This window comes from Xiphophorus couchianus, chromosome 20, assembly GCF_001444195.1.
Source record: "Xiphophorus couchianus chromosome 20, X_couchianus-1.0, whole genome shotgun sequence".
Lineage (NCBI taxonomy): Eukaryota > Metazoa > Chordata > Actinopteri > Cyprinodontiformes > Poeciliidae > Xiphophorus > Xiphophorus couchianus.
In genome coordinates this window covers 3,224,691-3,296,244 of record NC_040247.1, presented here as the reverse complement: position 1 = coordinate 3,296,244, position 71,554 = coordinate 3,224,691, and the positions used below count along the sequence as shown (strand labels likewise).

At 46.6% G+C, this 71,554-nt stretch overlaps 1 protein-coding gene and 2 long non-coding RNA genes across 3 annotated transcripts in view; all 3 read right to left on the bottom strand.

Annotated features, from left to right (window-relative positions):
- Positions 1–3,518, bottom strand: part of LOC114135106 (uncharacterized) — a 4,206-nt gene extending 688 nt beyond the window's left edge. Inside the window, exons 1-4 of the long non-coding RNA XR_003593542.1 lie at positions 3,209–3,518; positions 2,803–2,919; positions 2,110–2,201; positions 866–1,634 (exon numbers count right to left, since the gene is read on the bottom strand). This is a non-coding gene — a long non-coding RNA (uncharacterized LOC114135106). The remainder of the gene's footprint in view (positions 1–865; positions 1,635–2,109; positions 2,202–2,802; positions 2,920–3,208) is intronic.
- A 10,892-nt stretch (positions 3,519–14,410) lies between these two features.
- dag1 (dystroglycan 1) lies at positions 14,411–46,146 on the bottom strand. Its single transcript, XM_028002366.1, has 4 exons — positions 46,015–46,146; positions 28,810–29,418; positions 18,791–19,246; positions 14,411–18,074 (listed from the first exon to the last, which is right to left on the bottom strand). Exons 2-4 carry the CDS (start codon positions 29,224–29,226, stop codon positions 16,269–16,271), a joined length of 2,679 nt encoding a protein of 892 aa, XP_027858167.1. The 5' UTR covers positions 29,227–29,418; positions 46,015–46,146; the 3' UTR covers positions 14,411–16,268.
- A 22,214-nt stretch (positions 46,147–68,360) lies between these two features.
- LOC114135105 (uncharacterized) lies at positions 68,361–70,346 on the bottom strand. Its single transcript, XR_003593541.1, has 2 exons — positions 69,839–70,346; positions 68,361–69,728 (listed from the first exon to the last, which is right to left on the bottom strand). It is a non-coding gene; the product is annotated as an uncharacterized LOC114135105 (long non-coding RNA).
- Positions 70,347–71,554: the final 1,208 nt, after the last annotated feature.

Below are 71,554 nucleotides of genomic sequence, written 5' to 3'. Positions count from 1 at the left end.
GTCTGGAGAACCTAAAAAGCTTCACCGTCTGGAGAACCTAAAAAGCTTCACCGTCTGGAGAACCTGAAAAGCTTCACCGTCTGGAGAACCTGAAAAGCTTCACCGTCTGGAGAACCTAAAAAGCTTCACCGTCTGGAGAACCTGAAAAGCTTCACCGTCTGGAGAACCTGAAAAGCTTCACCGTCTGGAGAACCTGAAAAGCTTCACCGTCTGGAGAACCTGAAAAGCTTCACCGTCTGGAGAACCTAAAAAGCTTCACCGTCTGGAGAACCTAAAAAGCTTGTCTGGAGAACCTAAAAAGCTTCACCGTCTGGAGAACCTGAAAAGCCTCACCGTCTGGAGAACCTAAAAAGCTTCACCGTCTGGAGAACCTAAAAAGCTTCACCGTCTGGAGAACCTGAAAAGCTTCACCGTCTGGAGAACCTGAAAAGCTTCACCGTCTGGAGAACCTGAAAAGCTTCACCGTCTGGAGAACCTAAAAAGCTTCACCGTCTGGAGAACCTAAAAAGCTTCACCGTCTGGAGAACCTAAAAAGCTTCACCGTCTGGAGAACCTAAAAAGCTTCACCGTCTGGAGAACCTGAAAAGCTTCACCGTCTGGAGAACCTGAAAAGCTTCACCGTCTGGAGAACCTAAAAAGCTTCACCGTCTGGAGAACCTGAAAAGCTTCACCGTCTGGAGAACCTGAAAAGCTTCACCGTCTGGAGAACCTAAAAAGCTTCACCGTCTGGAGAACCTGAAAAGCTTCACCGTCTGGAGAACCTGAAAAGCTTCACCGTCTGGAGAACCTGAAAAGCTTCACCGTCTGGAGAACCTAAAAAGCTTCACCGTCTGGAGAACCTGAAAAGCTTCACCGTCTGGAGAACCTAAAAAGCTTCACCGTCTGCGTTTCCGCTGTGGTTGGTTTGAATCCAGGCTGGTTGTTCTTCCTGCAGCTCTGTGACTCTGTTCAGTCTGAATGAAGATCTTTGTCTGAAGATAAAAATGTTCTGATTCTGTGACTGAATCGTGTCGTTTCACCTGAACGACACACTTAGCGTCGAATGGCTCTGCGCTTCCTGCTGCTGTTAAAATCCCATCTGGGTGATGATGAAGCTGATGATGATGATGACGAAGCTGCAGCATCGTTTCATCGTGTTTGCGTTGCTGCTCGTGTTTCTCTGACCTGCAGCCGTCTCTGTCAGGCCGACTCTATCGCTCAGCAGGCGGATCAATCTGAGCTCCTCATGAAAATGTTTCCAAACATCTACATGAATTTTAAACTCGCCGCTCGGAGCAGAAACTCTCACCGGATTCGTTTCTCTGTTTCTGTTTCTACCAGAACCGGTCCAGACTCTGAGCTGCAGGGGAAACTTTGACTCTTCCTCCATTGAACAGGAAGTGTGCTCCTTTAACCTGCACGGTTTAGATCTGAATGCTGACAAGAGGTCTCACTCTGACTGAAATATCTTCCCTTAGACCCCAGAAAGCTGCCGTCACTCTGCAGTTATTATATTTATATACTGATCCTGTCTTTAATCACCAATTGGGAAAACAGAATTAGCATTTTATTTCACAATAATCCCTTTAACTTGATTTAGTCTCGATGTTTTCCTTTCACTCAGAAGGTCCAGTCTGATTCCAGTAAAGTCAAACCTTTAATGGGAACAGAATAAATCTACCAGAGATTAAGGAGCAGACATGCTGTTTATGATGGTCGTTTGTAAAGTTAGTCAAAAATTAACAGCAATCATTTAAATTATTTAGTCTGTAATAAAAGAATAAAATGGATTCATTATCAGTCACATGTTCAACATGTTATTCATTTATAAACGTCACAGTTTCAAACTAAATATTTCATTAGCCAGACAAATATATACGTTTCCCTGGTGATAAATTTAAATAAATATTTAGTTTGAAAGTAAATATTCAGTTAGAAAGCTAACTATTTAGCTCCAAACTAAACGTTTCCATCTGAGATAGCTAAATATTTAGTTAACCTTTGAACTAGCATAAGATTTAGTTTACAATTTAAATATTTAGTTGGCAAGCTAACTATTTAACTAATATGCTAATTCTCCTGCAGATAAGTGAGAGTGGACTATCAAAATAAAAGCTGGGTGTTGAGAACCTCTGAACTCCAGCTGGTGAGGCCGAGAGGTGAAGCGTCTCCGCTGCTAAACGTCTGGATTGGCTTCAAAACGGCTCATCCTTCGATTTAACCTGAAATGTTGAAGAAGAAAAGAGGAAAAGAAACAATGAAGAGGAGAAGAAATAAAGCGATTAAATCAAGGAGTTCAAAAAGAGGTTCGGAATAGCCTGCTTTTATTTTGGTAGTCCACTTCCGGTTACCGGCAGGTGAATTTTCTTATTAGCTAAACATTTAGTTTCTAGCAGTTGGCTTCATTTGACACAATAAAAGTAAAGTCTGATGTTGTTGTGGAAGTAAAAATGAGCTAAAATAATAAAGTTAAATCCTCAGAACAAAATGTCTACCAGACGCTCTGCATGGCGTCCTGCTAGGAAACCAGACCAGGACGGATCCAACAGGACGGGGTGGAGGAGAGTTTCCTCCTCCCTGGAGTGAAGTAATGAGAATCCAGCTGATGCCGGTTTACCTAACAGTCTGTGTTTTCTGTCGGCGGCCCATTAGGCGCTCCTGACTGAAGTTTTGTTGTTGGTCTCAGCTGGACGTCCATCATCTCCGTTCAGGCCAGAAACATCAGATAAAGCTGCTTCAAACACAAAGACTTCCAGGTGTGTGTGTGTGTGTGTGTGTGTGTGTGTGTGTGTGTGTGTGTGATCCGTGTGGCGTTCAGCTTACCAAACAGGCGCCTCCCTCTACAGATGTTTCGATAAATTACACCGGTGGCACCTTCACAATCCTGGGCAGTAAAATGCAGCAAAGCAGAACCTGGTTGCTGCTTTAATGGCGCCGATGCTGCAGAATCATCACAGCAGATGAATTTTATCTGGGCGGAGTGGAGACTCCATTCGATAAAAATATATATGATTCACTTAGCTGGTTAGCATAACCCAGTGCAAAAATAATTAGAATAATGTACAATTAATTATTAAAATTAGAACTAAATGTTAAATATTTCACTATTTAACAATATATAACTCTCTTTTTTTCATGGAATAATACTGAACAAATTAGCTTAATTGGTACAGACATAGCATGCTAACGTTAGCATTAGCATGCTCCAAACAATAAAACAAACACTCACCTGTTTGTTTCTTTCCATTTCTAAATTCAGGAAAACCAATTCTTTTAAAGTTTAGAGGCGTCTAGAAACTAAAGGCATGTTGGTAAAAATATCATGTTCAAAAATTAAAAACTAATTATTTAAGATGAAGAAAGGCCAAAAGCTGCTGGCCCTAAACGTCCCTGTCGTTAGGCTCCGCCCCACTTTTAAAAACTCAAATCCCACAAAATCTCGCAGGATTTCATACTTAGCCATGTCACTGGAGGACAGCAGATCATCTGGGATGAAAAACAATAATAAAGAATCTCCTGAAAAATGAGACCAGCATGAAGTTTTTATGATTTTTTATGACGTCTGGTTTCAGCACCAAACTCACAATTATTCACATTCTGCTTTTATTTTGATTATTTTCTGAAGCTAAAAGTTCAGAAAATAATCTGAGCAGGCGGATTTAATATTACTATTTTAAATAATAATTTATTATTTATTTATTATAAAATTATTATTTTAAATCTGCCTCCTGTCCTCCGCTCACACACCCAGGAGCTGGCGGCGCCTCAGATTTGATCCGCAGCACAAATCTATATTCCATATTCTATATTCTATATTTTTATGATTATAAATAAAACTTGTCCAGGTTCTGAGTTCTGTGTCTGATTCATATATTCTCACACATTCTCCTTGAACTTTTTAATAAAACCAGCAGTTATGGTTATGGAAAGCTACTAACAGCAATCCTGCATGTTCTGCGTGGCCTTTAACTAGGCCGAATGGCAGCAGAACAGAGGAGTTCAGGTTAAACTCTGAGTTTGAAACGTGGCTGTAATGGAGGTTAATGTTCTGTTTACAGTCCCAGCAGATTTATCTGGAATATTTCAACTTATCTTCGTGACATTAATAATAAATTACTTTTCACGTTTTGCCTTATTTACCGTTTCAGAGCCTGGAGGAAATCCGTCTCCAGGAGAGCAGAGCTGCGTTTTACGGAGCTGTCAATGAAAGCAGCAGGAAATCTAATCCAAATCTCCATAAACTTCCGATTATGATGTTATGACTGTAAGACCAGTGGAACCAGTTCACCTGGCTCAGACTGGAAACTCGCCAGCAGCAGCCTGGACATGTTAGGAGGATTTTAACCGGACCGGGTCCAGAACTGTTCTGATCAAACTACATTATAAAAATATCATTTTTTTCATGCAATCTGTTTTAAATGGGCAGATTGTTAATCTGAGGTTGGATTTTGTTTTTAAAACCAGAAGTTAAACGTTGGATGTTTTCGCTGCCTGTTGATGCTGAACCAGAACCAGAACTAAAACCTGCTGATGCTGCAGACCTGAACTCCCTGCTGACCCGTTCCTTCGGCCGGGTCTCATGACTCCTGCCGGGTTTGGATTAGAACCGTCAGTGAGGCCGACGGAGGTCAGAGGTCAGCCGGAGGTTCCTGCAGCTGTTGTTGAGTTTCCTGTGTCTTGATGGCGTGCCAGCGCCGCTTAGCCGCAGCCTGGCTGTGACATTCCTCCTGGCAGCAGCGCCGCGACTCGGCCAGAGTTTCAAACATCCCTTAAAGCCCCGAAGAGCAAAATTAGAGCTAATTAGTCACCAGGCTGCCACGGTTTATTAGGAGTGACAAAGTTAGGGCTGCGCTGACGGCGCTCGGCTCTCGCTCTCTGCAATGACATTACAGAAATAAATAATTCACCATCACATCTGTTATCTATTCACTGTTAGCATTCCTCCCATCAGGCTGCGGCTCGTCATCATTCCAGCTCTGCAGAGTTTCACACGATGCAGGAGCAGATTGGACAACATTTGGATTAAGACCAAGATTAAAACAACAATCAGATAATAAATGAAATATTTAGAGGAAGGGAATCTGGGGTCATTCTGCTTTGGTTTATCTTTAGTAAAAATGTGAATTTCCCCTGAAGTTAAAGTTATTCGCTGACATTTGGCCTGAAGACAACGAACTACTGGATGTTTCATGTTTTCTGATTCTCCAGATGAATTATTGTCATGTCACAAATCGAAGCACCGACAGACACAGAAACCATGTGGTGTGAATTCAGCCAATCAGGAGGGAGAAGCTGTGGGTTTCTAAACATGGCTGCCTCTGGCTCCCAACTGGGCGAGTTATTTCCACAGACAGTTAGCTGAACTGGAACCAGTAGAAGCCATACTGGTGGAAACAATCCCAGTTCAACTGCTGCAGGTTTCACCTCAGAGTTCAGGATCTGAAGCCGCAGCCTGAAGGATTTTTTAAACATTTACAGGAAATGACATCATGCTCTTCCTGCCTATTCAAACTCAGCTGCTTGAGCAGTGACATCATTTCCTCCAGACCAGGAAGTCGGGTCTTAAGTCTCATTCCTCCCTTCCTAACATCTCCTGCAGATGGTTGTGCTGCTGCGCGTCGGATCACGATCCCACTAATGAAGCTCACAGCCCGGATTAGTTCTTCCCGGTTCCGTTGAGCCCAGCAGGCGCTGCGTTGGGCTCCGACCTGTCGATGAATAAAACAGCGATTCCTCACTTCGTCCCGTTTCATTTTCTCAGCTCCGCTGCTGTTTCTGCTGCTCAGGTCTAAAGATGCTCCGGTCCAGACGGATTCTGTCGCCCCACAAACTACTCAGCCCTTCATATTGATCTCTGAGCATAGGCGTAAATCGCAGGGGCTGGACCTGGACTTGGACCTGGACCTGGCCTGGACCCCCCCATCTTGGAAGAGTCTAGAATTTTAGTAAGAGCAGTTACTCATTAAAGCTTTTTTATTTAGAACCTTAAATCTTTGTAAAAGTTTAGCAGAGATTAGATCAGTGAGACTGAACAAAACTCGTATCTAAGCAACATTTGAATTTTAGTTTTACTTAAAAAAACAAACATGTTTGATGTGCATTACTAGTCATGTTTGGTCCTGATTGTGTTTTAAAACTTTTTAAACTTTTAAAGAAATGTTCCTGTTTATGGTCCCCCCATAATGAGATGGATTTACGCCGAGTCAGAAATCCTGAGGTTTTAATTCATATTTTACTCTAAATGAAGAACAAGGATAACTCATGTTGAGTTTTACGGGCCGATCTGCAGCCAGGCGGTTCTGTGCAGCAGAGGAAAGTGGATTCACTTTGAATGTTTCTTAAAATTTCTCCTCATTTCTGTGAACTGGTGAATGTTTGATTCATCCTCATATCTTTCCAGGTTTCCATTTTCCTGATTTTGAGTTGAGTGATTCATAAAACTTTGAATCGTTTCGTTTTTTTCAGATGCGGTTTGAACCCAGAGATTCCTGAACGTTTCCGTGTTTCTGTCTGCAGATAAAATGAACGGACGGCGGAGCTGCAGTCTGACTCACAGCCTTAATTAAAACGCTGAGAGTCCTTCATGGCGATGGTCGTGACGAGGCTTCAGGATGTGACACGGCTCTTTCTGCTTCACTTCCTGTCCGTCTCCTCGTGGTTCTGGAGGCCACGGCCGACCTTCTGTAATGAGGAAGAGGAACCCAGGCTCCATCATCATTTAAAAACGAGACTAGCTGGATTAATGAAGCGTTCTGATGTTTAGGCTTTTATTTTGACACTCTGGTTTTAACATCCGTCGTTCTTCCATCACTCCTCTCCTCTCTGTTTTGCTGCTCTTCACTTTCAAAATGCTTTTCCAGTTATAATAAGATGTTCAGAACGGGAAACAGAAGCAGATCTTCCATGTTTGTTTCCTTCTTTGTCCCGCCTTCCCGTCATTTCTGTCCAATAGGAGCAAAGCTCGTCATCCGCTTTGATTGCAAATTATACTCAGCTTGTAAAAAAGTAAAGTGAAAGCAAAGCTCACCAAACACAAAACTAATGCACTTTAATCCACCAAACAGGAGAACCAACGGACTTTCCAGGTGTGAAATCAGATTCATATTTTATATTTTCTACCACAAAGTGAAGAAAAGGTTTTATTAGTCCAGAGAAAGTTGTGACCCAACATCCCTCTGCTGCTCCATCATCACATTAAGCTCGGTTCTGGTTCTGAGGATCGAGTCGATGAACCTCCTGACAGTTTGGGGTTTTTATGTCTTGACGTTTTCCACGTTCAGACTTTTATCAGTGAGATGTTTTTCTCAGTCGTTCTGACGGACCAGCAGGAATCCGTCACACTGATCTGCATCCTGACTGCAGTCGGGCTCTCAGCGCTCTGAGACGTTCAGGTTCGGTCCAAACGGAGACGACCCGGCTGAGGCCCGGTTACTTCTCAGACTGATTAAACCGTACAACTCAATTCATTTAGTTTCAGGTTTGCCTGTTTTGTGTCAGCATGAAAAGGAGGAATCTGAACCAGGATGAACAGAGACGAGTTAACGCTGCAGAGGATGCATGACGGGAGAGCAGCAGGAAAAAGAAGCAGAGAGGAAAGAGAACGTCTGGAAAACTACAGAGAGAATTCAGATTCAGATTATCTGAACAAATCTGACTTTGAGTCTGATCAGCTTATTTAACACCATGATGCGTTTAAGAGACCGACAGAACAAGAACACGCTGCAGCGCTAAAGATGGAGCAGAGCGCTACATCTTTAGCGCACTGCAGACAGCAGCGGCCATCTGCAGTAAAGATGGCTGCTGCCGTAAAGATGGCTGCTGCACTAAAGATGGCCGCTCCCGTAAAGATGGCCGCCGTCTCTGGGTGAATTTTAAAATGGCTGAAGGTGACAGCATGGTGTTCAGATGAAGGAAGCTGACAGACAGAAAGCTAACCGCTAACAGCAACATGTTTCCTTAATGAACTGCATCTCAGTATTTGTTGAAATGGTCACAGAGAACTGGGTTCACTGGTTTATGAACACCTGGTCCAGTTTGGACTGGAGTGGCTGCTGTCCATGGTGCTGAACAATCACTTATCAAACAGATCATTAAATATTTGAAGATTTCATTTTTTTTAGCTTTTAACCCATAAAACCCAGAATGCTTTTGAGTTTTCCGGGAAAAAAAATCTAATTTGAATGAACCTGAGTTGAGTTTGCAGTATTTCGTATTTCTGCCTCCAGGTTGCAGCTGAAGTGTTTCCCCTCCATCAGACTCTCTGTTCTCTCATCTCTCCTAATGAAACCCAGAATCCTCCGTGTTCTGGTGACGTGTGGTTGTCAGGCGAGTTGGACAGAGCTGCAGCAGTTAATGAGTTCAGTGGAGCCCGGACGGTTCTGGAAGCTCTCCATGGGATGTTCCTGTAAACATCTCTGATGACCTTTAACCCCCTGCCTGGGCTGCAGAAAAATGTGCCAGCTGAAACTCCTGCATGCGCCAAAGACGGACAAATTCTGCTTCATTTCAACTTTTCATTTTCAGTCTGATGAGGAGAAAAATAGTTTATTGGTTCATTGGATCAACAAGAGACAAATGTTCATCTAATCTGATGTTTCTGCAGCAGAAACGCTTCAGACCCAAGGACTGAATAAACAGACCTGCAGACGGTCTGAGCTGAGCGACGGCTGATGGTGAAGGAGATTCGGGTCTGGATTAACGGCTCCGTCGGCACGGCAACCCTCAGCTGGCAGCATCAGATACGAATCATGGAGGAATGAGATGCTGCAGCTGAGCAGAGCGCCACAAACACAGCAGAGTGAGTCCGATGCTGTGGCCCGACCCGTCTGATGGTCTGACCTGAGGGAGTTAACCAGTTTGGAACCGGTTCCAGTTTGAACTGGTTCCAGTGTCTGTTCATCAGGAAGCCTTCAGTCCAGAGGATCTGAGCTTCAGGCTGATCGTCTCTCAGCTTCTGGGACCAAACAGAGAAAATAAAAGCCGACTTTCCTAATACCTGCGACACACACACACACACTCCCCACACACACACACCCACACTCAGGAGCCCAGGGAGACGCAGCGACACACACTCGCGGCTCGGTTGGCTGATCAGCATGTTGCTTGGCATTCTGAAATGTCAGAAGGAAAGTGTTCAGAAAAACAGCCGGGCACCTGGGAGATTCCACTTTATCAACATACAAATGAGCCGTTCTGAACCGGCTGCCTGACAGAACGCCCAGCGCTGCTGAGATGAGAGGAAATCGGCTTCGACACTGGATGGCGGCGCTCTGGGTGGCGCCTGCAGACGCAGCGCTGGTGCAGCATTCATCAGCCAGCAGCTCACCGGATCAGACGCTGGAAGACCAGAGAGTTCAGGGAACTAGAAACTGTCCTTTAATGAGCAGAGAGTCCAACAGGATTCACTGATGAAGATTCTGATGGTTATTCATGACAGGAAACAAAAACTCAAAGACTGAAGGCTAAAAGGAACACAACCGTCTAGGATCCAAACCCTCACAGAGGTCAGAGCTGCAGCTTCCTGTGGCCGGTCCTGGATCCTGGATCCTGGGTCCTGGAGCAGGAAACCATCCGGCTCCTCCAGCGGAACCCCAGCTGATCCCGGGTCTGGAGGGGCTTCTGGATCTCCTCCCAGTTGGATCAACTTGGAAAAGCTCTGAAGAGAGGATGAGGAGGTTGAGACGAGGAAGAGCAGCAGCTGATCTCCTCCGTCTGAAACAAACCAGAGGGCAGAAAGGTCATCTGTCTCCATGGCAACAGCTCGGACGACTCAGACTGGTTCTTTCCTTCTGGACCAGCCGAGTCTTGGTTCCGGAACCAGAACCAGTTCCTGTACTGAGATAAAACTGGACCCAGTTCAGCACTGGGACCAGTTTGGTGGAAAGCGGAGCTCTGATCTGTCGTTGGGAACATCCTCCGTGTTTCTCCACAGGTGTGTGATTTATTCCTCGCTGTTCAAATATGAATCCGAGAGGCGCGTTGTTTGTGTGGCCTATTTATTTTCCCATCAATATGCAAAGTATGGCAGCTGCACATTAAGCTTCCCGACTCATCCAGCTGCAGAGATCAGCAGGAACGCAGAGAGAGGAGCTCCACATCTTCCATCTTTAATCCTCCGTCTTTATGTATGAACGTGTTATGAGTCTGTTCCATCACAGGACGCCAGAAACACATTCACCAAAACCTTCTGCATCCACCGTGCGCTGGGCTTTAATCAAAGAGACGGGAGCCCAGCTGGAGCCAGAGACCTACTGCTTCAGATACTGGTTTGCTCTGGTTTATAAGTAAAACAAACACATAGAAAATTACACAAATGTAAAAACAGGTGACTAATGACTTAAATAATACCAGCTTGTGAAAATTTGCCTTCTGGAAAATGATTAAAATAAACAATATCATAAAAAGGTGCTTAAATGTAAAAAAAATTAAATACCACAGTTACTGCAGCACACGTTTCCATGCTGCTAGAGAGCGACCGTTTAGTTTGGTTTGGTCTGATTTGATCGTCTCTGTTCGGACTTGAGGTCCGCTCCACCTGATCCGGTGTTTTTCCATGAATGGAGCAAAGCTTTGATGTTACATTTTGTTTTAATTGAGCTGAAAAAGGCCTGAATGAAGCACAAGCAGAACCAAATGTAATTTTCTCCACATGCATCAGCTCCAGAATAATGACTCACTAGCAATGTGAAGAGCTCACAGCCTGAAGTGGAGGGTTTGAAGAGGACTTATCAAAGCTGAAGCATTTTCTATCAAACAAAGCGGGAAGAGCGACATGAGAGCGTTTAAAGACGAGAACTCGCTCTGTGGTTTACAGAAGGAATGAATGGGAGATGAGAGGAAGAGGAGGAAGAGGAGGGCAAGGGGGCGGGGGGTACAGCGGACGGGGAGCGGGTCTATTCACGCCCCTCAGCTGGGAAACACAAGGTCAAGAGCGCTCAGAGAAGAGCGAGAGGAGAGGAGCTCCATCAGGAAGGCTGGGAATCGGACGAGCGAGGCGCCGTGGAGCCGACGCTTCTCACACTGCAGCGTGAGAACCAAACCCAGTTTGCTCCCAGTTTGTCTGGTTTACATTCAGCACAGAGCTCCGCTCACTTTCTCTGCTACACAGCAGCATTTCATCTTTGAGCTTTTTATTATCCTCCTACATTTAGAGTTATGTGAACAAAGAGCCACTGGTAACCCGACCTGGGAAAAATAAAAACTCCTCTCAAGTCTCACTTTTTAGGCTGAAACTGTGGCGTGTCATTTGTAACGTTACAGTAAAAACTTAACAGCAATAAGAGAAATGTTAGATTCACCATGTTATTCATTTCTTTATAAATATTAGACTTAGACTTAGACTGACTTTATTGTCATTTTGCATGCACAGGGTGTATACACCTTAAAATTACAATTACAACTTAAAATTAAATATTTAGTTTATCAACAAATATTTAGCGCCAAACTAAATGTTTTGTTGTCAAGCTAGCTCGCTAACTACATTTTTAGTTTGGAGCTAAACATTTTGCTTGCTAAATAAATGTTTAGCCTCAAGTTAAATATGTAGCTACAAAGCTAGCTTGGTGTGAACACAAAGCTAAATATTTTTGCTTTGTCGCTAAAGTCAAGTATTTAGCGTGAACCTGAACATTTAGCTAGCTAGCTAAATGTTTGTTCCTGAGGGGATGGTTGTCTCCTCTGAATAGATGGAGGAAGTGGAAATCATCAGACAGGAAGTTAAAGTTCGGACATAAATGCGTCTTTCGAATGGACAACGTCCCCCAGCAGTCCACCAATACAGAGTTACTGAATGACAACAAAGTTAATGTTCTAGAATCTAGAACATCCATCACCAGGTTCTGATGTCAGCCCCAGAGAAAATATGTGACCAGAACCGTGACCCGGTCCCACCGGTTCTGTCAGTAATGGGCCAGAATCCCAGCCGGGATCCCAGAGGAATGGGTTCATGGTCCCAGAGGAGAGTCATGGTGGCACTTAATGATAAAACTGGAGCCACTGAGACGTTTTCTGAAAGGTTTTCCTCAGATTGATGGTCAATTCCTTTCCAATATAAAGTCCTGATCGCTGCACAGCTGCAACAGCCAACACACGTTACGGGAACACACATTTTATTCTTGCTGTAATAGAAACCCTGAAAACTCTGTGTGTGTGTGTGTGTGTGTGCTCTTTAATCAACCTTCCCTCCAACAGACCTGTAAGAATGAAACACTGGCCACTAAAGCTTTTCCTCCAACAATGAACTGAACAACCGACAAACGGAACAATCTGCTGCCTTTCACGGCTTTGTTCAATTACTGAAAAAAGTGACTCAGTCAGCTGAAATTACATCTCATAAAGTCTGTCACAACTCCAGAGAGAACTAATAATCTATCAGAGGGCTGGCTTGATCCAAAATGGACTTTTTCTTTCCTCCATTATGTGGAGAATGTTTTCAGAAACTGGTTTTAACCTGAGGAACGCTCTCTGCTGTGTTCAGGCTTCAGACCTGAACCTGAAACAATAAACTGAGACTTTACTGCTGATTAAAGCTGGTACTGGTACTGCTGGCTCAGTGGGCCGGTACCAAGACCTGCTGGGAATAAAATCAGCAGGAAAAGCTTGTCAGCAGGAAACAGGATAAAGTGCAATAAGATGTCCAGGTAGACGGCTGGTCAGACTTTAGTCTGGATTTTTAGGATTGGAAAACCACCGATAAAAAGTCAGTTTCTTGTCATCCCTGTTGGATTTCAAAACATACAATTTATGCATATTAAAATTTCAAGATGTTTCCAACCAAAACAGAAAAGTTTCTAATTGTCTGAAATTAAACTCTTTGCATCTGGATGCTGATCACATTTGACCCTGAAGTTGTTTTAGATGTTTACAGACATCTACATTTATTTTATTCTAGAGTAGCATGTCGTTTTGCCCAGTGTTTATACAACATTTTATAGAAAATGTTTTTGTTCTACATGTTTGCTAAAAGTCTCACTTTGTTGTGACTGTAAGGTATGTGACAGACGATCAGTGAAAAAATAAACATTAGTACAAAAAGGAGCTTAAATGTAAATACCACAGTTACTGCAGCACATCTTCATGCTGCCATAGATATGTTAGACTTCACAGGCATAAAATCAAACATAACTACCTTCACTTATTGATTGTTGATTTGACTATCAATAGGTGTCATTACTACCAGTTACCTTCGTACAAATGAGTAACTGTACAAAGCGGTGGTTTCTGTTGATCATAGTTTGATTGAACTGGACATGAGGTTGGCCGAAGGCCTTGATCCATTTCTTGTGTTTCTCCAGACTTTGGTTTGGGAAATGTAATAAATTATATTCTGCCTCTAAGCATCCTGGGTAACGGCTGATTGAACTGCATGTTCCTCACTGGCGTTTGACTACAGTTTTCTATTATTGTCCTTGAATTCTCTCGGACTGCAGCGCGTTAGCGGCAATGAACAACGTGGACGGAGGTCCAGTTCCTCCGGATAAGGGGCGTGTACCTCCGGAGAAATGCGAGCGCTGATTGGTCACAAACACACTGGAACGATGGACAGGTGGCATCATGTCGGTTACAGTTCAGTCCAGATTTAGATCAAAACTAAAGCTGTTTGGTTTTTAATTCTGATCAATTAATATCAAGAAATGCAGTCAAAGCCTTAAGAAGCTTCGAATCGTAGAAATCAAATACAAATCAGATTATTCTTATAATCTGGATATTTAGCATGAAAAAGTTCCAGATAAATGTTAAAACTGTCTGGATTTTATTTTAGTTTATATTTGTGTTTCTTTATTTGACTGAATCAGTGGTGAGGAAGATATTTATTTAAACTCGGGGATCCGAGATCAACTGGTCCTGGAACAGGAAGCCATTTTCTCTGTGATGTTTTAAAGCATTCTCATTAAACTCAGTCTGATCTCCAAGTTTAACTGCAACAGCAGCTGATTGACTCAACATCCATGCAGTTATACATACAGCTGATTTAGTCTGACAGCAGAGAGGCGCCTCAATCAGGCCGGGATCAATCCTCCATTAATCTCCATCATCCCTGAGGTCCGTCTCTCCTGCAGGAACTCATTCATCTTCGCTTCACCCTCCTCCAAATTAAACTCTGTCATGAATCATCGCCTTGGGCCGAAGGAGACGCTCAGCTGTTTATATCTAATCAATGGTCAATATCAGAGCAAAGCGTTTGGATTCAGTCGGTGGAGAGTCTGATTTGACTGGACCGAGTCTTCAAAGCAAAACCTTTAACCAGGAAGAGAAGTTTGGACAAGTTGGACAGCAGCTCGTCCGTCCCAGACAGCATGAAGCCGTTCGAGGAAATGAACTTCAGATGGGAGGGAGAACCAGAACCAGGCGTCAGGTCTGATGGAGCAGACAACAGAAACTCCCCACCGGTCCAGCAGGTATGAGGCGAGAAGCAAGAAAGATGAGCCAGGCGTCGGTTTGATTAAGGTACCAGTTGGTTTTATTATTACAATGCACACTGGATAAGCAAAAAAAGCCTTGGCATCCTGCGAAAACCAACATCATGACAGAATGAGTCACACGCGTGAGGCTGCACGGAGCGGCCGCGCCGCACGCTTTTATTGCAAAGGGTCACTTCCTGCTCAACTCAGGCAAAGGATGGAAATAAAACGACTTCCGGGTCTCTGCGCCGCGTCGGGGACGCCAACACACCAAAATAATCCAAACGTGACCCAAGAGTGAACGAAGCTAAACTTTAACAAATCACAGAAGACTAATCATCAATTCAGATCATTTTAATAAACAATTTGAGGCTGTATCAAAAAGTAAAAAAAAAAAAAAAGGTTTTCCGGGAGAAACTGGTTGGAAATTCAATGTTTTTGTTTTCCTGAATCTGGAAAAATCAGGAAAACAAAACTTCACTTCTGGGAGAGTCCCAGCGTCACGTAGAAAAAAATCAAATCAAATCAAATAAAACGATCCCTGGTTTAAAGTTTCCGGGTTTCTTGTCCCGTTTTACCGGAGAGAAAAGAGGCGGAGCTGGAATCCTGTGGAATACCAGTTTAACCAGTACAGGTCACGGAGGAATACACCTGCTCCACATGCAGCCTGAACACCAGAGGGAGTAATCTGGGTCATCAGGCGGTTACCAGAGCGTCCGACAGTGGGTCAGCACATACAGAGCATGCCCAGTAGATGACCGGTGCCCGATGGAGCCATCAGGGTCACGCTGGGGTCACGGTGAAGCTGATTGGCTGCAGGATGTGACATCAGAGAAGGTAAACCCGACCTCCTCACCATGAGGTCGGTTCTGTTTGTGAGTCGCTGTCAGTTGCTCTGGTTACCGCCTGTAACCCATCAGGCAGCATGTGGACGGCCTTCTGTCCAAACTGGATTATTTAAATACCGACATGATGAACAAAACATTTACACCTGTTTTCTGTCACATATTTGGGTTTTTTGATGTCCAAACTGTTTGGATGGTCGATGATTGGGGCCAGTTCCCACCAGTTCCCACCAGTTCCCACCAGTTCCCACAGGATTCCAGTCGTTGATCTTACTGCCTGGTTTCTCTCGTCTCAGAGGACCGGACTGAAAGTTGTGGCTGATTTGTCTCGTAGGAAAACAGGAATAAAAAAATCAGCTGTTAATATTTTGGAAGATAATTCTTTCTCTCCCACTTCGCTCCCCCAAATAAAAAATCTTCCAGACAAACAGTGAACTTAAAACCAACAAAACAAACAATTATTCATCTCTACCTTGTTATTCTCAGCTAGACTTTGTGAATAAGGATAAAAACAGACAAACCGAGTTAAAAGGCAAACCGTTATGAATCCCAATAAACACACACACTCATTCGCACACACACACACACACACACCTCGCCCTCCCTTCGATCGGAGAGCTTGGGGTTGGGTCGAGGATCTGATGCTTTCAGAAGACGTGCGTGTGTCTGGTGACGCTAGCAGGACACAACAACGGCTGTTAGGCAACGCTTCAGTCCAGTGAAAAATAAAAGTTACCGGGAAAAAGAAGAAAAGTCAAATCCTGTTCTCAAATGTAGAAAAAGCTGAAATGCTGAGAGGGAGAGCAGGTCTCCCGGTGGTTTCCTCTGGGTTGAGCCAGCGGCCCGCTGGGATCAGAACGCGGCGGCTACCGCAGAACCAGTAGTCCCTCAAAGCCGTTCCAAACCCCACCCAGTCCATCGCCTCCGTTGATTTGGAACTTTAGCACCTCTTGACATCACTTCCTATAAAAGTCCAGACAGAAACAGCAGAAACCAGCGCAGTTCCTGGAGCCTCCCTCCGCCGTGAGGGGAGGGTAGCCGGGCCTTATGGCGGCACGTAGGGGGGCGGCGACCTGTACGGAGTCATGTTCTTTGGACGGGAGCCCTTCCCCTCCTGGGGAGTCGTGAAGGGAGGAGGCGGCTGGTAGGGGGGTGCGTTGGGGTCTTCGTCACGCAGGGCGGTGTACTCCCCCAGCATCTCCTGGTTGAGGGGCGTGGTCTCTGGGCTGGCCATGTTGGGGTACTCGGGGGGCGGCAGCGGCGGCTTCTCTTCCTGGAGAATCAGCGGCATGCTGGAGGAGGGGGGCGGCTTGGAGTCGTCCAGCTCATCGGCGAAGATGATAGGCACGCCCTTTTTGATGAAGGTTGCCTGATCTTCAATGGTCAGCTTGCCTCGCCGCTTCTTCCTGTAGCAGATCATGGCGATGATCCCTGCGATGAGCAGAATGGCCGCCACCACCACAGCAGGGATCACTGTGTGAAGGTAAACGTCATCGGTGCTGTGGCGGCTCGACCCCAGGCCTGGAGTGACTGTGGAAGGTACTGGGATGCTGACCTCTGCTGGCGGGATGAAGGAGTGCATCCGGCAGCTGGCTCTGCCCCGCACCTTCACATCCTGCGGACTGAAGTCCGGCCCCATGTAGTCCTTGAACTTCTGTGAGGGTCTTCCGTTGGCGTCTCCGAGCGTCCTGCTCATGTTCCTGAGCTGCTCCTTGGGACACGGGTGCTGCGGCAGGCTGGTGTTCGTCCATTCCACCACGATCGAGCCTTTGCTGATGTTCCTGAGGCTCACTGTGCTGCTGTTGCGGTCGCCCAGGACGTACGCCAGCTTCTTGACCAGCAGGATCTTCTTGTGGATGTTGTTGGTGATTAACCGTGGCTCTCCTTCAAAGCGGGCCGTGAAAATGACCGGCGTTTTGTCATTGGCAGGCCAGCGGTTTACTTTGACTTCAAACGCGTCGATGGCGTTGCGGCCTCCTTTGTCGGTTGCCTGCATGAAGTACTCGTGCTTCCCGATGTGCTGAACATCCGGCAGGCCGTACAGCAGCTGGCTGGTGGTGTTGAACTGGATCCAGGACTCCTCTCCAACCACATCCTTGTGGTTCTGTTTCAGAGACAGGCGGAGCTTGTCTGTGGTTCCGTCCTCTTTGTCAAAGAAGGTATCAGAAGGGATTTTAACCTCGAAGTACGTTCCCACCAGAGCAACGACCTGATCAATGGGGTTCCTCAGCACCGGCTTCTTGTTGTTTGGGTCGTCGATGACACCAGATGACGGTGTGCTGGCTGTGGGGGCCTTGGGTGAGGGGGTCTTTGGGGTGGTGCTGGGTGGTTTCCTGGGTGGTTTTTTGGGTGGGATGGTGGGCGTGGCGGTGGCCTCTACTGGGATCTTCCTGGACATGGACGGCTGAACGGAAACGGTGCTGGTGGTCACGACGACCTTGGTCGGCTGAGGCGGGCCCAGGGTCGGGGTGTGGGCGATGGGGTCACGGATTCTGATCGTAGGCTTTCCTGGCAGAGGCACAGGGCCCCAAACCGGAGGGGCAGAACTTTCTGTGGGCGCAGCGATGGAGGGAGAGGAGAGGGTTGGGACGATCCTGACCGGAGGTTCAGCCACCGTGGTTGGAGGAAGAACGGCCAGGACGGGCGTCGGAGTGTTGTTCAGCTGCCTTCTCACTCGCTTTGGGACTTGTGGCTTCTTGTTGGCGATGTGCCATCCCACCACGGGGTACCCCAGCCTGGCAGACATGGATCCGTCTTTAGCTGGACCCTGGACGCTGTTGATGTCTGGAACGGTGGTCCGGTCCAGGAAGCAGCCCAGCTTCCATGACAGAAGAGCTCCGTTCTCCACCACCTGAGAAACAGACACACCCATGAAGCAGCTGGCCATTCGGTAACATTATCTGCAGCTCTAACGGCTGATGTTTATTTTTGCAGTTTGATTTCTGCAGCAGCTCCTGAACCCTGGAGAAGCTCTGTGTGAAATATTAGGCTGAGTTTAAGGCCTGCTGAGGAACTCAAGTCTTTTATGACCTGAAAGGTAAATCCTGTGGAGTTTTACTCACTTACACTCAGGAAAAATGGTGTTTTGCAGATATGGCAGCTTGAGTTGTTGTGGTGACAAATCACATTTTTTATGTTTGTGTGGGGAGAGCAGATGCAAGTGAATTATTTACTAAGATGTTTCAGAAAGTAAAGAAAGTGTTTTGGTTCTGGCTTGTTGTCAGACAATAATCTGACCAGCTGGTGAAGATGTGAAAACATCCAGAGGAAAACTGAGAGATGGAAGCAGCAAACTGAAGGCTGGGAGGAGAAGCAGATTGTTCCCCTGTTAGCATCGTTAGCTAACAAAAGAAGCTAACATCTCAGGATGTTAGCTAACGATGCTAACAGGATGTTAGCTAACGTCAACAGCCTGAAGCTCAGAGGTTCATGTGACTGAACCTCTGAATGTCAAGAGAAGAAGAATAAACGCTAAACATATTAATTATGCACAGAAACCAGGAGAAATTATTAACAAAAGTTTACGTCCCTTTGTTAGCTTACAGCCAACCATCTTTATCTGCTGACCTTCTTGGCGTTTCCTGGGCCGGCCATGAAGGCCGACATGTCAAACAGCCGGTTGTTGACCACTGCCAGCATCTTCATGCCCTGCAGCTCCACGCCTGAGAAGCTCCTCATCCTGTCCAGCAGCTCCACCCGCTGCGCCGAGCTCATCTTCGTCAGATCGGCGTCCAGAATCACCGTCAGCACCGTGACCGGCTCCTCGTTGCTACACACGAAGGGCTGGACGGGATCCTCCGCCGCCGCCGGGCCGGACAGCGGCGCCGACGAATCGCCATCAAAGTGGTCATCCGGGTGAACCTCGATGGAAAACTCCTCTGAGGAAGAGGAAGTGTGGTTGGAGATGGTCACAGAAATGTAGTGGACTCCTTTATCCTCCTCCAGAGGGATCCCCCGCAGGATGCTGCTGCCACCGTCCCAGTGCAGCCAGGCGGGCAGCGAGTCCTTCCCCACCTCTGACACCTGCAGACAAACCAGAGAGCAGGAATCAACCGCCGACCCAGGATTTAGGAACATTTGGGAATCACTGGTGGGGAACAGCTATAAAGATGTTAGAATTACACTTTGGTTACCATGGCAACTTGGATTAGGAACACAAGTTATCAATTAATGAGTTAATGTAAAGTCGACTAATAATTAACTGATAAACAGACATTTTTTTGGGTCTCTGCCTCTTTAAGAAGCTCCTGCTCTCTCTGAAGCTCCGCCTCCAGGAAGTCGTCCCAACATGGCTCCTCTATTAACCCTTTAACGTTTTTACCAGCGTTGCTCTGAGCAGCAGCTCCTATAATGAGATCAGCTCCATCAACTGTTTGCTAATTACCCCTGCCTGCTGCCCCGCCCACTGCTAGTCTGAAGGAGCTGAGTGGGGGAGGAGCTGCACCTGGTGGGCGGGGCTAGGTCCACCCAGGTGATTTGAACAGCTGTATGGTTGCCATGGAGATTACAGGATCTGAACAATTTCTTGAGTCAGCTGAATTACATCGATTGTTTATATTTCAACCAGTACCGCATAAATGCATCTGGACTTTGTTTGGACCGTTTCTCCTTCACATTCTGGTGTAGTGCTGCCATCTTTATTTCTGTATCAACCGGCTCAGCTTGAGGACGCCCAGAGGCGCCCTCTTCTGGATGGTGGCCAAACTACAACACTAAGCTAATAAACCATTATCAGTTTGCCTCTGTGTCTCGGACGAACTGATTCTATCTGCTGTATTTCTACCAGTCAGCTGCTGCGAGAGGCTGAGTCCGTCAGCGTTTTGATTCAGGTACCAGGACAATAAATCCAGTTCACCCTCCTCTTCCTCACATGCAAACACAAACGCAGAGCTGAATCCTTATTTAAACATGACTAAAATTAAAATAAGTCGGTCAATTATGAGGCTGGTGGGGGGCTGATGAAGAGAAATGGATCACAGGGGAGGGACAATGCCAGCGCAAAGATAAACTCAGAAACAGGAGTGAATCTCCCCCTCCCCCATCCACAAATTAATTCTGCGGCTAATAAATCCCGGTTAATAAATTATGCAGCGAGCTGCTCCCAGGATGCATCATTACGGCTGCAGCAGGCTCACGAGAAGCAAACCGAGAGACGGAGCTCAAGGTTCTCATCCCCGTGTCCAAGAGACAGCAGGTCCTCTGACGAGACAGGAGACAGGCGTCCACGTCTTCTGATCAGGACGCAGCCCCACCCGCTGCTCCGACTGCTGCTCCACCCATTAACCCGCCCGCTGTTCCACCTGTTAACCCGCCCGCTGCCCCACCCGCTGCTCCGCCCGTTACCCTGCCTGCTGCCCCGCCCACTGCTCCACCTGTTAACCGGCCTGCTGCCCCGCCCGCCGGTTTTAAACCACAGTGACACGAAACCAGAGCAACACAGATTTCATCATCACCACAGAAACGGGACAAAAACATTTTGAACAACCTGAATTCCGAACAAAATCTCATCCAAAGTTTCTTTCATCAACCAATTATTAACCCAAACTCTGTTCACGGTTCAGTTTTTCCTCATGTTGATGTTTTAAGGATTTTTAACTGCAAATTCATCATTTGCTATAAATGACCAAGGAATGATAAAATGTTTATTATTTAGAAAAGAACTGAATCATTAGAAAAGAACTGAATCATTTGCTTGTTTCCATTTTCTCATGTATTTTAAATATTGCCTAAAATAATCTTACATAGTTAAATTAAAAATCTGCATAATGTGACTAACGGATCGGTGGATGAGCCGATGAACCAAGAACCATTCCTAAAGAGTCCAAGGTCAAAGGTCAACATTTTGTGTCAGGCAGAATATTTCTCATTTGGGACGTTTCCAGTCATAAATAAATGTTGTCAAGCTCAGAGCCAATCAAATGCAGAGAAGGAGCAGATCCTCTCCTCTGATTGGCTCCAGTTCAACAAGAAAAAAAGACTTTATTTTCCATCACTGCCAGTGGAAAGAAAAGTGAATGAACCTCTGAACTGTGGGAAACGGACCAAACCAACCTGTGGCTCAGGTACGTCTGCAGGCTGCTAAAACAGGAAAACCACTCAACTGTTCCTGTTGGAATCAAAATGTAAAAAATATTATGCAATTCAACTTTATGCTTTCCACTTCCTCTGCAGTCTTGCCTCTGTTCCTACTTCTGAAATCCTTGTGGAAATGAGCCAGTGAAACCAGTGAAACCAGTGATAAATGCTCATCTGAACCCTTTCAACTCCCAGCAGAAACCTTCATCTTTTCTCCTCCTCCTCTCTGAGAGGAGGAGGAGAAAAAGTCTCCAGTCGTTTCCAGCGTAAAGCTTCAGAAGAGCCAACAGGCCGTCAGCTGAGAGAAACCAGCTTCCTGCAGGACTGGTCAGGAGGAACCGGGACAGAACCAGAACCGGGTTCTGGACAGCTGCTACGGTGGCGGCAGGGACGGCGAGCGGAGTGAATTTATTCAGATGCAGCTAAACGCCTCGTTCAGGAGCGTTACTGCAGAGGAACTCGCTCTCCATGATGGATGCTAATGTTGGGTTTGACGAATGAACGGCAGGCGGAGAAACCACATCTGTTTGGCCCCAACTTAAAAGGCTTCATTAAAAGGAAACGAGTGATAATCTCATCAGAGCTGCAGCTCCTTTCATCATCTGCTGCCGTGACTATCAGCAGTCAGGAAGCCGCCGCCGTGCAGCAGGCTGGCCTCCAAACCAACCGGCTCCAGGAGCGACAGGCGTGAAACGCAGGGCGGCGTTATCGCATCCGGCGGATTCCTCTCTGCATGGCCGCCTGCTGATGGGCGGGGTCAGGGGTCGCACGGTGAGCTCATCATCGTAAAGTTTTACCCGACAGCTTTATATGAGGGTGAAAACATTAAAATCAGACTGGATGCTGTAACAACACGGCTACATACTTCACTGCTTCAGAGGATTTCACTGCAGAATCCCTTCAGTGTTTAACCAATCAGGGAGCTGGAGGCCAGAGGCGGCCTCTGATTGGCTGTCCACTCATCAGATGTTTAATAAATCAATCTAAACTGAAAACTCATCAATGTGGAAATGAATCAACCAATAATTTGCTTTGAGTTTGGTCCATTTAGAAAAATGTACAGATGAATAAATGTAGTTCACACGGACTTACAGACCTCTGCCACCAGGGGGCGGGTTTCCTGAGTGTGTTTTATGATGAGGGAGCAGGTCACGTGACTGGCTGCATTGGTTTGACTGGTTTCGGAAACCAGCCAAGGTGGGCGGAGCCAAGGTGACAAAATTAACGCGTTAAAATCTGAGTAATTAAAAAACTAAATTTTATTACAAACTAATGATTTGATTCACTTTATGATGCAGAAAGTTCATGTTAAATTTTTATAAATGTATTTAGTTGAATATTTGTTTTTATAATTTGAATGATAAAAACAGCTTCAGTATTTAGAAAAGTCTGAATATTATTGGCTGTCTCTGTTGCCTAGCAGCAGGCGGGTCGTGGGTTCGAGTCCCACCCTGGGCTCCTTCTGCACGTCCTCCGTCCGTGTTGGGTTTTGTCCGGGTCCTCCAGCCGAACCCCCTGACCTGCTCCGTGTTATTTTAGTCTCCGTGTCCTCTGCTGTTTGGGTCTCAGCTGGAACCAGAACCGCGCGGCTGCTGCTGGCTCCGGGCCGAGCCCGTTAAGCGGGGAGTTCTGCTCGGATTTACAGCCTCTCCGTCTCCATCATCATATTTTAATGGCTGCTGCTCCGGCGTGTCTGTGGCCGGCTGAAGCGCGGCGCATGCGCAGCTGCCTGTCTGAAGACATGAAAGTTACGGTCCGTAATGCCTTCCTCATGTACCGCCGCTCCCAGAATAGATCCATTAATAGTAACGGCCCGTTTTTCCTGGAACCGGCTGCGGCTCGGGGAATTTTCCCTCCAGAGCAGCTCAGTCGGCACCGCTGTCCTCTGTTTGGACCCGGCCCGGAGGAGTTATGGTTCTGCCCGTTTATTCCTTCAGTGTAAACAAAACGGAAATCATGAAGGAGTGGCAGAAGGTGGTGGTGGTGAGCTGAGCCCTGATTGGCCAGTTCGGATCGGTTCTGATCCGGCTGCAGGTTCTGCTCCCACAGTGGGAAAGGTCCTGCTGTGGATTCCAGCCACAAATTCATTTTTAAGAGCAGAAAATGAGCCCAGAGATGGAAATGCTCCTGTAAACATCCACCTGGCTGCGGGCCTGCAGCTCTTCACCTCCTCCATCCCTCCATCCCTCCATCCATCACATTTTCCACTGGACGTCCCTCTGCCAGCTCCCTCCCTGTTGGCTCCTCTTCATCCTCCCTCCTAAATATGAAGCTTATCTGCCGAACCGGGCCCAACAACGGCCTCCTTTCTTCGCGCTCCTCCGACAATGAGCCGCTTTCTTCCGCCGCCGGCAGTCCGGCCTCCTCCTCATGTCTCGGTTCCCTCCGCGCTTCGCTTCCCTCGCTCCTCTGGCTGATGAAACGTCGCTTTTCCCGGGATCATCCAGCGGAGGGTCTGTGGGAAGCTGCTGGTTCTCACTCACTGGGAAACAAACCGTTACTGGGAGGAAGCTGGAGAGAAACCCTCAAACTGGGATTCAATCCAGATCCCAACCGAACCACCAGTATATACAAAAATCACTTTTTAATGATGTTATTCTGGAGTTAATAAATCCAGACGCAGCAGGCGGGTCGGTGATCCGGCGGCACATCCTGGTTTTCAGTTTTAAAAAATTAATTCACAGAAATTCTGACACTTTTAACAATAAACAGCAACTATAAAGTCATCAGAAAGGCAAACATAAAAATTTAATATCAATTTCTGCTCTCAGTTGTCTCATTTAAATATCCAAAATTTGATCGTGACTGTCACTTTATTAGCTGTTAGCATGTAGCCTGGAAAATCTGGAAAACAGCTCAACGTCAAACTGGAATTGGAATGAGAATCATAACTGGGTCGGTGAAAGTCCAAGGTAAGTTCTGAATGATGGTTCTGATAGGATAAGTAATGGAGGTCCAAATGGGGCCGGCGGTTCTGGAGAAATGAATGGAGGATCAAGTAAAATCTATTTTCTTCATAATATATTAACAATAATAATAATAACAATTCAGGATTAATCGTTATTATTAATCCTGAATTAATAATAATTCAGGATTAGAACCCGGTTCGTTCAGACCCAAACTGATCCGATGTCGTGATTCCTGCTGAGAAGTGGAGACATGTTGGAGTTTTCCCTGAGCGCTGCCTCGCAGGCTGGCTGCGTCTGCAGCGGAATAACACAGATGCTATCTTTATCCGGCTAACGAGCTGCAGCTCCAACAACAACCATTAAATCTGAAACACACTGATGGGGATAATGAGAGACGTGAAGCTGAAGTGGTGAAGATGTGAGGGCGGAGGCAGCCTGAGGAAGAGGACGAGGAGGAAGGGTCAATCAAAGCACGGCTGGGACAGTTCACACCCAAAAAGCCTCAGAGTTTACAGACCGGTTAGCATGACGACCCGAACCGAGTCAGAACAGGAACGTTTACATGAGGGTGAGCCACAAGATTTATTCCCAATTCTCATTTTCTACGATTCAGAATCAATATAAAAAGTCCCAAAATCAATTTTCTAATCTAAAGTGATGAAACAGATCCACTGTTTGTCGGTCTGGCGGTCCGTTGTGACATCATCGAGCAGCCGGTTCTGGAAGGTTTTCATGAAGCACCAAAACAAAGAGGAAACTCCAAAAGTGAAGCGGATTCATCGGGGAAATGTTGAAGGAAAACATTTGAACTCATTTTGGTTCTGAATTCCCAGGAAGACCGAGCCGGACCACCTGGTTGGACTCACCTCATCGTCATGGCAACACTTCCTCCTACTCTGATTGGAGGAATTATTATTATTATCTCTGAACGATTTCTACAATCACTCCAGATTGGATCAGAGCCAAACATGGTTCTGTAGAACCTCTTCCAGTTGGATCAGAACCAAACGTGGTTCTGTAGAACCTCTTCCCATTGGATCAGAACCAAACATGCCTTCCTGGTTCTGTAGAACCAATGGGAGCAGCTCTGTGGCCCGCTGCTCCCCCGCCCCGTTGGATCAGAACCAAACATGCATCTCTGTGGTTCCAGAGGGAAACACCAGCAGGGTAAACCTGCGGCCCGGCTCAGGACCGAATGATGCACATCAGAGACCAGAACCAGAATCAGTAATGGTTTCCAGAACCAGTACATCCAGCTGATTCATGAATGAATGTGGAAGAAAATAATCAGGAACATGTGAGTCCAGCTGCTGCTGTACGTTTAATTACATAGCAACATGGCCGCCAGCGCTGCGGCGCCAGTAACCTCATGGCAGCGTGCTGCAGCGCCCGGCCCAGCCCGGCCCGGCCCAGCCCAGCCCGGCCCAGCCCGGCCCGGCCCGGCTGACTCATATGTTCTGCTGGGTTTTATCTCCTCCCAGTTCTCCAGTTTTCCGCTCCCGTCCTGCCAGCTGCAGAGCTTCGCTGGTTTGAGATGCAGAGCAGCAGAGAGACGATGATTAAAGACCCGGAGAACCTAGTGACAGGTTCTGGAGGAACCGCAGAGCCGCAGTAAGATCCCAGCAGGGGGGAAATGTCAACAGAAAGAAGAAAAAAGTTAAGAAGAAAAACAACAGAACAGAAAACTGGAGATGGAAAAAAACTGAAACAACTGATGAGCTGAGCAGGTTTTAGTGGCTTCTCAGGGTCCTAGTTAAATCCTGGTGGACTTTTTTAGGGCCAGGTTTGGAATGTAAAATAAAATGCAAAATATAAAAACATAGACTGTTTTAGAACCGGTTCCCTGTGTAACAGGTGGCCGGCTGGTGGAAAAGGTTTAAAGTTTGGATCAGAACCAAACCCATCCTGACCATGAAACATTTCTCCTGACCGTCTGATAAAAAGGGCTGCTGTCTGCTAAGCTAACACCAGGGCTGCTAAGCTAACAACACTGCCAAGCTAACACCAGGGCTGCTAAGCTAACAGCAAGGTTGCTAAGCTAACAGCACTGCTAAGCTAACACCAGGGCTTCTAAGCTAACAGCAGGGTTGCTAAGCTAATAGCAGGGCTGCTAAGCTAACAGCACTGCTATAGGCTTCCACGTTTAGTCCCACTGAAACCACAGACTGTCTGATCCTCTTTACTCTGACACCACCAAATAAACTCCAGCTGAATTACTGTTGTAAACAGAGCGCTGCGGCGGCCATCTTTACTGTCGTAAACAGAGCGCTGCGGCGGCCATCTTTACTGTCGTAAACAGAGCGCTGCGGCGGCCATCTTTACTGTCGTAAACAGAGCGCTGCGGCGGCCATCTTTACTGCTGTGGGTCAGAAACCATTCACATAGAAATCTGTCTGCGGTCACATTAAACTAGTAGCAGGAACTATCACACAAAACCAGGTTGATGTTTGTAGCTGAAACCTGATGGAGGCTGCAGGTGATAAGAGGAAAGCTCCGTATGACCAGATAAACGGTGATGCATTCACTGTCCTGGCCTAAAAACGGCCAGCAGAGCGTGAACATGCAGGCGGGACGCCTCATACTCCCTGGTTGGTATGAGAGCAACGCTGAGCTGAGAAATTGATTTGGCCTTTTCCTCTGAAACCCTCGGCACCGCCGACCTTCCAGAACAACTGGAGGGAAGGAAGGGGTCCAGAGGGAGGGGAGCAGGACGAGCAATAAAAGATGAGGAAGAGGAGGGGGAAGAGTGTGTGGAAGGAAAACTAAAAAGGAGAACAAACTCCCAGCTCTCCTCATCAGGACGGGGAATCTAACCTGTAACCTTCCATTGGAGGACAGACGGGATGTTTTCCCCAAACACAGAGACCTTCCTGGGGTCCTGAAGGGCCTCCAGCCTCCCCTCCTCCTTTTTTACAACCCGCCCAAACCCCCTTACCCCTCCAGCAGAGGGTGTTAGCTTAGCGACCCCCCCACCGGAACGAAGGATGAGTGGCAGGACAACAAAACCAAGCAGAAACTTTCAGAGCCGCCTGCTGCTGATGGACCGTTTGCTGAGACAAACAGCGCTCCCCACAGAGAGAGAGAGAGAGGGAGGGTGTGTGTGTGGGGGGGTGAGCTTCATTAAAGCAGCTAAAAGTGCAAGCTACTGTTCAATAACACTGATATGATCTGATGTGACGAGTGAGAGAGGGATGGGAACTGGAGAGATAAAAGCAGCGATGGAGAGAAGACGGTTGGGGTATGTGTGTGTGTGTGTGTCTGTCTGTTTGTGGTGATGAAAAGGGAACAGCAGGACAGAGGACGTAACCGAGGAACCAACGGGGGAATGTGTTCCAGCTTCAGGTGACGGAGGACAGGAAGGAGACGGGACCATAATGTCGCCTCCTCTGAGATTTCATTAGAGAAAATCGGCTGTTTTGGAAAATTAGCTGCAATTACAGATGAAATATTTCTGTAAAGGACCACAGAGCGCCGATTCCTGCGGCAGGTTTTCAGACGGATGATTCTACAAGTTCATGAGGAGTGGAGAAGTTTCAAGAACCAAACGGTGGGCCGGATCCAGGGACCGGGCCGGTTCTTCACTTTCACGTCAGGTCCATCAGGTCCATCAGGTCTAACAGGTCCGTCAGGTCCGTCAGGTCCAACAGGTCCGTCAGGTCCGTCAGGTCCATCAGGTCCGTCAGGTCCATCAGGTCCAACAGGTCCGTCGGGTCCATCAGGTCCAACAGGTCCGTCGGGTCCGTCAGGTCCATCAGGTCCGTCAGGTCCATCAGGTCCAACAGGTCCGTCAGGTTCATCAGGTCCGTCAGGTCCGTCGGGTCCAACAGGTCCATCAGGTCCATCAGGTCCGTCAGGTCCATCAGGTCCATCAGGTCCAACAGGTCTGTCAGGTCCATCAGGTCCGTCGGGTCCAACAGGTCCAACAGGTCCATCAGGTCCATCAGGTCCGTCAGGTCCATCAGGTCCAACAGGTCCATCAGGTCCATCAGGTCCATCAGGTCCAACAGGTCTGTCAGGTCCATCAGGTCCGTCGGGTCCAACAGGTCCGTCAGGTCCGTCAGGTCCATCAGGTCCAACGGCCAAGACAAAGAGTCTCCGCTTGGACTCGGATCTACCTTCTTCAATAAACCAGCTCCCCCAGCGGTCCCTGAACTCATCGTTTATCTGTCATCGTACGATAAGTGGCCTGTAGTTGTAGTTGGACTCCAAAGCTTCATTCCCAGCCTGATGCTGACAAGCTGCTAATCGTACTGCAAAAACACAAAACCTTACCGAGTCATTTCTCAGTTCACTTTAGATAAGACAAACTAACTTAACATAATCTTTCAGCAACATGTGGAGGTTTGTTCTAAATGAATAATTCCTTAATATTAATGAAAAAGTTCTAATTCCACTGGCAGATTATTTCACTATAAAACGGGAAAATGTCGAGTCTCTGTCGAACCAAAATGACTTGGAGAGATTTTGTGTTTTTTTGGATTGTTGCCCCTCTGGGCCGTCTGAGTGGGAATCGAACCAACAACCTACCGATTACAGGACAGAGTCCAGGATAACCAGCTTAACTTCCTGCTTCTTTCCATGCGACGCTTTGTGCTGACTCACCTTGACGATGTCTCCCAGGTGAACATCCTCCATCTTGTTTGGCACCTTGATCTGGAAAACGCGGCCCACCGCCGCCGAGGAGTCTGGGAAAGCTGCGGGCGCGGCGGCTTCCTGCCGGCTCGCCGCCACGCTGCCAGACTCCACGGCCCGCCGGCTGTCCATCGCTTCCTGGAAGTCCTGCAGCAGCGAGGAGTGCATGGAGGCCTCCAGGTCGGCGCCCAGCTCCTCGCCGTCTCCGCCCGCCTCCAGCAGCACCAGTCCTCCCAGCATGTCCAGCTCCAGCTCGGCGCGGGCCGCACGCGGCGTCCAGCCCGCGGCGGCGAGCAGCAGCACCAGCAGCCAGAATCTAGTCCTGGGCAGAGTCCCGCTGTGACCTCTGACCCCCGTCAGCCAGCCCACACCGCCCTCACTGCACATTCTGGGCCTTTTGTCTGCCTGACAGTGAAGCAGAGAGCAGCAGGAAGGAGGATGATGATGATGAAGGAGGGGCGGGCCGCAGGGGGAGCATGCGCCCCCAACCGATCCTCCAAATCCGTCCTTCCAAACCCCCCGCCTCCTTTTGTCCTCCGCTCTTCCTCAGAGCGCCGGCGGTCCCATCGGGCCGGAGATCTGGAAGGAGAGAAAGACGAGCGGTGAGCGGACGATGAAGAACTTCACACCCAATCAAACCTCAGAAATCTGGCTGATAAAAATCCATCCTGCACCGGAGCGCAGGGAGTAATCTGATTAGTTCAGCTCCGGTTTGGGGAATAAAGGATGAAAGATGGAGAGATGAAGGAGGAGGAGGTGAAGGTGACTTAACCAACAATGCCCAACCAGCCGGGGCTTTCTGGGGGAGTCCTAATGAATGCATGCCTTCTGTATTGTGAGAGGTCAAACTGAGTGTGTGGAGGTGTGTGTTGCAGGCCTGAACTCAGATCCCCTCCTGACTGAGTGTGTTGGAACAAAAGGCTTCAGAAAGAGTGAAAGAAAGCAGAGAAGACGGATGGGAAAGAGGGAGAGTCCCGCTGTGATTCACTTTGTCCCGTCAGAGAAAGTGGATTCTCTGCAGGAGTCTCCTAGCAACAACACGCCGCCTCCCAGGTGGACCAGGAGCCCCACCGCCCACCTCCGGACCAAACTTTGCTTTTAATCCTGTACAGCTGCTAAAAACACTTTTCCTCCAGCTAAAAGTCAAGACGTGGCCTCCCTCTGATGGGTTTTCTCTAAGAAACTTTACATCCGCGCCGTTCTCCAGCCAGCTTTTCATCCTGCTGCTCTGGTCGTTCCCTCACTTCTTCCCTCCGCCAGATCCAGTTTTACTCAGACACAAACCAGCGATCATTAGGCGACTAAAGGCTTGGAGATGAAGGCGTGTGTGTGTGTGTGTGTGTGTGTGTGTGTGTGTGTGACGGATCATTGACACACAGAGAGGTAAACAGTCGGCTGTTTTTAACACACGCACATTGAGAAAATTTTCCTAAATGATTTCAATCAGCTGCACAAATTTCTCTTGTTCTGAATATACAATTTTTAATAACTAGAGTATTAATATTGTACAGTTTTACCCTAATTGTAAATTAGTAACACCTTATTAAAACCTTAGTGTGAATACAGATGCTTCTATTTATCTTTAATTCACTTTAATTTCTCCACTCAGGGACAATAAACAATATTTAATTATTAATCTATTCTATGTCATTTCCTGTTACCATAAAAATAATGCAGGTCAGATTTATGATTTCTTTTCACCATAAACTCTGATGCGACCAAAACCTGAGCTGTGCTTTTCCGGCACCATCAAGCTTTAATACATGAGAGAAAATGATTCAGCCTTTTTGTTTGGGTTTCTATCTGCAGCCGTGTGATTATGAGGCTCATAAAGTTTTGTTATTGTCACAATAAATACCACAAAATGCTGAAAATGTTTAGCAAATTTTATAAAATGAAATAAGTAGCAACAGAACACATCGAGCCTCAACGACATCTGATAAAACTTTAGCCGCTAACAGATGCTAACAGGCATCATGGGTTCAGCTTTGTGCTGCCAGGTGATAAAAGCTAATATGTGGCAACAGGTGCTGCTGCTGCTGCTGTAGCAACTATTTGATTACAGCCAGATGAGGCGGTTCTGAATCGGTTTTGGAGCGGTTCTGAGGTATGGATGCAGGTCAGGGTGGGCACGTTTGGTCGGTCAGGAGGTTCGGCTCCAAATCTGAGCAGCAGAAGAGTCGGATGGTTCTATAAACGCAACTGAACGTCCCAACAGAGGGAAGAACAGAAACGATCAAACAAAAACAGAAACTTTTACGTATTAATAGCCACAGATTAACTGAGTATGATTTAGTCCTGTAGGAAGTTTCCTCACTGCAGCAGCTCCAGCAAAGACAAACTTCTGAACCGACTGGGTTTTAACCAGAACCTGCCGGTTCTGCTGGGTCACTCTGACTCGACCTTTAAGGAGTTATTGTATGTGTCGGGTTTGTGAGTTTAATGTGAAAGAGGCTCTGCTCTATTTTTAAAAAGCCAACTGTGATGCAGCCGGTCAGGGTCTCTGCTGGCGAGCGGTGCTTGGACTGGGCCAGAGGGAGCGGGTCGGGTTCAGAACACTATGTGAAAACTGCTGAGTGGATCTAAAGATAGAAAGCTGCAGATGCATTTCCTATTTGGTGTGAATGACAGGGCAGCTGCTGCCTGGCGCCGCATCAAAGCGCGACTCAGACTGCGTCTCCGCATACCAACAGTCACACAACATCGACCCAAATAACAATTACTGCCATGTGACCCGGATTATTCACCACTTCTGTCACAATCACAGAAACAGCCTGCAGTCCGTCCAGGTGCCATCGGGGTCAGGAGCCGCTCCGGCTCCCAGAATGCCCGGCGTGTCGGGAGGCGCCGCTCCGCTGAACGACCCAAACGTAACGACTCGGGTTTAGAAATCCAGAGGAAAGTTTACATCCAGCAGCCGAAGTTAGGGAGCCGTTCAGGTTCTGCTGATCCAGACGGAATAATCAAAAACATTTATCTGAACACAGGGACAAGAACTGGACCGAACCGGAACTGGACCTGAACTGAACTGGAACTGGACCTGAACTGGACAGAACCTGAGAGAACGTTCTGGAGATCTGCTCATGAAAAGCGTTTCAGGTGAAGGACGAGCGGCTGATGTCTCTGCTCTCTGATAAAACAGAAATAATCAGATCCTCGTTGATGTTTAAACCAGGCCGCAGCATGAAAGCCCAAACAGAGAAACCTGATGAAAACTGGATCGCCCAGTCCGACCCGGAGGATCCTACAGGTGGAAACCCGGAGTCCAAACAGAACCAACATCAACCCAGAAGCAGAACCTCTCTGTCCACAAACCAGACGCACCGTCTGGATGTGAGCTTAGAGGAACTAACCCAGTCTGGCAGAACCACAGACATGTTCTGTCCTAAAGGCTAAAACACAGCAGAGCCGGGAGGAAAGGTTCAGGTCCAGGTCCAGTGGTCCGCTCCAGGGTTTCCCCCAGACGCCTGGCGGGCTGCCAGGCTTCATTTCACCCAAAGTGGTCCATTTGGAGGGAGGTTCTGCAACGCAGGTTCTCCTGTACCAACATGTTGTCAGAGAAACTGCTCCAACGAAACCGTGAGGTAGAAAAGTTTCACCGCTGATCGGTTCGCACATCTTCAAATCCAAACTCAAAAATCTGAACCATCAAGGCTGAATGATTATCACGTTTTTAAAGGTTCAGCTGAGAAACTGATGTGAGGGAATATGTTTGTTAAAGAACATTTCTCGTTAATCTCACATATAATCAATACTAATCTCATATAATCAATAATCGTTCTGGCAGCGATCGGCTCTGTGTCCGCACTGAAAGAAGAACAGAAAGATCCTTCACTGTCACATGGTGGAGAAATGCTGGAGCAAAGAGACCGAAACTCGCAAAGATCAACATCTGATCATACAGTACAGTCTGTACAGTAAAAACCACAAAGATATTAAAAATACTGCAGAACAAAACAAATTCACACAAACAAGTGAATGTCTGCGCAGTCATAATGACTGAACCCTTAAGGAGTCATTTAGAAGGTGATCTGGGCTTTAGTTACTCCTTCAGAAAACCCGAAACGGCTCAGCATGTCAGAACTTAACCTGGAAGAAAGTTTTAATCCCAGCAGGAGCTTCTGCTTCTGATCCTCCTCAAAATAAACCAACAAAGAAGAAAACAGACGTCAGCGCGTCTCAGACATGAGCGGCCGGCTTGCGGGCCCCAGCTGAGCCCGTTTCAGACAAACTGGATCCAGAAGGTGCGAAAGTTCCTGTCTGAACCTGAACCAGAATCTGCAGCTGGAATTTCCCCCAGCAGCCAATGAAACGCAGCGAAAAAACCCCCCACGGGACAATTATAGTGACAGCGTCCCCACATGGGGGCCGATCAGACGGAGAGACGTCTGGCGGACATCAGAACCGGGCCGGTCCTCGCCGCAGTCGCAGCAGACGCCTCTATTAATGGACTGCTGGCCGCCAGCAGAGAGCGACGCGTTTCCTCTGGAGGGAAACAGGATTACAGTGTTTACCTTTACAATGAGATTTAGGTGTTTAGCACTCAGATTAGACACGCTGGCGGTGTTCAGGGTAAACAGATTACTCCTGCGGATGGAGGGAAGAAGTCCGGATTGTTCCGAGTCTTTGTGCCGGTTCCGACCTCGTTATCGGCTGCTTATGGAGGAATTTTCAGAGCTGTGACCTCTGAGCGAACAATCTGCGCTGCCTCCAAAAATCCTTCAACTGAATTCAGATTAATCTGCGCTCCCGCTCTTAATTACTCCTGTAATTAGCTCGGCTGCAGTTGGAACGGGACGGCGAGCCGCAGAATGATCCGTCGCCAGAAAAGCAATCAATCACCGAGCAAATCCACCGTCTAGTCCAAGGCCGAGCCGCCGCTAGCTGCCGCTACGCCGGGCCATATGTGTGAACATAAGGTGGCAGGCGGAGCCAGCGCCGTGCCAACACTGAAACTCTTCCAATGAATTAAAAAGAATGTTGAGCGCAGGAGGAACTCCAACTGGGCTTTGTTTCAGCAGCCGGCTGCGTTTCCAGAACCTAAAGACAGGATTACTGCAGAGCATTCAAACCAGGTTCCAGATGAAAGCAGCAATGAGTCAGAGCCGTTCCTGCAGCAAAGTAGGTCAAACATGGAGGAACCCAGGATTTACTGGACTTTACAGGACAAAACACGGAGATGCATGAAAAGAGGCGATTAGGATCTAAAGGATGAACAAAGACTGAAACTCAGAGAGAGCGAGAGAGAACTCCTCAGGCTGAGAGACGAGATCAATATTTATAGAAATGATTCCTGAATCACCAACACAGTGATTGCTCCAAAACTGAAACTCCTTTTTTATTATATTGATGTTATTGATTGAGAATTTATCATCAACTGAAAATTACAATCTGATCATAGAGACGATTTTCCATAATCAGAAATAACTGATAATTCAGGAGAGCGTGAACAGGACAGAGGAGGCTGCATCATGCTGTGGGCCTGTTAGTGAAGGCAGCATTAGTGGAGCAACATCCGCCGCAGAGAAATCCATGATCAGAGTCCAGAACCGCTGCCGGGCCGGGTCCCGATCCGGACTGTTGGACTCTCCAGACGTGTTTGGAGGAAGTTTGGAGAAGAAACTGGTTGAGAAAACTGAACTGAAAATGGTTTTCCATCAAAAGCATCCGACTTCCTGACAGGTTTCAGATGGAAACTAGAAACTTTATGGGATCTGGAGCTCAGATGAGTTCTGATCCGAGCGGCAGGAGTCACTTAAACAGAACCTTCAAAAATAACATCTGCAGATCCAGCTGACCGGAACATCTGCAGGCGGACGTTTCCGGCCGCTCCTCGGCAGCCAGCAGGAAGCAGGGCGAGTTCAGGAACGTCGGGACAGCAGGAACTCCAGAGGTGAAGCTCTGTCGGGTCACGCCTCGACAAAAACACGAAACCCAGCGGGAAGCGGCACGGCGTCCTGAAACAGCCGCCGTCGGATCGGTGGCAGGAAGCAGAACGGAGGCGGAGCGGCGACCTCCGACCTCCGGGCTTCCATAAACATGGAGCAGGACGGATTACAGCTCCGGAGTTCCACAAGCAGACGACCTGCGGCCCTGGAACGCCTCATCTCCACAAACAAGATCTCCATCTGTGGAATCATCCTGAGTGGAAAACAGGCCCCACCGAGCGCCAGACATCCGGACTGAACCGGCAGTAACCGGGACATCGGGCCGGCCCTACCCTGACCTTCACCAAGGTCGGGGCGCCCCGGCATCCAGCGGTCTGAAAACATCGTCAGGATGGACTCAGGAGCCCCGGGCCCCTCAGCCCCCCCAGGCTCAGCAGCTTCTCCTAAATGAGAATTTAATTTGAGGCGAGGCCCAAAACAAATAAACAGCCGCAAGAAGGAAAGCAGCAGGAGGGAATCATGGGAATTATGGTTCTGCTGAAAACGCAGGCAAACATGCGTCCACTTTGATCAGAGCTTTTCAGGGTGTGTGTGTGTGTGTGGGTGTGTGTGTGTGACAGAGAGAATGCTAACGGCTCATGAGGGGAAATGTTGAGAATCTTTTCATTATAACGATGCAACTGCTGCAGAAATGAAACATGAAGGCGTCCCACGGGGAGGGCCGAGACATAATTACTGCTGAAGAACCTCTGATTACATTCTGAGCTTCATCTGCAGAGATCAGCCGACAGCAGAAAGTCCAAACAGCTCATCTGACACTTTACTGAACCTCCAAAACAAGAACCAAACAGCGAGTCAACGGGTCTGCAGGCACCTGGAGGCTGCTGGGAAATCCTGGAGACTAAAGTTCCTATAAAACTTCTCACTCTGGATGAAACAGTGAAGCAGCAGCATTCACACCAGCCCAGTTCAGTCCGCTTTGACCCGACTCCAGTCCGTCTGTCTAGAAACTCTGGTTCGGTTGGTGAGGTGTGAACGCTAATTGACCTTTGACCTCGGATCCTCCAAACTTCGGTCTGGGTTTGGTTGAACTGAACTCTGGTTCGGTTTGAATGTGAACACCAAGAGGACCAGAGACCGCTCCAAAAGCAGGAAGTGGACTACAGCGCAGGGCATTCTGGGTAAATACAAAAAAAGCTAACATGCTAGCCTAGCGCTAGCAGCAGAAATGGCTCCTGGTCTTTAGCCAAAGACTAAAGAGAAAAACCTGACGCCTCCATCTTGTTTCCATCTGGTGAAGAAGGAAGTTGCTCTCAGTGTCTTCAGAGGTTTTTGTGTCGTTTCCTTCAGAGGTTCTTGGTGCAGCGCCCCCACAGGCCAGGAGGGGAACAGGTTGGTTTGACTCAGAACCACAGCAGCTGGAGGGGGGGCAGGTGATGGAGTTCTGGTTCCAGTAGAACCGGGCCGACCGGACCATCAGGAAGGAAACAGCCTGAGAATCTGCTGCCCCTCCCCTACCTGCTGCTGCTGGATGTTTGATAAAAAAATTTCTTAAAGTAAAAACTAAAAGGAGAATCATTACTAATATATGCAACTGAATGACTGAAGCATTTGGTTTAAAACCAACAGAAAGTTTTTATTGTCGGGGGAAACTAGAAGAGTAGATCGTTCCTCCCGCTTTAATTTACATATTTGTCTGTCTGGTGTTTTTAATCACAGCTTCATCTTTAATAAGTAACGACAGCGCGCAATCTGATATGAGTATCAGATTATTCTAAATTAAAATCTTACTGTTTGTCATGTGAAAAGATGTTTAGTTTTCTGAATCTCATCTCGTTACTCCTAAAGCCTTCCTGCAGCCAGGCGTAACCATGGCAACGTGACCACAAAGCCAGCGCAATGAAAGTAAAGTTATGAAAATGTTTGACATGTCTGCCGTTCAGGGAGGAAAAAGCTTTAAGAGTTTTAGTTTGGACAGAACCTGATCATGGGTCGGTTCCGAAAACGAGAATAAAGAAAAGAGGAATTAAAACGAGTTTAACTGGACAGACGTCATGAATATTCATCAGCTGGGAAAACAAATAAAGTCAGTCAGAGTGAAAACCAGGTTCGATGTGAACACGGCCAGACCACACAGAACAGGGGTTGGAATTAAGAACCAGAACCAGAACCGCTGAACGAACCGTGGTTCATATTTAAACTGATTCAGTCTGAAGAGCTTTAGGAGAATTAAAGGCAGCAAACAGAGATTTAAAGGTTCCTGGATTAGTTTTTATTATTCTGGAACAGGAACAAGAAGAACGAGCAGCAGCTCAGCGTGTGTGTGTGTGTGTGTGTGGTCAAACCGGACCACCAGCTCGGACATGATGGACCCTGGCAGCTGGCAGCAGCAGGTCACATGTGTTTGGATGTGTGTGAGCGACAGCTGGGCAACAACACACACACACACACACACACTCCCAGTTTAACTTGTAACTGTTCAGGTCTCACAGCGGCTGCTGTTTTGATGTTTTCGCCTTCCTGTTGAAAACTTGAACTGGGATCTTCATAGTGATTCCATTTTTTTTCTATGATTTTCAGACATTGTTCATGTCCAGATTTTCCACACCTGGAAGTTTGTCAGATTTCACGTCTTGGTGAGGAAAAACATGGGAATGGTTTCGTTCAGACGGCGGTGAAAACATCGGATACGAGTCGCAGTCGCTTCGTACAGGGACAGCGACTGCCCTAAACGTAGCGGTCCTGTGAGGTGCTGATGTTGTAAATATTGGTTTCCATGGCGACAGCTCAGGGGTTTTGGCTCCAGCCGGTCTGCAGCGGTTCCGCGCTCCACGTCAGACAGAAATATCCTCAGAGGTCAAACGCGTTTGGGTGCAACGCGTTTCATTTCACATCATCTGCACGGCGGACCGGGTTCGGGTTCAGGTCCAGGTTCGGCTCAGCTTTTATTTTTAGTGTGTGACTCATTCAGACAGAGGAGGTGTGGGTGGGAGCCTCCAACCGGCCGTCCCGTTTTAGAACCACAACTTTGACTCACTGGCACAGATTCATCCTCCTAACATTCATCTTATGTCACTCAGAAAGCTGCAAAATCCTGATTTTTTTAAAATATTATTATTAAACATGATATGCATCAACCAGCTAACAGGACCAGAGAGGAAAGGATCCATTTGGTTTTAATTTTATGTAATTACATGGAAATGTTAATTATGTTAATTAATGCATTTTGGCCCATTTTAAAAAATCAACTCAAAACAAATCAACAGCGAAAAATAATTAATGATTGTTGTAGAACCATAAGGGATATTTCTGTCCTCTACTGACATGCAGAGATCACAAATCAATAATCAATATCCAATATGATACGAATAAATTGACCAGTCAGGACAAACCGGTCCGATCTGGGTCCGCTGTCAGAACGCTGCCAGAAACCCCGAGATGCATCCAACTCTGGAACGCTGTGTCTCCCAACGGATGGGTGTGTGTGTGTGTGTGTGTGTGTGTGTGTGTGTGTGTGTGTGAGATGGGCATCTCATCCCATCCTCCCTGCTGATGCAGGTCATCAATTCTCATCTCACCTGCCCGCCTCTCTGAGCGCAGCGAGAAATATCAGAGCAGAACCAACCAATCAGCCGCAGACACACCTTCAGCAGAGATCTGCTGTGTTACACACACACACACACACACACACACACACACACACACACACACACAGTTTCTCTGGATCGTTCCTGTTACTCCGTCCAGACTGGGACGGTTACATCCAGAACCCGGCTGGTAAGAATTTTTTTAGACCCGGTTGGTAGGTAAATCTTCCCGATCTGACCTCTGACCTGGGGACAGTAACTGTGTTCCTGACTTCAGTCAGCCATTTATTAATGAAGTCAGATCCACGGAGCGTTTCAAAAATATGTTAATCATGAACTTATAGAATTAGAAATAATCTGTCCAAATCTAACGAGCAATTTATTATCCAATTAATCAATTCATTGCCAGAATAAACCGTCAGTGCAGCCCTAACTGCTATTTTTAATAGTTCAAACACCAAATATTGCTCAATATTCATTCAACATGGCCGCTGTTTGTCAGCTCCCTGCTGCTCCATCTTGAACCAACATGGCCGCCGTTGTTAGTTTCCTGCTGCTCCTTCTTGAACCAACATGGCCGCCGTTTGTCAGTTTCCCGCTGCTTCGTCTTGAACCAACATGGCCGCCGTTGTTAGTTTCCTGCTGCTCCTTCTTGAACCAACATGGCCGCCGTTTGTCAGTTTCCCGCTGCTTCGTCTTGAACCAACATGGCCGCCGTTGTCAGTTTCCTGCTGCTCCGTCTTGAACCAACATGGCCGCTGTTATCAGTTTCCTGCTGCTTTATCTTGAACCAACATGGCCGCCGTTGTCAGCTCCCTGCTGCTCCGTCTCGATGTTCCAGGCTCTAACAGCAGACTCATTTCCTGGGCGTTGAACTGGAAACTGCAGAGATCAGGATCTCTGGCGGCTCTTTGAAGCCGTTGTGTTGCTAGCAGCGGGGATCTGGGCGTGCCATCTGTTCGCCTTATCGCCAGTGCTGCATGTAAACGCCCTCCACCCCGTCCTCTGGGGTCGCCCTGAGCGAACGCTCCCTCCTGCTGCATCCATCAAGCCCTTGTTTCCTCCTCCATCCTCGCTCTCTCACTTTCTATTAACCCCGTCTTCTCCCAGCAGCCTCCTGCCCAATAAATCAACTCGTCACATTCACACATCCCAGGTCCGGGATTCGGATCCGGCTCGTCTCTGCCTCCTGCTACATGACTGACGGCTGAACGGGAGGGGAATAAACGTGCTGATGAACGTGTAAATGGATGGGTTGAGAGTGAATAACGGGATGAATACATGACATGTTGATCCGCCTCACAAATCTGCAAATGCGATTGGAGCGCAGCTTTCATGAGTTTTTACTTCCTGGAGCTTTATCGGCTTTTCAAACGGAGCCGGGAGTTTCTGGAGAACTGGATGCGTTTGTTTCAGAGAGCGTTCGCTCCGCTGGACGTTGGAACAACGAGAGACTGAAACGACCAGGAGAGAAAATCACCTGAAGCATCTTAACGATTGCAGAATCCAGATGTTCCAGCAGCAAACTGTTCATATTAATAACTCATCTGTACTTACATGATGGTGATGCAGCAAAGGATTGTGGGTGTTTACAGGAAGCAGAAAAGATGTGTGGTCATTTTGTCAGTGGAAATTTTAACAATTAAAACATAATATAGAATATGGGCTGATATTAAAATTCATATCAGCGACAAACGACTGTTTCAGTAATTTATTATCCCACTGATTATTGACAATTACTCAGATAATAAAAACGTCAAATTCTGAAGATTTTTTCATTCACCACTCATCTTTTTTATGCAACATTTGAAATACAAATTTAAAAAAATTAATTTCTTTCTTAAATATATTATGTTGCCTAATAATCAGTATCGGCGTTCTTTAGTTTGTAGCAAACAACGAACCTGCAGCTGAAATCCTTCAACATGACAAACGTTCAGGCTCTAAACCACGTCTGTGTGGAGCTGATCTGATCATTAGATATCGATCTGATCATTAGATATCGATCTGATCATTAGATATCGATCTGATCATTAGATATCGATCTGATCATTAGATATCGATCTGATCATTAGATATCGATCTGATCATTAGATATAGATTTGATCATTAAATATAATACATTTTCCCATGTTTTTTAGGAAGCAGCATCAGATGTTTAACCATCAGAAGGATTTTAATGTTTATTTGAAGAAATTTCTCTCTGATGAAATATTTAGATCAAGTTATGGAACGATGACTGATCAATGCTGCTTCCAGACAAAATCATCAACGCATTAATCAATAACTGATCATGATAATGAACGTATAAAACTTTTTTTTTTTAAATCTGTATTCAGGGACTTCTAGGAAAAGCTGTTTCTCTGATTTGTGATTTTTAAAAAAACCTTTTCTGCTTTTGACCTTCTAAAACTTTTAACGCTGCTTTAAACAACCAGGAAACATTTCAGTGAATTCAACGCGTCAACGGCGAAAAGCTTCATGTTTTAAATGCCAATAACAATTTTATGGCAGCAGTTGAAACCATCACTATAAACTGGGATGTGGTTTGAATCTGACCAGTTTTTCTGCTGAGGGCGAGGGACGTTCAGGGACAGTGAGAATATTGAGCTCTGCAGCAGAGCCGATCCTGGATCAGTCAGACTGCTGCTATTTTAAAAAGCTGCTGACTCGTTCACACCTGCAGAGTTTGTGCAACCTGAGGCTTCCCTCCTGTTTGGGTCAACACACACACCCACGCATGCCCACACACACACACACACACACACACACACACACACACAGGGCGGGTGTGAAGTGGGTCGACTGTTGTTTGACTGTCAGATTTAACAAGTCGGTTCCTCTCAGCTCTCATTTCCTCGGCCGGCTGTGTTTGTTTCCCATCTAAGCTTTAGTGGCTCCCAGTTTGTCCAAGACAACACACACACACACACACACACACACACACACACACACACACACACACACACACACCCCACACACACAGTGTGATTTTAAAATGGCTGCACACTGACAGAAGTTCTGCTCTGAGTTTTCTGCAGATTTGTTGGTAGAAACTATTTTTCTGCTCCACATCATGAGAACAGATTCATCTTTAACATTTTGAGGAAATGCGTAAGATCCTGTTTGTGGATCATCGAGACGTTTTGGAGAATCGGTCCATGCAGAACCGGACCGTCCAATGAAACAAACCTACAAACATCTACAGAATGGGCTTTGATTTATTTTCCCTGCCATAAATTTAAACCTGGTTTTATGATCTTGGGGTATATTCTTCACCAACCTGGAGGTTCTGGTTCTGGTTCTGGACCTGAGCACCAGTGTGGCATTGCAGGCAGGTCTCCTAGGCTGCACCCCCTCCTCTCTGCTTGGGGTTAATGCTGGAGCTGGATTCCTTCACAGCGGACCGAGCAACGCTCCTCCACATGTGGCTCCGTTTCCACGGCAACCAGAGCAGGCGGACGCATCTCAGCCGGACATCATGGTGACTCCTGGAGACGGTTTACCGCTTTGTTGTCATGGAGATCCCAGGAAAATCCCACTGTCTGATTAACCAGCCGATAGAACCGACATCAGGTCCTGGCAGAACCAGAGTCCTGTCCTGCTGGGACCGGATCGGTCCGGGCCGGGTCTCCCGTTCCCGGCAGGCGGAGGGAATGACGTCATGGCCGACCAGCTAACCGTCTGGCTTGGTGTCCAGAAAGCTGAGCAGCCTGAGCAGAGCGCTAATAGAAGCAGCCAGTGATCAGCAGTTAATGTCCCTGAACTAATTACCGCCCAGAACAACGGACCCGAATATCAACCCGTCCGCCGCCAGGCCCACAAGGAGAACTTCAGGTTTCTCTGCCTGAACGCATCACCAAATATTTTCATTCGGTTTTAATCTGGAGGAGCTGCCAGGTCCTAACAGACTTCCTGTTTCTGCTACGCCTGCAGGAAATGAGCGAAACATGATGATAGGTAGTAAAGTTAACTACCTTTACTACCTACTACATATCCTTTACTACCACTGAAAATGGTTTTACTGAAACGTTTTATCTGCAGACTTTTAGTTTCTAAATGGTTTCAGCAGAAGATTTTATCGGTTCCTTCCTGAACCGATACTTTTACAGGTACAGTAAAGTATCGGTACTGTAAAGACCAGCCTGCTTCAGAAAACTCATCTGTTAGTTTTTGCAAAGTACATCAGAGATTAGGGCTAAAACAGAGACCTTGACTTTTAAAATTCATCAAGGTTTGATTGAATGAGGTTTACTATTTAGTTCTGTGTTTTCCAGGCGGATGTTTGTGTTGCGTTTCTGCCAGTGGGCTGTTAACGAACGCTAACTGCTATTAGCAGCTATGGAGGGAGCCGGCAAGCGACAGAAAGAAGAGCCACCAAGAAAGAGACTAAACGTGTCAACAGTGTGGGATCAGTTCAGAAAAACCAGGACAGGAGAGCAGCTGAGTGCTGCAGATGGAGCTGGTGTTTCACACTAACTCGTCATCGATGATACAACGCCTCAGCAGGAAACATCCACTACATGCAGCGAGCGCCGAGTTCATTCCTGCTAACAGCTAACAGCCTGTTCCCGTCGCAAAACACTCTAATCTGTGGCTGTTAGAGAATCTGATACAAGGAAACACGTTCTGGACGATGCTGGACGTAGTTTCTGATGAATAAGAGTAATGACGTAAAAAAAAGTTTAAAATAGTTTTTCATACTTCAGACTTAAACGGCATTGTTTCTTGCTAGCAGTTTGTCTTGTATATTTATTTTAGTAGCTTAAGTAGCGACTGCAGAGAGGACAACATTTATTTGATTAACTGTCAGAATAATCGATAGATCACTAAAATAATCATTTACAGCAGTCCTATCTGAGATATTCTGAAGAAAATGCAGTTTGGGAAGCTGAAATACCTCGGAGCTACGCTAGCTGACGCGCTATTGGCTGGTCAGGAGCATCATTCATTTCCTTGCTACTGATTGGCTGAACCCCAAAGGGTTTCCATAGTTTCCACTCTGCGTGTTAAGGTATATTTGGTGTATTAACTATTAAAATAGACAGAGGTGTGGTGGGGGTGCTCAGGTACTCGCTGAGGGTAGTGACCTTTGACCCCTACTAACACATCCGGTCTCCTGCAGCTAATATCTACGGACGTCCAAGCCGTTCTCTGCATATTGAGATAAAATGACAAATTTGTGATATATTGTGAAGTACCAGTGAACTAAACCCGTTCAGTTCGGATCCGTCCAGAACCCGTCCTGTCTGCAAGATTCCTTCTGTTGGGATCAACCGATCATATCCCCGCTCCAGGATCCGCTCTACACAGATCCAGATCTGCTCCACTGAGTAAAACTGATCTGGTTCATGATCAGCTGTGATCCAACTTGTTTTAGGAATACGACGGGATGTTCTGATCCGATCCATCAGAGGAGAAAACAGATCAGAAGGAAACAGAACCAATAGAGAACAGATCCGGGATCAGCTGATGGAGGAGGAACCAGGAGGAAGGAGCCGAGAGGAGTCCAGGTTCTGCCGCAGGTTCAGATCTGAGCTCTCTGCGCTTTTCACTCAGTACTGAGACTGTTTCACACACACACACACACACACACACACACACACACACACGCAGAGAGATCTTTCTGTAAAAGCTAAAAACACATGAAGAAAACACGCAGCGAGCGGAAAACATCGGGTCAGAACACGAGGAGCAGATCTCTGCAGCAGAACCAGAGATCCAATCAGAACCAGGCAGAGTTTCAGCAGAGTAGATTAATGCTGAGCTCGTTCCACCAGCTTCATATTAACATGTTCGGGTCCAAACCGTCACTCAGGATCTAAAATCCAGTGATGATGTCACTTCCTCCATCAAAGCAGACAGAACCACCCAGAGGTTCTGGAAGCCTTCTGGTTCTTCCTGAATAGAAACTAAATCCCATCTGATCAGCTGATTAAAAATCAAACTCAACCATCTTCATGCTTTGACTAGACCGCTTCCCCCGTCTCCTCCCTGGAGGAAGATGGATCCTTAAGTTGGATCCAAAAGCTGCAGAAACAAAACGTCGTGTTTTCTAATCCAGCAGGTCCAACAGTCTGGAGGCCAGAAACAGCCGAAACACGAGCCAGAGCAGAACCGGTCCGAAACTGACGATCAGAACCAACCGAGAGCATCAGAACAAAGAGACTGAGAGGATTTTAACCTCCAGAACTGGACTTCCTTCAGTTCTGGTCCATCAGTCCAGTTCGCCTCATATTAAACATTTTGGCTTCATTGGTCGTAAAAACAAAACTGATGAAGAAAGAAATCACTGAAATTTCCAGGTACTGCTGATGTCCTTGAATGCACCATCAGTTTGTTCTGTTGGTTCTGTTCAAACGGATCCAGGTTCTTCGTTTTCAGGTCCAGCGCCACGGAAACCAGGACAACGGGAAAGTTAAAGTTCTGGAATATTTTCTGTTCTCCAATCAGGATTAGACTAAATATTTTATTGCAGTAGTGTTTATTAATTATTGATGAATTTATCAATATTATTGGAGAAAATAATTCACTAGTTTCAAACTTTTAAAATTCTCTGGTCCAAATTATCCTGCAACGACTCCTGGGTCGGTAGAACCATGAACCGGATCGCCTCGAGGAAAAACACACACTTTCCTCTGGAGGGAGGACATACACACACTGCACACACACACACACACACTGCACACACACACACACACACACAGAGCAGCAGCAGGTCAGTGATTTACGTCACCGTGTCTCTCCAGAACAGAACCGACTGTGATGAACTGAGAAAGTATTGATTCGGCTCCCAACAGAGGCAAAGCGGACCTTTATTCCTCAGACATTGGAACGGCCCTCATGGGGCCCTTATGGGGCCCATCCAGAAAAAAAGACTCCCGTTTCATTACTTCAGCCTCAGGAGACTAAAGGACATGTTGGAGCCGACTTTAGACTTTCAGCTGACAGTCAGAAGGTCAAACCCAAAGGTCAGCAGCTAGAACCTCCCTGGGACACCGAGAGGCCCAGAAAGCGGCCAAAGACACGTTCAGGTTCTCCTGGGTCACATCAGAACCGAACCCCCGGTTGGACTTCCACATGTCCGGGTGTCCCTGAAGGCAGCAGGAGTCGTGTCCCAGGAGGGAAACTGTCGGAGGTTTGTGGACCCTCTGTGTCCTCGCTGTCAAACGTCTCCATGGCAAAGCCAACGTGAGGGGAATCAGGACGAGGCGCGCGCCCTCCCGGTGCGCGCACGCGCCCCCTTTACCGGCCCGTTAGCGCTCGCGCCGGGTTCGTGACCGACAGAGAATGGAGCGAGGACCAGTGAGGTCACCGAGCCCCGCAGGCTGCTGGAGCTCCGGGTCTGCTGCCTTCAGGAGCCCAAAAATAACTCCGGAAATCACAGCCCGAGAGGCCCGGGCGGCGCTGTCCGTCCCGCATCTATCACGCACCTGTTCGGCGTGGAAGCGCGTGACCGCCCGGATAATGTCACGGACAAGAGCTCCTCCAAAACCAAAAAACAAAAAATCTCTACCGAAGCCGGAGCGAGGATCCACGGAGCCGCGGGGCTCAGCAGGCGCTCTGCCCGCACTCCGGGCTCCGTCTGGCGGCTGCAGCAGCTCCGGGAGCCGCCGCTGCTGCCCGCAGACAGCGGAGGAAGAACAGCTGAGAAAAAGAAGGGAAGCGAGGAAGGAAGGAAGGAAGGAAGGGAGACTGACCGTGAAATTCCTCCCCGGATAAGCCCTCCTGTCCCCCGCGGTGGCGGCGCTCCGTGTGCGGCTCCGGCGGACAGATATGGCTCTGTGCTCGGTGTCAGATCTCCTCGGTTCCTCCTCCTCCTGACAGGCTGCTGCTCCAAAGTTAGCAGCAGCAGCGCTCCTCAATCAATCCAGAGGTCTCCGAACCAGCACCGGGACCAGAACGCGAACAAAGCAGCAGAATCTTCCTCCGGAACCAGAGGGAGGGGATCAGCTAAATGTTCCGGAATCTCATGAAAAACGGCGTTTTTCCTGAAACCAGCTGAAGGACAGCCGATGTCGGAGCTCAGCAGCCTCCACGGCAGCCAGAGTCTCGATCCCCGGCGGAGCTCCACGCAAATGTCCGCTGCTTTCCACCCGGAGGAGGAGGAAGAGGAGGAGGAGGAGCGGATGGAGGAGGGCAGAGCCCAGCATTTTCTCAATGACTCCTCCCACAGGCTGCTGCTTCCTCCTCTTCACCCACTGAATGTGTTCTGGTTCTCCTCTGGACGGTTCCGAACCGCTTCCCTCCAGCAGAACCCGCCTGGTTCCGACATCCCGGTTAGAAATCGGGTTTTTCTGAGAAATTGCCAGAACTTTTTAGCTCCTCCCACTGCCTCATCTTCAGACCCGCAGCAGTTTCATACTTTATGCCTCTCTACATTTGAGCAGCGCTTCAAATAAAGCTTAATTGGATATAAAACCTCTGCTAATGAATTCATAAAATCAGCTTTTATCATCTGCTTCAGCAGCAGTTTTTAAAACACTGAACCATAACCTCACTCTGCCACAAAGTTCCCATTCAGCAGCTCTGCAGAGAGCAGCCTGGGTTTCTCCATAAACGCCGTCGTCATCATCAGGTGGAGCTGAATCCCACCTCAAAGGATCGACATGTTAAATATGACATCGGGTCAAAGAACAGATCCATCGTTTAAACCGGCCAGGCTGTTGGGAAGGACTGAAGGAGAAAACCCGTCTGATCTGTGAAGCAACAGGAGACGTTTGACCCGGTCCAGTTCTTCTCAGAACGTCTGAATCGTTTCTATTTTGTCTTTGGTAAAAGACTACAAACCATTTCTGCTGCTAGCGCTAGACTAGCATGCCTGTTTTGGTTACCCAGAATGCCCTGCGCTGTAATCCACTTCCTGCTTTTGAATGCGTAATAAACTCTGGTCCTCCAAACCTCGCTCTGGTTCGGTTTGAATGTGAACGCCAAGCGGACCAGAGACCGCTCCAAAAGCAGGAAGTGGACTACAATGCAGGGCATTCTGGGTAAATACAGCCAAAGCTAACATGCTAGCCTAGCGCTAGCAGCAGAAATGGCTCCTGGTCTTCAGCCAAAGACTAAACAGAAATCCTCCAACCGCTAAAATCTGACGCCTCCATCTTGTTTCCATCTGGTGAAGAAGGAAGTTGCTCTCAGTGTCTTCAGAGGTTTTTGTGTCGTTTCCTTCAGTGGTTCTTGGTGCAGCGCCCCCACAGGCCAGGAGGGGAACAGGTTGGTTTGACTCAGAACCACAGCAGCTGGAGGTGGAGCAGATGATGGAGTTCTGGTCTAAAAGCTTCTCTGTCGCTGAACTCCCTCTGATGGATCATGTTGAACGTTTTCACTCAGTGATTCTGGATTTTGGTTCATTCTTTGTACATTAAAAGATGATGAACTTTGAAGGCTGTGCTTTCTTCACATGTCAGTATTTAACAGGTTAAAGGTCACCAGGAACCTGCTGACATGCAGTTTTTATCTCAGGAACAACTGGAGGAACAAGTCCTCTTCCCATCAGCTCAGACTCCGGTGACGAAGCATCCCACATCATCATGATCCGTTCATCCGGATCCGTTCAGGAATCTGTTTGCTAAGCTGCAAGATTTCTTCGCAAAATTCATAAAACCAGAGAATCAGTCAACATGCTGCTGACTGCTGAGGGTTTCAGGGAGAAACTCCAGACTCCGTGTTGGGAGTCTGCTTGGAGCGTTATCCTCCACAGGTTCTGGTTCTGGTTCCATCCTCCTCTCCCGCTCTCTTGATTAGAAACGGACTGTAAACCGGAGCATTGTTGCAAACGTCTGCAGGCAGAGCGTGAGCTTCAGCAGCAGAAACGCGGCTGATGGATGTGTCGTGAAGGGAAGGTCGACGAGGTCCGGAATTCTTTAATAGATTCCCAACGAAGCGCTCCGAGTCATTTTCTCCATTCCCTGGGTAAATGTCACCTGACCAAGACTTTTCAGAAAGTGTCTGAGGAAGTCAGAGGTCTGGAGCAGAACTTTTGATTCCAACAGAAACGGCTTAATTCCAGTTAATCTCTGGAGTGATGAGGGCGGTTCTGGTTCTGATGGTATCTCTGTATCCGCATTGCGTCGTCGGCTGACGTCTGGATAATTGGAATAATGGGATCATCACCAGAGAGAAGAGGAGGAACTGTTTCATTGAATCCAGCTTTCATTTCTCACATCAAGCAAACAGCGCTGGAAGAAATTCTCCATGAAACCGTCGGAGATTCTGGGACCGTTCAATAAAACATGAAGAGATCCGTCTGAAGCCAGAGGAGGGAAACAGCCGGGTTTAAAACGTCCTGCCGGCACCTCAGCAACAGCTGAACCGGAATGAAACAGCAGCAACAGAATTAGTTTGCATACACAACATCTCAGTTTTTCCAGAAAGGAAAGATGATCCAACATTCAGCTACCTGAACTCCACCAAACAATTCAGATATCTCCAAAAAATTAAATCTAAGCCACTTCCTGATGTGGAACTGCATCCAACACGTATTCGGTATTTCCCAAAGCGTCTGCAGTCTGAACCATCATGTCGCATTTCATCAACTTTTTCATAGGAGCATCCAGACATCCTGGAGGTAGTTCCCATTCACTGGCAGCCAAACAGCCCCCACAGCATGCTGCCACCACCACCGTGCTTTACAGTTTGATCTCTTTGGTTTCCTGGGTTGCTGCTGGATTTCCTTCCACCTGAGCTGCAGTTCGGGTCAGAACTGGACGCAGCTGGTTGTTGCAGCAGGATAATGATCCCAGACATGTTCAGATGGATGAAGCCTGCTGTCATTTTATTTTAATGAAGCCATGAAGAGCTGAAGCTTCAGGGTCTCACAGTTTGTTCAGCAGCAGAACCAGAACTCGGGTCTCCAGTCAGATCGCTGCTGGAGTCTCATAGTGACCACATAAAACACGGCGCTGAGGTGCAGCCTGCTAACTAAACATTAGTGTGAGAGTGTGAATAAATGCAGTTTGCGTAAGTTTGACTGAAAACTTAAAGCGGTTTGTTGCAGATAAAGTTGCCCTGACAGGAGCAGGCAGCAGAGAGCCAGCAGGGACTGAAGTCAGTGTTGCATTAAACTAACAGCTGCAGACAAACACACAGAGCGGAGGGAGAATCTCCCAGAGTCTCTGCACCGATGCAGGGAATGCACCAGGCGAGCCTCGTCCAGGCGACCGTGTCTAATGCAAAGCGGCAACCCCCCCCCCAATCAGGACTCCCCTCATTGTTGAGAACGTGCTGCTAATGCGGCCTTATTATGCTTTAATTACCCGCGGCGCGGCCTGGGAGACGGCCTGCGCCTGCAAACGTGTCATAAGCTGGTAAACGGAGAGCAGCAGCTGTTAGGAACAAACTCTGGAGCTGCTCACACCTTTAGACAGCAGGTAAATTGATTATCGAACGGCAGGCATTCAGAGCGCGTCGGGTTTTCTGATGAGCGTGATGGAAAAACTTCACTCTGAACTCCATCAATCCAACACAACGCAGCACGCCATCTGACGGGCCGGAACCAGCGGCAAAGCCCCTCTCTCTGAGCTCCGACAGAAATATCTGTGTGACATCAGCCATCTGAGCGTAAGGGTGTGTGTGTGTGTGTGTGTGTTTCCTGCCAGAGGAGGGTACAGAATGTGGGTTAGGGTGTCGTCCTCCTCATTAATGTTTCATCTCAGCTGTGGCAGAAAGAAATGGGGCAAAGAAACACACACACACACACACACACATCATGTTTTCTGAGCCTGAACTGTTCATTTCTGTTGATCTCACACCCTGTTGACCCCGATGACCTTTACAGCTTGTCATCTCCATCTTCAGTTCTTAAAAATCATATAAAGTCTCATTGAATCTGTTCATTTGTGTTTATCATGTTTAATGTTTATAAAATCTCCACCAAGTCTCACTGAGAACAACTCACAGCTCCTGGTACTCAGCTAGCTAACGATTTAGCCCAAAACTAAATATTTAGCTCTTAGCTAGCTAAATATTTAAGTTAAATCTGAGCTAAACATGTACCTTCATGTAAATATTTATTATGTAACCTAAACGTGTAGCCTGAATGTGTTTAGATAATTATTTTGTTAAACTATATATTTAGCTCTAAGCTAAATGTGTAGCTCAGAGCTAGATATTTAGTTTGGAGCTAAACAACTAGCCTGCTAACTTAGCATTTGGAGCTAAATATTTTTCTTTGAAACAGTGGAAATATAAATAACATGGTGAAAATATGAGAAACTAACCACATTTTTCTGAATAAACCAGATACTTATGTCAGCAGAACATAAAGGGAAGGCCAGCCGATGTCAAACTAACGGTTTTGCTTGGGTCACAGGGTGTGTCTGTTTGAGGTCAGAGGTCATGTCAGACAGTAACCCGGCCCAGTGGGCTGTTCTGGGCGGCTCTGCGCCATCACTGGTGTGACGAAGGAACCAGTTGAGCCCAATCTGGTCCGTTCTTGTCAGAGTGGACGAATGGGTCCAGCAGAGAAGCTGCTGCTTGTTTCTCCTGAAATCTTCTCAGTACCTGAAGACGGCGACTTCCCCGATGAGAACAAACTCATGTAACTGGAGCAAATAAAACACAGACTCATCATTTCCTGCTGGACAGGAGATGGAGTGACTGGCTGCGACTTTGACCAGGAGCAGAGCGTCCCGACTAAATTACAGAGCTGTGAGGATTATCAAGACGCACAGCGGCTCTTTAAAGTGAAATATGGGGAATTAAGGTGGAGATAAGAGCGTTTTAGAGCCAGTAGGAGGCAGAGATATGAGCGGGAAGTTGAGATGCAGAGCGGGGAAGGCGACAGGGGGCACTTCTGGCAGAGATGAGTGTTCAGCCTGTGGCAGGAGATAACTGATGTTCAGATGTTCAGGAGCCTCAGGGCTTCGGCGCGCGTTCTGAAATAACAGCGTCTGAACCCCGACCCCTCGCTCTTTTCACCAGAACAGACACTGACCAGGTCCGACACAGTCTGGTGACCTCTGACTCTTCTGTTCATCCATCCAACCTTCCATTCATCCGTCCATCCAGAGCCTCCAGAGAACTCAGCTTTCAAATTCACTAAACAAACTCAAAATATGATAAAATATTAGAACCATAATGAGACCAAGCAGCACAACGTGATGTTAATGAGGAAGAAACGGAGAAAACAGGAAATAAATCCACAAAGGGGATTTTAAGTAACATAAAGACACAAACTTCTTCATCTTTCCCTTTAACGGATATAAACTATCCAGCCCTCCTCCAGCCTCTGCTTGCTGCTGAGCTTCCTGTGTTTGCTGGGAACTGGATGCTGCGTTTGTGCTGCTGAGGCATGAAAAGGCCACTGGGACACGAGGACAGCATCCAGTTAGAGGATTATGTTGTAAACACGATCAGGGATCTGGATGTGGTCTCCTGAAAGCGACAGGGGTCTGATTAGGGATTCAAAGACCCGGAGATCAGCAGCGCTTGATGAAGCAGACATTAATCTCCAGATGTCAGAGCTTCGTTTCCCTCTGACGGAAGGTTGGGAGAACAAACATGATTAAAATGTGAAATAATAAATCCTAAAACCCCACAGTGATAACCAAGACACAGAGTCCTTCATCATTTTGACTTTTTCAGTTTCAGCATGCTGTTGTTTGTTACTACAGTCCTACATAACGTCATTTGGAAGATAGTTTAAAGATTTATAACATTATTATTAGTTATGTTATTATTGTGTAGAGCTTTCCAGGAAGCTAGTGAATCTTCAGGGTTCATTTTGTGTGAACGCTAATCGACCTCTGACCTCTGGTCCTCCAAACCTCGGTCTGGATTCGGTTGAAGTGAACTCTGGTTGGTTTGAATGTGAACGCCAAGCGGACCAGAGACCGCTCCAAAAGCAGGAAGTAGACTACAGCGCAGGGCATTCTGGGTAAATACAGCCAAAGCTAACATGCTAGCCTAGCGCTAGCAGCAGAAATGGCTCCTGGTCTTTAGCCAAGGACTAAATAGAAATCCTCCAACCGCTAAAATCTGACGCCTCCATCTTGTTTCCATCTGGTGAAGAAGGAAGTTGCTGTCAGTGTCTTCATGATTTTTTTGTGTCGTTTCATTCAGTGGTTCTTGGTGCAGCGCCCCCACAGGCCAGGAGGGGAACAGGTTGGTTTGACTCAGAGAACCACAGCAGCTGGAGGTGGAGCAGATGATGGAGTTCTGGTTCCAGTAGAACCGGGTCGACCGGACCATCAGGAGGGAAACACTTTCAGATTGTTCCAACACACCAGTATCAAAATGATTAATGACCTCCTCAGGTGCAGTAAAGACGTATCTAAACGTTGGTCCACTCGTCTTTCAAAACGTTCTTCTGCTCCTGCAGGTTTGTGACCAAATTACAAACCATCCACCATGTTTGATTAGCCATGTCTAGTTCTGTCCATCTTGGTCCAACGTCTCCACTCTGGTCTCATCTGTCCAGAGGACATGTTCCCAAAAGTCTCGTCCTTCATGCTGCTCTGCTAATCTCAGTCCTGTGGACCTTTGACCTGCTAAGTGAGGCCTGTAGGCATGGAGTTGTTGCTAAATGGATGATGGTGTGTGCTGCTTCTACATGTTGTTGTTCTGAGATTGGATTTAATAACAGCCTGGTTTCTTCCCGCTGAGACCTCTCTGAACAGAAGCAAACATTAGCGTAGATGGAGTTGCTGCAGCGAGCCGCAGCGAGGTGAGCAGGAGGATTCCTTCACACGGCGATCAGACCTTCTGCAGCACCTGTTGAATCATCAACAACCAGGAGGCTCCAGGATCCCTGACCTAATTACAGAGCTGCTCTCTTCTTCATGGCTTCGTTTACAACCTCACTGCTTCCTTTATGTACTTTCTTTCTTACACACACACACACACACACACCATCCAACTGCAGCAGGTTTCTCTCATATCTCTGCCTTCAGGCCACATGACCGGGTCACTAAAGTATTCTCCGTTCTGCTGAGCGACATGTGAAGTCATGTCATGGATGCTGGAGATCAGGGTCCAATCTGCCCCTCCCTGACTGCCCCGCTGCCCCCCTTACTGCCCCCTGGCTGAAGGAATGTGAAACACAGCAGGTCTGCTTCCCTCAGGGCTCACATTGTTCAGTCAGACAGACGGTTCTGTGGGAAAACAACCCGACACGGCGACATGACAGATCTGGACCCGCCGTGCGTCTCTAAGGGATGCAGGTAATGAGGTGCGGTTCTGGTGGTACCGTCCCTCTCCTCATGCCTCCAGGTTAACCTTCCTGCTCAGATTCTGATGATAAACAGGGAATAAAAAAGCCTGTTTCATACTTCAGGTTCAAACTGAGGAGAGACATTATTTATGACTCCAGAAAACACAGCCAGTAGCTAAAGTCACTGCAGCTTCATGTCTGAAATAAACCAACTGCTTCATGCAGGTTGAAGTTTTAAAGTGTAAAGTAGAGATGAAGACGGAGACAGCAAACGTTTGATTGTATAAATGTGTCAGACTAACAGCTCATGAAGTGTTAGAGGCTGCAGATCCTGCAGTCATAAACCATCTCAGCTGATAAACCGTTCTTCAAATGACACCTTCCATCTGTATCCATAAAACACATTTTAATAAATACAAATATTTACATTTTACCATTTACTTTTTATAAATATTTTGTGTTACCACTAATGGCCCGAGACTTTACTGTGTTAATTTCAATGAATTAATTAAATAGATTTTAACACATTAAAAAGTTTAACATAATTAATTGTATTTATCTTTTACAATGGTTTCAGCTGGAACCTTTTTATTTAGCCGTTTCTGTTACGCCCATAAATCTGACGCACAGCGACATCAGCTAACAGCAGCGATGGTCGACGGAGCCGCTTCTCTGGGCCCACTGGGCTCGTTTCTGCTTCTGAACGATCTGATTGGACGCTGGCAAAAATGATTGTTGTGTTCAGGTTGTGCTAAATGGAGTTAGCATATCAGCGAAGATTTCAAGCCTAAAATAGCATTTTAATGCTAAACATGTAGAGCTAACGCTAATGTTAGCATCCACATTTCTAAGGGAATGAACAAACAATCTGATGGTTGAATAACAGATTGACAACAACAAATATTGTTCTTGAGCTCATATCCATTTATTCAATGTTTAGCAGGTTTTGAATTAAAAATGTTTATTTTGTGACATTAATGCGTCTGATCACACATCCTGCCCAGTTAACGGTATAAAATACTTTAATCCCACCACTAATTATGACCTCAGCGTCATTATGAAAACACTAAAGACCATGTTCAGAAATTCCCCAGGGAACCATTAAACGGTTTCCAGTCCCCTGGGGAAGCATTCGTCCAAACACCCAGCAGAGGACACAACAGGCAGGAAATCTCATTTTAGCAACATCAGGCCACTTCTGTTCCCTCCACTGTTACCTTTAGACCACAGGTGTCAAACTCCAGTCCTCCAGTCGCTGTCCTGCAGGTTTTAGATGTACCACAGGTACAAAACACTGGAATGAAATGGTTTAATCACCTCCTCCTTGTGTAGATCAGTTCTCCAGAACCTTAATGACCTAATTATTCTATTCAGGTGCAGCAGAGGCTCATCTAAACGTTTCAGGGCAGCGGCCCTGGAGGACTGGAGTTTGACAGCCCTGCTTTAGGCTTTCCACAGACATTAGCCTCAGTTTTATCAGACATTAAACCTCACTGGCTCCAAGTAACAATTCTTTTCAGAAGTTTTTAGTGGTTTTGTTGCTGCGTGCTAAATAAAATGCTAGCTAAGGTATAAAACTGGAACCAGTAATGAAGATCCATCCATCTATTTCTGTTAATCTTAGTTTGGCTTTCAGAGGAAATCCAGCAGTTTCTCCTCAGCTGGAGAAATAAGTAAAAAAAGTTCCCACACCTGGCTGCCTTATTTTAGTGGCATGTTCCCTTGTCTTTCCCATTTCCATTGGTTTTGTCTGTTTAGTCTTTTTAGGGCCGTTTTTACTGTGGGGTGAAGCGGAAATGCTTCGTCTTTATCTCGCATGCGTTCTGAATCAGGCATGTGAAGATTAGAGGGAGTAAAACGAGTGTGGGACAGCAGACTCAGCTGCAGCGTAAAGCTGGGCCTTCATGTACAAACTAATAACTGGTGACCCAGATACCATGGAGACAGACAATAATAAAGTCTGTTCTAAAACGCTCCTGCAGGCACAAAGCGCTGCTACTGCTGCCCTTAGATAAGAATAACCAGTGACAGCACAGGGACTGGTTAGATTTTATCACGCGCTGAACTCAGTCCAGTTTTAATAAATACCTGCGATTAACGCTGAATATTAAAGCATTCAGTCAGATGTTGTCAGTGTGTCTAACAGCGGAAAGCCTTCCTGTGAGGAACAAATCTCTGGAGCAGCTCCGGCGACGCGCAGGCTGAATAACAAGTCGCTGCTGTCTCGCTGCATTAATGCAAATAGTGTTTGCATTAAACACATCAGCAGCAAGAACAGCATTTTAATAACTGAAACCGTTCAATTTAATGCACCACAGAATAGAACGAGGAGAAGCATCACTGAGAGTGTGTTCAGTGCTCCATCATCTCACTTCCATCGGGACTTTCCAGAGTCAGGAGGGGGGAGGGTAAATGATCCATTCCTGCCATGAGGAGTAAACAGGAGCTGCTGCAGCGTCTTCATGACCCAACCTGCCCAACCTGGAGCCGGATGTGGAAACCGTGTGTACACAGCGCCCTGCAGATGCCTCTACCTTTACGTAAACCGCTCTACAACGGAGGTATGTTCAGTGGGTGGATGCTTCTTTGTTTGGTCCCAAACAAAACAGCTGCAGAGTAGATCAGTTTCCTGTTGCTCAACATCAGTCATTTCAGCACGTTGCAGCACACTGCAGCGTGCTGCAGCTCATCACCACACTGACAGGAAGCAGCTCGTCAGCAGCTTCCTGTCTGGTTCAGACTCAGAAACCAGACAGGAAGTAAGGACCGTTTCCTTTGGCCTATACCGTAGTCATGGCAACATGAAGAGTTTTCACAGGTTGAGCTGAAAAGATTCAGATTCCACCAGTTCAGTTGACCCCTGACCTCTACCATAACACCAAGAGCATCAGATCTAAACTGCGTCTTGTTTGCAGTAGTTGATGAGTTCTGACAGGATTACGATGTACGCTGATGATGCTGTGATTGCAGAGAGAGCAGGCTGGGTGGAGACAAACGTCTGTGGAGGCTCTAAGGTCAGAGGTCAAGTCAGCCGGTGGCGCTAATGGAAAAACAGGAGACTGACGACCATAAAAGGCTCTACAAGGCTGAAGTGATGACATCGGTTCTCATTGTCGCCGTTGTACAACAACAAAAATCTTGTCATTTTGTTCTCAGCCTCATGTCGTCCGCCTGTTTCGGTCAACCCCCCCGGTGAACATTTCACCCCCTCTGCGTAAAGAAACGCAGTCTGATTGGTCGGGATTGTGTGTTTATTTATGTGGAAAACATTCCCAACTACTCCACTTGTAGAACTCTGTTCTGATAACATGGAAGATAAAGGTAGACATTACGTCTCGTTAATCATTTCCTCCTACGAACTTGTGAAGTGGTGATAGTCGCTCCGCTCCACCATGATGGATGTTTACCACACTATGACCGAACACCATGACCTCTACTGGAGCCCGGCTCAGTGGGTCTGATAAAAAAATGAACATCTGAAAGCAGTTTGACTCCGGACCGACCATGCCAGGCCCTAACGACCTCCTGATTACTTTAGAGCTGTCAAACTCCACACGTCCCTCAACCTCCTCCATCAGCAGGACAAGTTCTCCAGAGTCCTGCTAATGACCCGGTTATTTGGTTCAGGTGTGTTGCATCAGAGGCACATCTAAACGTTGAAGGACGCTGACGCCTGTGGTTCACCTGAACTCTTCCTCCAGGTTTACCTGCTGACTTTTCTCTCATTTAGCATCTCAGAGCTGCAGCAGATGGAAACTCGGAAACTTCCCACTGCAAAAAACAAAGACAATATCAACAAAAGTCAGAAATATATCAAAGCAAAAGTGAGAAATATTTCATCTTAGCCTCATCTGGGGTTCATCGAAGGCTCCATGGTGAGTTACTGTGGACATAAAGGTGGTCGGCTGGACGGTTCTACTGTAATCTAAGAGCAGCCCTGCAGACCCAACCGGAACCCTGAAGGATCCGAGCCGCCGCTTTAAACAAAGATCTGCTGCCAAAGTCAGGAAGACTTTCTACTGAGTAAAATCTTCAAACCAGACTCTTAAAGAGTGAAGTTTTAAAGGAATAATTCCTTCTGCAATGCGGATTTAAAATTTCACAGTAAAGTAAAACAAATGAAATAACTGATGTGTGATGCTCTGAGGAGGATAATGAGGATGAGTCCTCCGTCTCTGGTGAGGACTCCTGAGTCCCTGATGGCTGCAGGTGTTAATTATGATGATGATGCTTGTTTTGCCAGAGTTCACTGTTTACACATTTACCCATCTTTAAAGATTCTTTTCATTCACACACGCAGCTGAATAAAAGCTGTGGGTTTAAACAGAGCTTGAAATCGATGCGTAAACATTTCAGGAGGAACCTGGATGGAAGACGATCGGCTTCAGAGCCTCATCTGCTCTCACATCACTTTCTGCTTCACAACCTCCATTTACAGAGAGAAGAAAGCACATTTATCCATTCATCCATTTACTCACACAGGCATTCATTTCGCCATTTCTAGCCTCCATCTTTGACGCATGAACACACCCAATTTTTCAGCAAAACCAAGCATTCATCTTTACTCAGCGCAAACAAGGTTAACTGTGCAATAATGGCTTTAACAAGGTACATGAATCCATGGCCCTCTGCTTGTTTTTCATGCTGCGTTTGTCTGAGTGAAGAAGGTGTGTTGTGATTCCGTGCAGAGCTAAAAATCAATGAACACTGGATGAAAACACGGCTGAATCATTCCCTAAATGAAGCCGTCACATCAGTCATGGCCATGTTTTCCTGCAGACCGCAACGGCTCCATCAAACATTCTTACTTTGAATTTCATTCAACACCAAGTCAGTAATTACACTCGGATGTTCTCCAGACGTCTTGAAGCTCCTCTTGTCTTTGGTTCCTATGGATGCGTTGTTGCTCAGCGGTCAGTTTCTCTGGCATATCACTATATTTTTATGCACTCTTCCACTTCAGTTGATAAAAAGGTTTGGACCTCAAGGTTTGGCCATGGTTATGTTGATTTGTAGCTCACCAACTACCGCAGTCTTGTTGCGGATTGAAAATGGTGTTTGAGATGATATTGTTGTTTGAGGAGTTTGCAAGAACCGCCTTCGCTTGTCCAGTGATGTAAATCCACATGCCAACAAATAAAGTTTTTTGCTAATCAAATCGTTTGAGTGAAATTCCTAGATTGTACCACTCCTAAACTGGTCCGGAAAACAGGAAAGACTCATGCAAGAAATGCAAATGGAAACGAATCTGGCCTGGGTGGACTGGGGAAGAACCAGTTAGAGCCACACCAATGGAGAGGGAGCCGAAGGGTTGAGGAACGCCTCCCAGTGCTGTCCCGTCTGGACTCTGCACGTCTCTGGTCTGGTTGGGAGAGCTCACAAAAAGGTTCCTGAGGTCCGGTCATGGGCTGGGTTAGGACATCAGAGTTCTGTTGGTATCGTCTCTTCATGAGCTTCAGTATGCACTGATGAGAATCACCACCTCAGGTTTTCTAGGTACGCCCCATTTCGAGGCGTATGTAGGCCAGTCTGGCCTGGGAATAGCTGAGGATCTACAGGAACAGGAAACTCACCATGAATCAACCACAAGTATAAAAACAACTATATTCTGATGAGATGTTGATCTGAGTTTAATCTGAACTCAGGATTATTTCAGAGCAGACCACAGTCCAGACTCCCTTCACCCAGATGACGATCCAGTTTCACTTCTGAATGTTGCCTCCAGCAGGAACGCTCTGCTTTCTGATAAATCATCTCTGCACACCTGGAGGTGGAGTTGAAACTCAACACCGAGGCACAGAAAGGAGGGAGTCCCCGACGGGCCGACACCCAGGATTCTTCTCCAGAAGATTCCTGAGTCACGTAGACAAAGAGCGCCAGTTCCCCCTGAGTGTTTCTCTGGAATCTGATCAATGTTGCAGCGACCTTCAGCATGCGAACAGATAAAACACACACACACACCTTCAGCTGAGAGAATGAGTCAGGAAACAAAGAGAAGAACTATTGCAGGCTGACAAGACGCGGCTGTAGAGAAGGAAGGTCAGCAAACAACAATCAATACTTGAAAGGTCAAAAACACTGAGACCAGAGTTTAGTTTTTACTTAAATACTTATGAATCTGATAAAAACAAACAAATACCAAAAGCAGAATGTGTCATGAAAATGACTGATGGACCTAAAGTGGGTCTGCTCATAGAGGCAGAAATCCTCAGCAGATCCAAACGATCCCCAGCGAAGGTGAGAGTCCAAACAAGCTCAATCTCAGCAAAAGAAGCGAAAAATGGACAATCTGTGAATTCTCAGCTCTACATTCAATTTTCAGCCTTATTAGCTGTGAAACAGCACAGAAATGCTGAGAAGCTGCAGTTCTGGTTGTTTGAAACTGGAACCAAGTCTAAATCTTGTGTTTCATGAAAGCTGAGAGTGAGAAACCAAAAAAGCTTTATAGATAAAGCTCACAACCTGAGGTTTATCAACCTCTACCAATCTCTGGTTGTGGTTGGTCCACAACCAGAGCCGGACTGGGTCAACGGAGACACTGGAGGCTCTGTTCTGCCTCCACCCAAACCGACCCGGAGATGGTCTACCCACATCCACAGCTGTACCGCTCTGTTGCCCCCCCACTCAAGAACAAGACCCAAAGATACTACAACTTCAGACCATCAGCAAAAAGCAGAAAACCTTATTGAAGCAACCACAACTGGACTTGTTGTAGAACCAGAATCTCAACCACTGAACTGCTTGGAAAAAATCCACAAACAAGTCTAACTTATAGTGCTGTACAGAAACATTGGCACCATTCCAAATTTCTTCTTTTTACTCTTTGTAAATGTTTCAGAGGTACATGAAACAGTTTTCTGGGGAACTTACAGAAATGTTCTCCTTCTTCCTTCCAGAATCCCAGCAGTGACTGAAGAGGAACTCAAGAATTTGGGTTAAAAAATGGAGGAAATATTTCTTGAAGAGTGGAGGACTCCACTGGGTGGACAGCACCAACAGTTCCTGATCAGTTCATAGAAAACTAGCAGGAGAGTCAGTCTGCCTGGTTCTGAGGTTGGTGAGCAGAACCAGCATCTGAGCCGCTGACTCATTTTTGGTCGTATGGAGAAAGTTTGGTCGACAGACCAATGCTGAAGGTTCTCCACTGTTCCATGATCCACCTGTGATCCATACGTGGATCATGGGTCTCACTGTGGCTCTCTGGAGTCCCAAGGCCTTAGAAATGTATTGGTAACCCTTTCAGGATGATGTTGGTTGGATTTACCCAGAATGCCCTGCGCTGTAGTCCACTTCCTGCTTTTGGAGCGGTTTCTGGTCTGGTTGGCGTTCACATATTCAAGGCGAACCAGAGTTCACTTCAACTGAACCCAGACCGAGGTTTGGAGGACCAGAGGTCAGAGGTCGATTAGCGTTCACATCTCACTGACCGGACCGGACTCTCGAGGCAGACGGACTGGAGTAGAATTAAAACGAACTGAACCTTCAGTGCACCTGCAGTTTTACATTTTGCCGGATGCCCAGGATTCCTTTGTCTGATGTTGAAATAATATAAAACACCTTTTAATGGCGCCATAATGCTGGAAATCCGATGGGAAAGAGGAACCAGCTCCAGGTGAGTGTCAGTCCAAAGGTTCTGCCCAGAACGAAACATGCAGATGGAGTTTATTAAGGCCTGATGACAGAGGCTTTTCCAGTATCTGTTGTCACTGTTACACACACTATCTACTCTGGAGGCTGAGCTGGGTGGATCAATCCACACACACACAGGCACAAACACCACACACACAAACACACACCCCCACACACATTGATCAATGGCGATTACCTGCAGCCCGGGGCTGTGTATAATTGCGGTGTGAGGAGTGATGGGTGGGGTGCCATGGGTGCAGCATCACCAACGTTTCATCCACACAGTCCAGTTTCCATCTCTGCCCAGAACTGTAACATCCATTCATCCTCCCAGTCTGGGCCTGAGCAGCCGCTTCCTGACCGCAGACCCGTCTTCACTTTTACAGTTTTGCTCTTTTCGCTGATCCACAAGTGCACAGAGCGGTGCTACAGCGCTGAAAGCTGCTGGACTTTCTCTAAACTCCAGCCTTCCTTTCATTATCCAGGTTAAAGGTTCTGCTAAAATATGAGTTCTGTTTGTAGTTTGGACTCATCCGTTTTAAAACGCCACCATGAAACAAACCAAAAGGCGTTTTCTGCCTTCCCTCCCACGGTGCCTCTGCCTGCTGTGAACTCAGCCATGCTGCAGTAAAGCTCTTGTAGTGTTTGTTGCAACCAAAGGCAGTGATCTGGAGGTCACTTCCAGCCAATCCTCTTAGACTTCCAACCAATCCCATCTGAAGTGCTTAACGGCTTAAAGCCGGGCCACCCTGGATGGATGAGGGCTCCCTGCTGGAGAACAATGTCAGCCCCGCTCCTCCCTCTGCAGCATTGTCTCACTCTGACGGCTAATTGGGCCGTTTGGTTTCAGATTCATCTCACTATCACATTAAACACAACAGCTGCTTTTTAAAACAAGCCGGGAATGAGGCACCTTTTCCGTTTCTCTGTGTTTTCTGAAAGGACTGAAGAGCCGAGGGGGTTGAAGTCCACCTGCCTAAAGGAGGTTTCCACAGCCCTGACTCAGCCGACCTCTGCAGCGGGTCGGGGAACTGATGACGTGGAATTTGAGCAGAATGGGGAGCTGTTTGTAAAATTACAGTAAAAAATTAACAACTATAATTTGAGTTATTTGCTTTCGAATCACGTCATGTCTAATCTTCATCGTTTCTTTTCCTCTTTTCTTGTTTCCAATGAATCTACAGCAACAGGGATGATTCAGCACTGAAGGACTCAGCAGAAAACATTTCTATAGAGGTTCTCACAACCCAGCTTTTATTTTGATAGTCCATTTCCAAGTATAAGCAAGTGAATTTGCATATTAAGCTAGCTCAGAGGTAAGTATTAAAAATGGAACTAATATTTAGTTCCATTCTAAAACTGAGACATTTGTAAATAAATCAATTACCGAACATGGTGAAAATATTACTATGAAAATATAACCCATATTTTTGTCTCTTATCACAGACTAAATAAATCAATTTATTGCTGTTAATTTTTGAACCACATGAGAAGACTGCCGTCTCGCTTTATGTAATCTCAGTTTTGTGGAATTTCTTATAAATGTCCAGAAGGTACTCAAAGTCTGATTTTTTGCTAAAGTTTATGATGGGAAGGTTTTATGAAAGAAACTAGCGGCTCCGTGATGTGAGCTTTGAGTTTAGAGAGGAGGAAGACGAGAAGCTAGCACTAGAAGCTAGCAGCTATCTGATTTAATCAACCAGCAACTTTATTTTATTAAGTTTCTCTGGTGAAAGTCAGAAACAAAAGTCAGATAGTGTTGATGTACAGAGAGTTGCTTACTTTTTCACACTCCATGTTTTTCAGATTTTTATCCCATTAAAACATTTCTAGTAACAGACGAACACAAAGTGAAGCACAACGCGTCACTGAGGATCAATGACTGTAGTGGTACCTACTGGGTCGAGTTGATCTGGAAGTCTTTACATGTCCCTACACAGCATGATGCTGCCACCACCATGTTCCACTATGAGAAATGGTAAGAAAGTCCAGAAGGCTGAATGTGCACAACTATAGAAGAACTGTAAGAACTGCTGATTAAAATTTTCAACTTGGTTCTGATCCGAGGTTCTGCAGGTTTTCAGGTAATTTTTATTGGTACCCACTGAGTCATTCTGTGGTTCTTTAAGGAACCGTCCTCAGTGAAACCGTTTGTTATATTTAACCAGAACCTCCCTCTCCATCGACACTGATCCGTCCTCCGGTCAGAACCGACTTTCACAGACAAGGAAAGTCCTGCTGGAGTCAGATAAAAACAAAAGTCCATGGAGTCAAACTCCCGTTGAGATAAGGTCGGGTTTATTGTTCCCTGCAGGCTGACCTGCAGCCCAACCCCATTGATCACACAGGGTCAAAGTTCACGGTAACTTCTTTAGACTCAGACTGTGTACCCTCGTCGATAAAAAGTCAGAGTGAGATGTTGAACAATCTAAAACTCTAAAACTGAATAAAATGAACCAAGTTTTCAGGTGAGTTCTTTGTGTGTGTGTGGGTGTGTGTGTGTGTGTGTGTGTTACTACAGCTAAACAGGATCACCAGAATCCATCAGAAATCTTTTTGTACACACATGAGAGGAGCTGCAGCTCCCGGAGGCAGCCGAGCTGCATCGTTACCCTCAGAATATAATCTGGCTCAGATGAGAGTTTATCAGCCTCAGACTGCAGTCAGACCTGCGATCTGAGGGATTACTCTGAGCAACCTGAGGTTAAAACCTCTGCAACATTTAGCCACATCTGATCTGCAGTGACGTGTCTGATGCTTCGCTCTGCAGTCAAATTCAAAACCAATCACTGATTATTAATAAGTTATCAGAACCATTTCAGTTCTGTTGTCTTATGGCAGCATGCTGGTGTGTCCTGACTGATTCTGACCTTTTCTTGATTTATTAGAGATGATGCAAATCCAGACTTTGCACTGGATTCTCATGTCCATCCCTGCACTTCCTGTTGCTGTCAAGTCCAGTTTATTTTAGCATTTCAGAAACAAGGCAGTTCAAAGTGCTTTACATCATAAAACGTCATACAGTCACCAACTGGGAACAAGGAATAAAGATTACAGTTAGTCAAATGCTGCCATCTGGACGGACGGACGGATCTGATCCCAGCAGTGATTCCTGAGGTATACCTTCAGTGGAGATGCATGAAGGCGTTTCATCAACCCTCTTTAGTAAAATGAAAATGTTTCTGCACAATGTCACATTATCTAATAAGTTTATTTCCAAACATATTAAATAATATTTCATCTCCTGAAACTGACTTTTGAGTGTATTTACTTGAATTACTTTGTCAACATATTTAAAACCCTGCTTTCATTTGTAGTTTTTAAACTGATGTTATTTTATTGCATGTAATTTTATGTTCTATGGATTTTTAGGTGTGCAATATTACATGTTTTGGTATTTATTTGATACTGGGTAAGTACATGGCCAGTGCAGCCATAGCAATACTTATTATTTAAGGTTTATATATAATCAAACTTCTGACCTTCAGGCATTTTTGTGTCTTTTTTCCCCCTTTAATTATTTTGTTAAAGATCCACAACTAGTTGTAACAATAGACATTATTTGAGAAATATTTATTTTAGTTGTAAGAACAATACAGTAGAAATACTGTAAATTGTTTTTTATAATACGTTTTTAAAAAGTATTACCACACGGACGTCGCCATTTTGTTTACGCCGCAATGCATTCTGGGTAAATGACAAATGCTACGTCTGATCGCCAAAGTTACTCATTAAAGCAGGGGTGCCCAAAGTCGGTCCTCGAGGGCCGGCATCCTGAATGTTTTAGTTCTCTCTCTGGTGGAAGTAACAACCTTTTCAGCATGTCAGTGTTCTTCTTAGGCCTTCTAACGAGCCATTGTTGGATTCAGGTGCGTTAAACCAGGGAGAGAACTAAAACATGCAGGATGCCGGCCCTCGAGGACCGACTTTGGGCACCCCTGCATTAAAGGCTTAATGAATGACGTTATTAAGCTTTTTCAGCTTGAACCGGAGATAATTGAAATCGACGGGAATGTAGAAATCACACGGCGTGATGAAGATGAGGAGAAGCAAACGGAGGAAGAAGCTGCTGGTGTTTTGCTGCTACCGTCATGAATGAAACAAGGAATGACACGTACCTCGGGTCGGACTGTGCGATCCGGTAAGTGGTTCTGTCGCTGTGTCCGGTTCGGGGACGGCTGTTCAGGGTGTAGCATTAGCTCCATTAGCATTTGAGAGGGTTTCCATTGTGATGTTTCTGTCTTTCACTCAACACCCGGCGGCGGAGTTTAGGCGCTTTGTGGATAAAACCTGTTGCGTGTCATTTGTTTTTAGCTTGTTAAGGTAACGAACAAATGTTAGAACCTTCATCAGTTTCATCAACCCTCTTAAGTCTTATTTAGAGAAATGCACAGGGCACAAACGTAAATCCGTTCGGCTCTTTCCCACTGCGCTTTTCTTTATGTTTTCATGTGTGATAAAAACACACCTCACTATTTTTAAATTACAGGGAACGGAATCTAAATTTATAAATTCACACCAGTCAAACGCAATAGGATAAAGAAGAGCTCAGGTAAAGTTAGCCTTCCTGTCTGTAGACTCCATTACTGAACACACCAAACTGCGTCATCTACCCAGCATGCATTGCGAAAGTGGAAAAAATGGCGCCCTCCGTGGTGGAAAATATAGCAAAAGATTTATATATTTTGAAGTAATTGTGAGTTTTGGCATATAGGAAACAACATTTTTGTTTAGTTAATAGGAAAATGAAAACATATTTCGGCCAACAAAATACTTTAACATGTTTACATGGTAAACAAAAACAATAGAAAAATAAAATGTGCAGTTTGTTTTCGAAAAATCAAAATGCAAAAAATATTTCAGAGCAAGTAGATTTGAGAAACTACAACCCAAAAATAAAATATTAAGAGGGAATCTGAAACTAAAGTATTGTTATGCTAATATTGATACAAACTCAGTCTTGGTATTGATATTATGAATATTTTGAATTTTTTCGTCCACCTCCAGCAGGAGCCACAGATTTATTTCTGTTATTTTCAGTTCATGTAGTCAAAGTTTTTCAGCGTATAGATTAAAATCTCTGAAGATGGCAGCAACACGTTCATCTGTCGTCCGGCTCTCAGGAACTGAAATCTGACTGAAATCCACAGCACCGCCCAGTATTTACTGCTGGTGTTTGAATTGAACTCTGGTTGCACATTTTTCCTGAACTCGGCTCTGAATTGAAGCATGATGAGCGTCTCGGTGGATCTGCAGTGTTTTTGTTTTAAAGCCCTGAGCGTATTGCTGTTCGGTGATTATCGAAGCCGCTGCGGCTGCTTGCAGAGCGCAGCCTAATCAGTGATGAATGTCCTCCTCTTTGTTATTGCAACAGCCGACCCTCTCCAATCACCTGCGCTCTCATTAAGCAGCCATTGTGATGAGACCGGGTTCAGGAGGTGCTCTGATAATCGACAACAGTTCAGTCTAGATTAAAATCCAAGGAGAGAATGGACCCTGATTGTCTTTTCCTCCTCCCCTGCAGCACGACTCCAGCTCCGCTCACGCCGCAACCTCTGAGTGTCACCTTTAGAAGTAATGAACTAATTTGACCTACGAGCGACAGGAGGAGGGGCGGGGGCTTCTGCTGACGTTCATCTTTAAAATGAATGATATGCAGGAGCGTCTCTGTGGGTTTGTGTCTCAGGGTGCCATTGCAGGGATGGAGGTCATCCTTTGACCTCTGACCTCTGGAAACATGACAACCATCACTCCGTCACCTCTGTGTTTCCAGATTTAGTTTGTCAGAGGTTGAGCTAAGTTCCTCTGATGGTTTCACAAATGATTCCTCTTGCACCTGAGAATCTATAAACATTGGCTTGCAGCATTCAGTCCTCCTGACCAGCAGGAGGTGACAGCGGAGAGAAAAACTCCCCTTAACAAGAAGGAACCTCCAGTAGAGCCAGAACCAGGCTCAGAACCATTGTCCAGCTGCCACACAGACTGGATGTTTGATCAGAGACAGAAACACTGAGCCAGGAGAACCTTCTGTGTTGGAGAGAAGTAAAAATTTAACAGCCAGAGAGGAAGAAGGATTAGGTGATGGCAGCATTATGTCAGCTGATGTCCCGCCTCCAAGAAGGAATCACAGCCAATCAGAAAGCCAGATCAGATGAAGTGGCTATGGAGAGAAAAATTACTGAGAGATAACAAAAAGTTGACGTTCCTGACTTTTCCGTGTAAAGAAGTTGGATTCACTGCGGTTCCTTTTGGAGGTCAGGTGCTAACGTCAGGACGGTTTGCTAACTGTGGTAAACAACGTGTTGATGTTTTTCTTTCTGATTTCCACAGAAAACGTTTCCCTCATGTTTGACTGCAGAGTGATGTCTTCAGTCTGCCTTTGTAGAGTTAAAGATGAACATGAAGTCCAGGCTTAAACCATGTAGATTCTGTCCTTTGACAGAAAGCTCTGACTAGCAGAGTAAATCTCCACCGAGATTTCTTCCTTCCAGACATGATCTTCACTTTAAAGGCAGCGATGGAGTCAATGACGTCTGAAATATTTGAATGGAAATGATTTCCCAGCTCGTCTGCTGGGTTACAGCGCAGAGGTGAGGCGGAAGAGCAGGTCTGACTGAACGTTGCTCTGATCCCAGCAGGAGGCCAGGCCTCCGGCCCGGCTCACTGGTTTCCAGCCTGAAGCCAGTCCAGCTTCAGCTCTGTCAGAGATGGAGCTCCGTCTGGAACGTACAGAAGATGCTGCACATCCGATTACCAGAACATTTAAAACGGGAAGTTTCATCCGTTTGGTTTCTCTCTGGTTCCTCCACTACCCACCATCCAGCAGGGGGTCAGAGGTCAGAGGTGCTCTCAGATGATGGGATCAGCTGTTTAACCTGAAGTTTAAATCTACTGCAGGCGGCTGGATGTTTCTGGAGAAAACAGCTGAGTTAACTGTGACGTGCTGATGCGTGTTTTCCCTCTAACCGTCGGTCGTCGTCTCGCTGACGCAGCTGCAGACTCACAGGATGTTTGACCCAAATAAACCCACTCATGGGTGGACAAGACGTTTGGAGACTCAGGTGATGCTGGAGCGATGGCGTCGTGTGAACGTTGGATCAGTTTGTGGAAAATTAACACGAGTGGCTGGTTTGTTTCATAAAGCCCCGTTTTCAGTGCAGAACAACGAGATAAAGGGAAACCTTCAGCCATAAATCTGATATTTTCAGGACGTTGAATATGCAAACTATCGAAGGCGGCCCAACATAAAATACAAGAGATTAATCAGATGTTGCAGTGGATTTATATCAGTTTTTAACACCATGAAGCCTGAAAGTAGCGGATCTCATGCTCAGTGTGTTTCTGCTCCTCAGGGAATCAAACCTCTGACCCTGACTGATCGCCGTGGAAACAAAGCCAGCTGATTTTAATGAAAGCTGCTGGGTTTAAGCAAACACCCACGCTGCTGTAGTGCAAGCTGCCAGCTGAATGAGATGCCCTCTGGGTTCAAAGGTCGCGTTGTTCCCGTCCTAGTTCGCCCATCGCGTTTTCAAGGAGATACAAGCCTGATGTTAATAAAGCCGAACTATCAGCCGCCTGATTATCAACAGAGAGCAGGACCACCAAAGAAAGCCGTGGGTGTGGGTGTGTGTGAAAGCAGAGGAATGATCAGAGTGTGAACGTGTCTCTGAGGTGATCCAGGGTTGGCAGGTCAGAGTGTTTTAGGTCCTTCAGAAAGTTTCCTAATGACAGAAAGAGAAGCTAATCTTCCTGTGAGATCAGAGAAAATCTTCGGCTCCTGGAAACGTTTCAGGTTTTGTCTGAACCAGACCGACGTTGCGTTCGTCACGGTCGCTGTGGACGGACCCAGAACAGCTGACGCTCTGCCTCCACTGACTGAACGGACGGCATGTTTCTCAGAGTAAAACCAGAAAAAACCCTGGGAGGAACCTGGAGAAGCTTCAGGTCGTGACCTCTGACCTCTGCATTCAGAACCAGCAGACAGAACCTGGGAGGAAAACATTCGACCAGAAAACAATCGGATGTTCTTCAGAGGCGCTTAAAGATTTTAACTCGATTAATCCAAATTTCGTTTCCATGCTTAAGTTCTATCAGGTTGGGAACCTTTCTGAGGAACCTTTCTGTTTGCATGTTTCTGGTGCGCCCATTAATCTGATGCACAGCCACATCCGCTAACAGCAGTGATAGACAACCAAGCTGCTTCTCTCGTCCTTCTAACTCTAGCGATCTGATTGGACGATGGAAACACCATTGTTGTGTTGAAGTTGTGCTAAAAGGAGCTAGCCTATCAGCGAAGCTATGCTAGCCTAAAATAGCATCTGAATGCTAAACACGTAGCTCCTGACATTTATGAGAGTCATCTGGTTACAGTTTCTTACAGCAGTGAAATGAAATGTCCCTCTGGTGGGTCGGTCATCTGGCAGTCAGCTGAGCGACCCAAAGGCCCGGCTGGGGAAGAGGAGGATCAGGGAGCCAGAAATAGAACCATGTCTCTTACTGCTGGACATTTTAAGACCTGTTTGCAGGAAGAATGAACCAAAATAACTTCAGGAACTCTTCAAGAGTTGGGAAGAGGAATGGGAAAGCCTTCCTGGTAGCAGCAGTGGCCAGATATTCCCAAATGAAACGGCGCTAGAGAGACAGACAGGAAGAGTTTAGTCCGTCTGCCATGTCAGTGAAACAAAACCATCAGAACCACACGCAGCGATCTGTTTCACCAACCAGCATCCAGAGATATTCACCCAGACAGAGCGAACTCCTCTGATCTGCAGCCGCTAAAATAAACCGACAGGTTATCCAGACCAGCAGGTTATCTGAGGAGCTCCCAACAAACCTCTCCTGTTCCCAACCTGAAGCCGGAGCGTTCCGAGATAACGGCTAGAAGCGGGATTCATCAGGGACTCGTTGAAGGGCCTGAAGCATTACGCACAATAACGTCAAGGAGATTTAAAGTGGCTGCAGTTCAGCCTGTTATACTAGGAACCATTACATCCAAACTCCATTAGTGATCGTGGCTAAAGAGGATTTTAGAGTGAGGTTGAGTCAGCGCTGCGTGTAGCAGCGTGCAGCCGCTCCGGTTTCAGCTTCACATCATGACATCATCTCACCGCTCTGCACCAACCTACAGATAAATCTCTGCTCCTTGTCAGCTCACAGTGCAGACACAGAATATTACTGTATGTCAAGTTGCGCTAAACTGCATGTTTTTACCCTCTGACCTCTACAGAGGAGCACAGGACGGAGGGATGAGAGGAGGAAGGGATGCAAACCAGTGGAAGATAAAGAGGAAAGAAGAGAGGGAGGTGGAGACAGCCAGAAAGTCACTTTGTCCTCAAGAGTTCAGTGTGGTTCTGCATGGTTAGTCTGAGCAAATACTTTGGATTATTAGCCGTTTCTGTGTGTGTCGGTGTGTGTGTGTCGGTGCAGACACCTCGGTCCTAGCTAGAGGGAATAGCAGCCGTCACCCGGAGCTCGGCAGCAGCTGCTCTAAATTAGACCGAATCAGCTCCTCTAATTGAAACTCCCAGGATCCCTGCTGCTCCCTAATTGGTCTGCCTGCACCCTGATTGGTTACCTGATTATAATCGATTAGTTTGCTCAGCTGGCCCGGGACACAGAGACGATGCAAACGTTTAGAGGATGACAAACTAGATAGTGGTTCTGGTTCTGAAGGACCAGGAGAAAAACCAATACCAACCAGGTACTGATCTCATTTAGACCATAAAACCTCACAGTAGTCCTGCTGTAATGATAGTTCACTGATTATTTTAATGTGTTGTACTTTAGGAAGTAAAGTATCTACAATAAAGACCCGTAGTTAACATGAATCTCTTTATTCTAAGAAAGTAATATGGAAATATTGATTTGATGTGATTATAAAACTCAAACCTCAACCCAGAGGAGGCTAACCAAGTTTTATTGACAATAATTTGGATGTGCTGGATGATCGGTGGCTCTAAGGTCACACTTTGTGAAACAGAAAGGAATAAATTAGTTACTGGGGATTTTTTCACCCGCAGAACCAGATGAAGATTTCCTGTTACGCCTGGTTCACAGAGACGATTTTTCAAAACCTGATGGACTCCACGCATGCTGATAATAAAACATGAATGTATCATGTTTGGTGGTACAGTGTGTGATGTTGAGCTACAATCCACACCACAGGTGTCAAACTCCAGTCCTCCAGTCGCTGTCCTGCAGCTTTTAGATGTGCCACAGGTACAAACACTGGAATGAAACGGCTTCGTCTGGTGTAGATCAGTTCTCCAGAGCCTTAATGACCTAATTATTGTGTTCAGATGGTGCAGCAGAGGCTCATCTAAACGTTGCAGGACAGCGACTGGAGGACTGGAGTTTGACGCCCCTGATCCACACAAACAGACGGAAAATCCCGTGAAACTTCTCCAGACGAACAAACATGGCCGACTGGGCAGTCAGTGGAGAAATTTTAAAAGATG

Bases quoted from the DNA above. Each gene is read 5' to 3' on its own strand.
- dag1 (XM_028002366.1), bottom strand. From the start codon at position 29,226: ATGTGCAGTGAGGGCGGTGTGGGCTGGCTGACGGGGGTCAGAGGTCAC. The intron at 19,247-28,809 runs GTGAGTCAGCAC...GTTTGTCTGCAG, and splicing joins ACCTGGGAGACATCGTCAAG to GTGTCAGAGGTGGGGAAGGA. The intron at 18,075-18,790 runs GTCAGCAGATAA...TCTGTTTCTCAG, and splicing joins GCCCAGGAAACGCCAAGAAG to GTGGTGGAGAACGGAGCTCT.